Source organism: Bubalus bubalis, chromosome 22 (assembly GCF_019923935.1).
Source record: "Bubalus bubalis isolate 160015118507 breed Murrah chromosome 22, NDDB_SH_1, whole genome shotgun sequence".
NCBI classification, from domain to species: domain Eukaryota; kingdom Metazoa; phylum Chordata; class Mammalia; order Artiodactyla; family Bovidae; genus Bubalus; species Bubalus bubalis.
In genome coordinates this window covers 53,433,537-53,490,167 of record NC_059178.1, presented here as the reverse complement: position 1 = coordinate 53,490,167, position 56,631 = coordinate 53,433,537, and the positions used below count along the sequence as shown (strand labels likewise).

Below are 56,631 nucleotides of genomic sequence, written 5' to 3'. Positions count from 1 at the left end.
TGACTGCAGCCATGAAATTAAAAGATGCTTACTCCTTGGAAGGAAAGTTATGACCAATCTAGATAGCATATTCAGAAGCAGAGACATTACTTTGCCAACAAAGGTCCATCTAGTCAAGGCTATGGTTTTTCCAGTGGTCATGTATGGATGTGAGAGTTGGACTGTGAAGAAGGCTGAGCACCAAAGAATTGATGCTTTTGAAGTGTGGTGTTGGAGAAGACTCTTGAGAGTCCCTTGGACTGCAAGTAGATCCAACCAATCCATTCTGAAGGAGGTCAGTCCTGGGATTTCTTTGGAGGGAATGATGCTGAAGCTGAAACTCCAGTACTTTGGCCACCTCATGCGAAGAGTTGACTCATTGGAAAGGACTCTGATGCTGGGTGGGATTGGGGGCAGGAGGAGAAGGGGACAACAGAGGATGAGATGGCTGGATAGCATCACTGACTTGATGGATGTGAGTCTGAGTGAACTCTGGGAGTTGGTGATGGACAGGGAGGCCTGGTGTGCTGGGATTCATGGGGTCACAAAGAGTTGGACAGAACAAGCGACTGAACTGAACTGAACTGAAGGGCTCCCAATCAGGCTTCCGTAGTAGCTCAGGTGGTAAAGAATTTGCCTGCAATGCAGGAGACCCAGGTTCAATCTCTGGGTCAGGAAGATCCCCTGGAGTAGGAAATGGCAACCCACTTCGCTACCCAAGTATTCTTGCCTGGAGAAGTCCATGGCCAGCTGGCCAGCTACAGTCTATGGGGTCACAAAGAGTTGGACATGACTGAGCAACTAACAGATACACATACACAAGGGCCCCCATTATTGAAATCCAATTAGTACTGGATTTAGGACAGATTTACAAGTTATTTCTTTTTGTTAGTTTCCTCAGCACCAGGAAGGAGTTTCAGTCAATCATTATATTGATAGCAATTAGACATTCAGGTAAGGAAGACACTCCCACAGTAGACTTTTATTAAAAATCACTTATTTCAACTTTTAACGAGAGTTTAATTTTTATTCTTAGAGGAGCATCTCCATGTCCACCTAAATTAATTCTACCACCTGTGTAAAGGGCTTATGAGCAGGCCCAGGCTGTGTTCCTGTGTCCCCCTGACCCCAAAGAGCTTCTTCTCCATCTGCAGGCCATTTCACCCACGCATTTATAAAAGGCCTTGGTCCTCACAAAGGAATTGGTCAGGAGACCGTATCCTTCATGTCATGCCCTTCCTGTATTACTGTCTGTGGTTGGCAGAATTCTAAAGATGTCCTACCGACCTTCCCTGATGACTCATAGGAGGAAGCTGAGATTAAAGATCCAAAACTGCCTCTTTTCTGTCCTCTGAGGTCTCAAGAACAAAATCACATGTTGGGTCCAGGGTGGTGGTTCTCCTTCTCTCATAATCTGGGTGAGGGGCATTGAATAGGAAGCTAGTTCCACTGTCACAGAGCCAGCTCAGCAGTGCCTGCATCAGCAGCATTTCTGCAGCTTCAGTAGATACTGACATTTCAATGACAAGGGAAGGACAGAGCAATTACCCTTCTCTGGGAATGAATGGCCTCTGTCCTAATCCATTCTAGTCAGCAAGGATTTTTCCTAGAGCTGTCCCCACAAAGGCAGTAGCCACAGAGGATCCGGGGTGAGTGCAAACAGTGTCCACAGCCAGAGACACTGAAACTTGATCCAAAATTCTCAGGAGGGGCTTTCCCGGTGGCTCAGTGGTAAGGAATCCGCCTGCCAATGCAGGAGACACGGGTTCCATCCTTGGTCCAGGAAGATCCCACTGAGCCTGTGCACCGCAACTACTGAGCGTGTTCTCCAGAGCCCTGGGAGCCACAACTACTGAAACTAGCGTGTGCTAGATAGAGCCTGTGCTGTGCAAGGAGAAGCCCGAGCACTGCAGCTAGAGAGCAGCCCCCAGCTAGAGAAAGCCTGTGGAGAGCGACAAAGAACAGCCCCTGCCTGCCACACACCTGTACGTATGTGTTATAAATGCATTGTGTTGTGGTCAGAGAATATATTGATAATAGCACACTTTTTTCAATCTGTTGAAACTTACTTTATGATACACTAAGCACATGATTTTCTCTTACCTTTTCCGTGTGTATATACTCCCTGCTTGTTGAAGAGCTCTATAAATGTCCACTTTGTTTTCAAACTTTTGGTCTCAGGACCTCTGTATATTCTTAAAAACACGCTGAGGACACCAGACAACTTTCTTTTATTCTGTGGGTTCTATCTGACAATATTTCCCATATTGGACATTAAAACCAAGGCATTTAAAAATATCAATAAAAGTTTTAATTTCCATTTAAAATTAACAAGAAAACCATTAGATACAACATCAAGAAATAACAACTCTAAAAAAGTAATTTTTTCTAGTTTTTCTCATGTATGTTATGCAAAGGAATCTAAAAATGAACAGCATATTCTGAATTTATTTTCCCTCAACACCACTAAATGAGATCTGCAGACCAGAAGAAAGAGCATCAGCCAGAAACTCGTGAGACATGCAAATTCAGAACTACTGACTCAGATTCTGTAAGAAATGGTTGGAAATGGAGTTTTATCAGGCTATCCAGCTAACTGATGCTTAGCTCATTTGAGAAGCCCTACTTCAATAATCTTTACATTAAAAATATAGTTTTGTTCTTATCTTAAAACTTTTATTGATAGAGTCTACATACAGAAAAGTACATTAACCATAAAGGCAGAACTCAGTGCTTGTTTACAAAGTGAACACATCTGTGTAATAGCACTCAGATCAAGACAGAAAACACCACCTGTACTGTTGACTTTCAACACGAGATTAATTTGCCTGTTGTTTGAGTTTTACATTCAATGAGCTTTACGTTCAAACCGTATCATACAGTGAGTACCTCTCTTTGGTTTTTCATTTTTGCTCAACATTTTGTCCATGAACATCCATCCATGCAGTGCCCTTCACAAAAGTGTATTCGTTCTCATTGCCATAGCAATATAGCACATTGCTATAGCATCCATCTGGAGGAGGAAATGGCAGCCCACTCTAGTATTCTTGCCTGGAAAAATCCCATGGACACAGGAGCCTGGTGGGCTACAGTCTGTGGGGTTGCAGAGAGTCGGACACAACTGAGCACCTGAACACACACACACACACAGAGTATCCATCCTGATATTAGACATTTGAGTTGTTCAGTTTTTCACAAGCAGACTTGTTACAGACATTCTTGTACTTGCCTCTTGGTGAGAAAGTGTATGCATAATACATAAGGCATATCTATATATAATATGTAGTTCACTTGAAAAACTTTCTAAGAACATGTCATATTTAATATAGAACTTTCTACATGTCAAGGAAATTCATCACCACTGGAGACACATAAGCAGGAAAAACACACTTTTTTATTAATATTTAAAATGTACTTCATATTATACTGTGAGTTTACTAAATACAAGTTTTAGCATTGGTAAATTTAGCCTGTTTTCTTTTAATTTTTTTTTTATTTTGTATTGGGGTATAGATGATTAACAAGGTTGTGATAGTTTCAGGGGAGCAGCAAGGGGCCTCAGCCATACACACACATGTATCCACTCTCCCCCAAACTCCCCTCCCATCCAGGCTTCCACATAACACTGAGCAGAATTCCTTGTGCTCTACAGCAGGTCCTTGTCGGTTATCCATTTTAAATATGGCAGCCTGTTTTCCATATAAAAAAACTCTGTACAGGTTTGTTTTGACCATTTTCAGTCAATGCTCTATTCTGATCATTTTCAGATTGTCTAGGTCAGTGGTGTGCAATGGAAATATAATGCAAACCACATATATAGCTTTAAATTTTCTAGTAGTCACTGAAAAATAAAAAGAAACGTGAAATTAATTTTAATGTATTTTATGAATTCATACCTAAAATATTATAATTTCAACATAATTAAGATGAGAAACTTTACTGTCTTCATAGGACAATGCATATTTACATTTTTCCAGCCACATAAACATTTTCCAGTAACTGAATCAAGTATCAGATTTAACATTTATTAAAATTAAATAGAACTAGTTAACTCCATCACACTAGCCACATGTGACTAGTGGTTATGTTACTGGAAAGAACAGGCCTAGGTCAAGAGTGGTTTTGTTGTCCTCCCCATGCTAACTTAAGCTGTGATAAAAATTAAAGAAGATTTTCTTTTACCTTCTGTGGAAGGCAAAATTTTGAAATAGACTGAGAATTTTTTAGTCTACTTCTTTTGGGAAGATTCCTTTGTACTTTCCTCTCAATTATGCTGTGCACTTAAAACTGCTCTTAAAAAATAAAGCCTTTAAAAAAAATGCAACATAGATTTTTTTTTGTGGCACACACGCTGATGGTAGTAACAGTCAATCCAATGATGAAGTTTGTTTTACACAAGGTGGAAGAGATGAAGACGGCATGGCTAGTTCACCAGGGAACGGTTGCTAGTGGTGCCTCAAGAGGGGAGGATGGGACTAATGGGAGTGGTTAGAGGAAACAACAGACAACGAATGTACTAGCACGGAGTGCAGAGCTGTAATTTTATCCAGTATCCCAGTGAGCAGGGGTAAAGCTAAAGTAATCTGTCTTTATAATACAATTCTAAATGGTATTTCTGAAACATTCATCTAGCAAGTGATGCACAGAGTGCCTTAGAAGGGAAACCCGAGGCTAGGAGCCCAATTATTCAAGCAAGATAAGGTGAGGCCCTGACCTGGGGATAATAGAGATGGAGAAAATGGGGGCAGACTGAAGAGACATTGAAGTAATAAAAGCAACAAGGTGTTGTGAGCAGTTGGATATGGAAAATATCAAGTAGGCAAGTACCTAGCCTAACTTTCAGGGAAATTGGCCGAACATTTGTACCATTAGCCAAAATAAGGTGAGTGAAATAGGAGACAAGGGAGAGAGGGAGAAAATTCTAGAGTGGAAAGGAATCCTAAAAGGTAATGTCCTTTTACAGAAAGAATTCCAGCTCTGGAATCTGAGACTTGGTTTCCAACAGCAATTCCATCATTTTCAACTATTAAGCAAATTACCCCTGACCTTCTAGACCCTCATTTATACTATTTCTTACTTTGAGAACTTTCACGAGGAATAATTATTTATGTATGTTAAACTTATAGAATAAATTAGATGCTCAGTTTAAAAGTATATGTATTTGGATCTGCTGAACGCCTGCACTGGATACTATGCTGACTGCATAAACAAAATGAAACCTAGAGTTTGCTCTCAATCAGATTATAACTTAATCTTCTGGTCTTTAGGAATAATAGTGTTTTATTTTCTTGGGCTCAAAAAATCACTGCAGATGGTGACTGCAGCCATGAAATTAAAAGACACTTACTCCTTGGAAGAGAAGCTATGACAAACCTAGACAGCATATTAAAAAGCAGAGACATTACTTTACCTCCAAAGCTCTGTCTAGTGAAAGCCATGGTTTTTCCAGTGGTCATGTAAGGATGTGAGAGTTGGAACACAAAGAAAGCTGAACACCACAAGAATTGATGCTTTTGAATTGTGGCATTGGAGAAGACTCCTGAGAGTCCCTTGGGCAGCAAGGAGATCAAAGCAATCCAACCTAAAGGAAATCAGTCCTGAATATTCATTGAAAGGACTGATGCTGAAGCTGAAGCTCCAGTACTTTGGTCACCTCATGTGAAGAGCTGACTCACTGGAAAAGGCCTTGATGCTGGGAAAGATCAAAGAGAAGGAGAAGGGGAGAACAGGATGAGATGGTTGGATGGCATCACCAACTTGAGGGACATGAGTTTGAGCACGCTCCGGGAGTTAAGGATGGACAGGGAAGCCTGGTGTACTGCAGTCCATTGGGTCACAAATAGCTAGACATGACTGAGCAACTGAACTGACTAATGAGCCTTCTGCCTCATAGAATTTTGAAACTATGGTGAATGGGCTGACATCATAATCCATTTTTTTTTTCTCATAACACGCATTCAGTAATTGGTAGTAGTTCTTGCAGCGATCACTATCATATAAAACTCAATAGCTTTTACGAATAACTTTTATGTAGAAAACCACACAGCAATATAAATGTTTTATAGCAGGTAGTTTACTTATTTCAAAAATCAGGAAATTGGAACAATCATAAATTACATCCCATGATTAACTTCACGTTTTCAAGTTTCAAGGGAAACACTTTTTAAAAGGAAGGCTTAGCTGGCAAAAACGCATTAATGGAGTTTACTCCTGTGAAACAGATCTCGCAGGTTGCAAACGGGGGTCAAAGAAAATTCCAAATTCATTCTGCAAATACATGTAGGGTCACTCGGCATCCAGAGTCTTCCATCTTTCTGTCCACTGTTAAGACCCATCTTTTTTCAGGACTCTAACTGTCAACTGAATAAGAGCAGCAGGTGAAAGAGATGGCAGGATTAAATCTCCAGCGTTGCTACTCTACCTCATCTTCCGTTCAAAGTCTGGCGCGCATTTAACTTCCGGGAAAGGCGCCCTGGCGCCCACGCCCGCACCCTAGGTTCCCACGCTCCCAGAGGCGGTTCCGGGCGCAGGGACTTCGGGGCCGCGATCGGGCATGCGTGCCAGTTCCGCGCATGCGTGCCGGCCCCGCGCAGGCACTGCGACTCCGCGCATGCTCAGAGGTGGAGGTCGGCGGGGCCTGGGCGGGTGGCGGAGGCCGGCGCGCCCCGCCCGCTCCCGCAGCCCCGCGCCTCCCTTCCGCGGCTCGGCCGGCCGGCTTCCCCTTCCGGGCGCGCAGGCGGCAGCAGCCGGTGCTCGTTTCTGTCGCTGGCGCTGAGTCGGCTCTGGCAGCGCCTGTGCGGCGAGCATGGCAGCTCGGAGGCGCGGACCTGCCCTGCGGTTCTGGGCTGCAGGTAGAGGCCGCGGGGGCGGTGCAGGCGGGCGCGGGGACCGTCTCCGGGTGGGGAGAGGCCTGCGCGGCCGCCGAGATGCTTTCCTGTCCCGGGTCCCGGGTCCCGACACAGAGTGGGCGCTGGGCGTCCCTTAACCAGGCGCTGCTCCGCCGGAGACGCGCGCCTTCCGACCGGCCTTTGGGGCGGCAGGGGGTTCGCGGAGCGTGGGCTCCGTCGGCGGGCGTCGAGGGCGCTCCTCCCCGGCGGGCGCGCACACCTGCTCGTCCCTGGGCTCTGAGCCTAGCCAGCTCGGAGGCATCCTCGCCCGCGCGGGCGCATCCTGGCCGGGCCCCGGGGCTGTGCGGTGTGGCCTGGGGACCGGCTGGTCCTGCTCAGTCTCGGGCCCGCCTCGCCGTCCTCCCCACGATGGGTCCACTCGCACCGTTTAGCTCCCACCGCGTGCCCGGCGCTGCTCCGTGATCAGTGTTAGGAGTCCAACCCAATTTTGTTTCTGTCAATTTGGAGGTGGAGGGGACAATATTTTTGAATGGCGTTTGAAGTTTATCGCTGAGAAGATAATTGCTTCTAGAGGAAAAGAAATATAGACAATGTTCACATCTACCCCCAAAAGATGAGATGATGAAAAACAGGATGAAATAAAAAATATATTTAAACGGAACTTCCGTCCTTTAGAATTACTGGCCTAGGTAGAGCTTGCTGTCACCACATGGTCATGAATATTTATTAGACAGGTGAACGACTTATGCTTTTGCCTAACTTGTGTCCTCGGATGAATGGTGTGTGTTTTGGGAGGTTGTAAAAAACTGGAAACATTTTATAGGTGAATAAGCATATAATGGAAGCCACAAGATAAATTAGCATGTATTTTACTGTATACATCTTGTCTTTTGTTTTCAGTTTTTCTGCTGCATCTGGCTTTCTGTAAAGGACACGTGGAAGATCTAGATGACTCGTGAGTATATCTGTTTTTAAATAGTATCTTCATTTCTTCCAGCTGTGATGTTGTATGAATACTGGTATGAGTCCAATATTTTTTAAAATGACACTTGTTTTATTGAGCACGTAAATCTGTGGTACGTGATTTGCTAATTTTGTTTGGAGGTAGATTTTTTTTTTTCTTTGAAGTGTAGTTGATTTATATGTTAGTTTCAAGTGCACTACATTGTGTGAATATAATCTTTTAAAAGCAGACAATGGCCAGTGCTTACCTAGCACCAGTTTTGCTCCAGGAGTTGCACTAAGTGCTGTATATGCACAAAATGGGATTGCACTTGGCAGTTTAATGAACAGTCATAAGAGGAAAAACTGCTGAAGTCTTCTGTTTTACCTGTACATTGTTAGTCACTACTGAGTGGGTGCTGGAGTTTGGTAGCCATCCAGTAACACAGCGTGAATCCCCAGGCCTTACTTGTCGTAGGTGGGGAGTCCGGCTTCAGACCAGAGTCCTGTGTGTTGCTTTCAGGCCTGAGCATGGGCAGTGACATGGCTTTTCCTGGCAGGGCTCTGGGGGGAAGCTGCTCTCCCCGCACCAGACGTGGGGCACAGACCGTGCGCCGCGGTCTCTGGGGTGGGGTGAGCCATAGTCGCAGACTCAGGGCTCTGGGGGGAAGCTGCTCTCCCCGCACCAGACGTGGGGCACAGACCGTGCGCCGCGGTCTCTGGGGTGGGGTGAGCCATAGTCGCAGACTCAGGCCCCCAGGCCAGCCGGACTCCCTTGTGTGCGTCTGCATTCTCAGCCTGGGGGCCCCTTGTGGAGACGTGCTGGTGGGGGCCTTGCCTCAGGCGTTTCTCAGGGAAACCTCCTTATTGAGGGGCTTGGCTGAGACCCTTTCTGCATGTGGACTTGGTACCTCTCCTATCCCTTCCCTCATCCCTCCCCTCTGCACGTGGGTCCTCTGCAAGGCAGACGCTTTTGGTTTGGGCCTCCTCCGGGGTGAGATGCATCTCTCAGTGCTGAGGAGCTGGCAGCTCGTTTCTGTCTGCTGGCGCGCACTGGCGCAGTGAGTGAGTCAAGTCTTGACTCTCTGTTTGGCTGGTTGTTCTCGTTCACCACCCCTGCCCGCAGCAGGGTGTCTGACGAGCAGAGAGCCCCAGGGTCCCTTGGGTGCTCAGCAGCCTTCCTGGTGGGTATTGGGCGCCCTCGTGGATTGTTACAGGCGCTTCAATTCTCAGAGAAGCTGCTGTTAACACTGAGGTGATTTTGTTAAAGATCGTGGTGCCCTGAAGGGTGTGGCACCCCAGACCTCCTCCTTTCTGAGGAGGAGAAAGCGGGGGTGAGCTGGGGCAGGAGTCTGGGACCCTGACTCTCCTCAGCTGGGTGCTGCTGAACTGACAGGGTTGGCCCTCCTGTAATGCGCTTCCCAGGTGGTAAAGAAGCCGCTTGCCAGTGCAGGAGATGCAGGTTCAATCCTTGGGTCAGGAGGATCCCCTGGAGAAGGGAATGGCAAGCCACTCCAGGATTCTTGCCTGGGAAATTCTTTCAGAGGAGCCTGGTGGGATACAGTCCATGGGGTCGCAAAGAGTCAGACATGACTGAGCAACTAAATAACAGCAAGAACAGAGTCTCCTGTAAGTGAAAAGCTTGTCTGGCCCACCTTCCTAGCATCCGCGGCCACCCGAGTCTCCTGTGAGCTGGGTCTGTGGTGAGGGATCAAGGACAGTCAGCAAGGAGGCCGTTAACCGGGCCCGGGTTCTGGGTTTGTGCTTTCTGCTCCTGCCTGTTGCTGGACCCCTGTGAAGATGAGGCACTGGGCTTAGGGTCGGTCCTGCCCCTGATTGGCGCTCTGTTCTTTCCGTGACGCTCACCAGAATGGCCCTGTGCTGACTAAGGGACTAAGGGAAGTAGCCAATGGGCATTCTATGCTTGTCAGCTGAACACAGGGACTGAGTTATTCTTCATCGCAGAGCGAGCAGATGTGCAGCGAATTGCCTTCCGGGTGCACAAGAGGATGGCCCTTGGAAATTCAGGCACCGTACTAGCTTGGGCTGGTGAGCAGGGATTGCCATGGCTGAAGAAGACTGAACCGGAGTGAGAAGGCTGCCTTGCTTGTCTATCCCTGGCCGGGGCTAAGCTAACTCCCCAGGGACTGATGACCATGCGGGCCAGAGTGTTCTCAGCAGATGGAGCACCTTGGCTCCTCATCCCCCAATAGGGACTCTGGATCCTGACTGCAGACGACACTGTCTCTAGGTTGGGTCCAGCCGTCCCCTGCCTTGCACTGACTTGGGCCGCACCATCAGGTCCTGTGAGACCATGTTCGTTTGCTGTGCAGATTCCTCGAGGGCACTGGATCTGGTGATGCCTAGGGTTTGCAGCCCCAGCCGTTCATCAGTGAGCACAGTCATGGGTGTACCTGACACCTTCCTTTCCATATGGGGCCCTGTCTGGGATTTTGTACCAGTCAGCTCCTTCCCATCGATGGGATAGGAGAGAGGCTGCTGCTGCTGCTAAGTCACTTCAGTCGTGTCCGACTCTGTGCGACCCCATAGACAGCAGCCCACCAGGCTCTGCCATCCCTGGAATTCTCCAGGCAAGAACTCTCCTGGAGTGGGTTGCCATTTTCTTCTCCAATGCATGAAAATGAAAAGTGAAAGTGAAGTCGCTCAGTCGTGTCTAACACACAGCGACTGCAGTTGGACTGCAGGGACTGCAGCATCAGGCTCCTCCGTCCATGGGATTTTCCAGGCAAGAGTACTGGAGAGGGATGCCATTGCCTAGGAGAGAGGCTATTAAGCATCAAATGATGGGAGACAGCGGCCCCCGCCCTTTACCTCTGGGTGCAGAGCTGCCTGCAAAGACATCGAGAATAATGGCCATCGGTTAGAGCGTTCTGGTTGAACAGTTTGCTTAAGGTGGCCATGCCACTTTCTTGGGTAGCCCCACAAAATGAATATAAAATAGAATTTTTTACTGTAAACCCCTTAACGGGAAATGGGGGAACCCGCCTGAGAGTCAGGTTCCCAGATCCCACTCAGGGGCCAGGCCTGCCAGCAGACTTCCTAAGGCTCACCCCCGCCCCCGCCCTGCTCTGTTCACTGTTAGGCACAGGTTTAAGTAGAGGAGAGGGGCTCCAAGCTGAAGTATTTATGTTTCTACAGAGTCCCACTTGAATTTTTACTCCTAATTACTTTATCATTGCTCTTGTTTTATTAAGGTGTTAAATGGATAAGATCTAGAGGTCACTGAGTAAAACTTTTAAAGTAAAACTTACTGAAAAATTTGTCCTCTGCCCCCGTATTTATCAATTTGTTATCTTTACCCGTGCTAGTCTGTTGCAAAGTGGAAACCTACAGGCAAGATCTGTGTTCTTGTTTTTTAGGTTTAAAGAAAATCGAAAAGATGACATTTGGCTTGTAGATGTGAGTATTTAAATTTTTTGTACAGATCAACCATCCCTCTCCTATTTTAAATGTGACTTTCCATTCTCCTCACCCAAATACGGTAACAGACAGTACCAGTACCAGTGTGCGTAGCCCACTTTGTCTTCTCAGATAGTACTATCGGGGTTTTATATTAAAGTGAACCTCAGATCCTTAGGATCTCTGGCAGGGGAACCTGTTTTTGATGAAATTCTCACAAAGTCCACGTGTGCATGATGTCTGAAGGAGATTATGGTATGGTTTTATCACAGAATTCACTCAGTATTTCATTTCATCTAAGAGATTGAGTATATTAGTATCACTTGGCAATCAAAGTCATATTTTCATCTTGGTAGTGAGAGAATCAGCTTTCCATCTTCTTTTCCTCGCCGTGACGTTTTGAATGTGTTTAAACCCTGTGATGTCTGGGGTGCATTTTGACATGCCTCAGTGAGAAAGTGGGGTGAGTGGCAGCGAGAGAGATGGAATGAGACACGCAGAGCTGACGGTCACTGAAGCCAGGCAGCGAAGCGTAAAGCTCCCTGGTTTGTCTGTCTCCTTTGATATATGTTTGAACGTTTCCATAGGCTGATATTACAAGAGAGTTAAATCTTATTTCATAAAAGTACAAAACAAACAGTTTTTGTTATGCTACCTAATGGGAGGCACCTAAGTACCACCCTGACCATCTGGTGATCCTGAAGAAGGAAGGACCAGGATTTTAGTTTCATCAGCCTGACTTGGCGCTGTGCCAAACTGTCTTACCAGTGGTTATACTTACAGGAGCAGAGTTACCTACTGTATTGCAGTTTTTGCAATAAAAATAAGTTGATGTTTATCATTAACACTTAAGGGGTGTGCATATGATATATGAAGTGTATTTGGTGGTTTAATTTTATATCTAACATGGACATAACTCATTTGGGAGCAAAGATGTTTTTAATTGTAAATTATCTATTTTAAATAGGTATCTGAAATAGATATAAGTAGCCATTTAAAATGACTTTAAAGTAATATCAGTGTTGAGTTGTATCCTGGAAGTTGACATGTCTAGATTTGTATTTGTGTATGTTCATTTTGTAACCACTTTAAAAATTATATTTAGACTTTTGGTCCAAAATAGATTATTATCCAGTTGTTTAGGGAAAAAGATTCTTTTACAGTTAAGATTGACATCCACAGTAGTACAACATCTTAATGGTTTTCCCTCTCTTTTTTTCCAAACAAGTTTTATGCACCATGGTGTGGCCATTGTAAAAAGCTGGAACCGATTTGGAATGAAGTTGGTCTTGAGATGAAAAGCCTTGGTTCTCCAGTGAAAGTGGGAAAGATGGATGCTACTTCCTATTCCAGTAAGCAGCTACTCGGTTTATTGTTTTTCTGTTCTCGTAACCAAGTGTTTTAATTACAGGAAGCAGTATTTAAGGTAACAGGAAGACGAGATTTCAGACTGTGTTTTACAAGTTAGATGGGTTAACTGTTGAACGTGTGATACACAATCTCTGTTAATCTTATACTTAATACAGATGTGGAAGCCCCTGTTCCTACTGGGAGCCCACTTGAGATAATCAGTTGCCTGAGACAACTATAGGAGATGGAGTGGTGAACTCGGGATGTCACTGTGAGGGTGAAGAAGGAGAGTTTGTTGTCTGAGCAGCCGGAGTGGCATGGTAGAGGAGTCTACGGGAGCTCGAAGGATGAGGCGAGCTAACATACATGCAAGTGGGGACCAGGAGAGTTCTCACATTAGAGAGGGTATTACAGCGAAATCGTAGAGCTGAAAATGGGTTCAGCGAGTCTGTACCAGAGACTAGAATGTCTTCAGGCAGAGGCTGGACCCCGTCCGCTTTGTGCATGGAGCTCCGCTGGACCAGAGTCTCTCCTGAGTTTACTGTTGTCTTTGTGGCTGTTTTTGTGACCCAGAGGCAGAATCAAGTAGTTACAACAGAGCCTATCGCCCCACAAAGCCAAAATCTTTATTATCAGACCCTGTACAGGTAAAGTTTACCAATACCTGTCTTAAAGGATTTGGGAAAAGGCAAAATTAAGTTCAGAGAATATGAGGTGTCACACAGACTCGGGGAGAGCATGGCTCAGAAAGTAGATCAGATCCCACTGTGCCTGCTGCTGTTTCCCGTAGCCCGGGGAACATTTCTTAACATTTACCAAATCGCTAAACTTTGATTTCTACACCAGTAAGTGTTTAATTATGATGCATTTTGTATTGGTTGTTGTGAGATTAAAATGATACAGCACATGTACAATCCCTTGTAGTGTGCAATAAAATGTAGGTTCCTTTTTCCATTAATTAATGAAAGTGGAAGTGTGACATACGAAATGCGTATTTCGTTTTAGGAAGTGAGCTTTGTACTCTGGGTATAAATTGAGAAGAAGACAGACCTGTGTTTTAAATCCAGGTCAGTCATCTCTTACTTTTTGGTTGCTTTGAGGAAGTGGTAACCTCTCTAAATGTTAGTTCCCTTGTCTGTAAATGAGAGAGTGATAATTCTCAAGGTTGTGAGGATTGTATTAATATTTCTTATTCAAAAGCCCTGGCACAGTGGCTTGCGCTTGTCAAGCGCTGAGGGATAATACCAGACTTGAAGAGCCTCTCAGGTGGGACAAGGTGTTTTGGGTTTTGTCAGTTGTCAACAGAGCACTAACACATTTTTGAGAAGGCAGATGATTTGATAAAAATGCTTTTGGCAGAAACATGTAGGATGAAAAGAGCAGTTATAGGCAAAAAGATTATCTAAGCTGACTTTTGTACGCATCTTGATATAGGATACTGGGAGGCCAGACTTGAGTGATTGGCAGGGGAGTAAAGAGACAATAATTCTTAATAGACATTTGTAAGGGTTAAATCACAGATGTGATAGATTGGCTCTGGTATAAAGAAAAACAATTGAAAATAATAGTGTTAAGAGTCTTAGCAAAACTCACACTGAACTATATTACCATTACCAGGAAAAAAACAATTACAGTGAATTCTGTGTTTTTGTGTTAGTAGCTGTTCCAACTTTGCGGTGTTTTGCTTTATTGACGCTTGGGAATATGGGGAGCTAGAGTGCAGGTGAGATATTAGAACTAGAATTGTTGAGTCACACAAGTGAACTGCTGCAGCTTTAGGAGGGGGTGAGATGGATGGTAAGAAGTTAGAGAGAGAGAGAAGATAATGTGGTCGAGTGGATATTTCTTGATATAATCTTTTACAGTGTTTAAGAAATCTCTCCTTTTAACTGTTGTGAAAGTTAATGCTTATGTCTAGGCATGTATGTTGATTAGACGTGCATACACGTACACTTGTCTATATAGTAATTCATTAGTTTCACTGAGTCAAAGTCAATAAACATAAGTAAATTGTCTGGTAGTGTTTGATGTCAGCGATGGATGCATTTTTCACCTTATAGATCAAGAAGATGTTTTTTGTGCTATGGAGAAAAATACCATCTTCCTTAAAAAAAAAAGAAAGTTGTTAAGTATTCAAAAACTACTGTTTAGAGATTACAAATAGATTTTTGGCATATAATTCTTATAGCTTTCTTGAATATTTCAGAGCAGCTCAAATACGGGCATTTTAGTAGAACTTGGACTCAAACAGGTGAGGAAATTGAATTTCCTTTTCAGGCTAGCTGTGGGCAGTGTTCTGCCTCTAATGGTGGAGCCCTGGAGGACTGGCAGTTTCCTGCGTGTCTCTTCCACCTGCATAGGTGGCTTGGCAGATGGTCACAGCATCAGTGTTTCCCAGCATTTAGTCTGCAGGCTACCTGTATTAGGATACCTTGGTGCTCAGTATGAATTCAGATTCCAAAGGCCCACACCTCCCCTACCAAATGAAAATCAGATTGAGTCATGAGAATCTGTATTTTTAACATGGACTTCGGGTGATTCTTGAGTTAAAGAATCACGAAGTAAAATATAATTTTGATGGATCGTTAAGGGATTTCAATTTGGCGTGGGATAGGATTATTCAGTGATCAAGTAGAGAAAATCTCTTAGACTACTTGAGGATAGCTTAGTTCTCAGTCATGTAATTGCAGTGATTGAAATAAACACCATCATATTCAATCCAGTAAGTCTCTGTGTATAGAATTGTTGAATGGGAGAGATTTGAACTTTCCTAATTTATCCTGTAATATGTGTTTGGAATTGTATCAGATATTTCTTGATGGCATGGTTTTAACTATTTATATAACTTCTTACTGTTATTTGATGTATTATGTCCAGTGTAAATTCAGATGTTACTTTGGCCTTTCTTTTTCTACATATTCCTTAAAAAATGAGGACAAAAAGGTTCTCATCCAAAAGTTAAAATGTTACGATGTTACCTGTAATCATGTACTGATATCTATTATGAAACCACTGAAAATTCCACTTATTCTTCTGCCTGAGTGTGACATCATTTTATATAAAGATCATATTTTACCTCTCTGTGATGTAGAAACTTTCAGGGGCATTTGGCCAGTCAGATTCTTATTCTCATTCTGTGATTGCAGATAAATTTGCAGATCAGTCATACGTTTCTAGAGTATAAGCCCTTCTAGTCAGTGACTGTATTTCAGGGTTGTTCCGACTTGGTCCAGTGGACATTTGGGGCCAGATGATGTTTCAGGGGAAGAGTTCCCTGTGCGTGGTCCGATATTCAGCCCCGACCTTGGCCTCTGCTCACTGGATGCCGGTAGCTCCCTTCTCCTCCCTCCCCCAGCACTGTCAGCTGAAATTCTATCAGGGATGGAAGTTAACGGTCAAAGAACCGAGTGGCTAAAGGGTGGGTGGTATCAACTCCATCTTATAGGCAAGAAAACTGAGGTCGAGGAGATTAAGTGATGGCACGAAGTGTGGAGCTGGGATTCTCTCACTGCAGCCTGTTACGAGAACCCTAACATCAGCTATACAATTCTACCACCATTTTTCTCATTGATTGCATATTTCATTTTCTTTATTTGATTTGTGTACAGATTTTGAGTTATGTAAAGCAGTTGCTACTAGCTATACCCTCCCTCTCCAGATCAGTGACATTTGTCTCTGTATTTTGGCACTTCTTAATTACGTGCAGTTGAAGGTAATCAGGGCTTATGTTTGCCTGCCTTCTTAATTTGAGGTGAGGAGCATTAAGAACATATTTATATGTAAAAAAAAATGCAATAAAAGTATGAAAAAAAAGAACATATTTACTCACATAATCTATATTTTTACTTGGAAGAGGGCAATCTCAATAACAGTATTCAGTTAGAATATCCTTGACCCAGAAGTATTTGCAAATGATATGATCAATAAGGGTTTAATGCCAAAATATAGAAACAGCTTACATCAAAAAACTCAATATAAAAAAAAATTACCTGATTAAAAAATGGGCTGAAGACCTAAATGGACTTTTCTCCAAAAAAGACATACAAATGGCTAACAGACATGTGAAAAGATGCTTAACATCACTAATTACTCAGTTCACTTCAGTTCAGGTCAGTCGCTCAGTCGTGTCTGACTCCTTGTGACCCCATGAATCGCAGCACGCCAGGCCTCCCTGTCCATCACCAACTCCCGGAGTTCACTCAGACTCACGTCCATCGCATCACTGATGCCATCCAGCCATCTCATCCTCTGTCGTCCCCTTCTCCTCCTGCCCCCAATCCCTCCCAGCATCAGAGTCTTTTCCAATGAGTCAACTCTTCACATGAAGTGGCCAAAGTATTGGAGTTTCAGCTTTAGTATCATTCCTTCCAAAGAAATCCCAGGGCTGATTTCCTTCAGAATGGACTGGTTGGATCTCCTTGCAGTCCAAGGGACTCTCAAGAGTCTTCTCCAACACCACAGTTCAAAAGCATCAATTCTTTGGTGCTCAGCCTTCTTCACAGTCCAACTCTCACATCCATACATGACCACAGGAAAAACCATAGCCTTGACTAGACGAACCTTTGTTGGCAAAGTAACGTCTCTGCTTTTGAATATGCTATCTAGGTTGGTCATAACTTTTCCTTCCAAGAAGTAAGCGTCTTTTAATTTCATGGCTGTGGTCACCATCTGCAGTGATTTTGGAGCCCCAAAAAATAAAGTCTGACACTGTTTCCACAGTTTCCCCATCTATTTCACATGAAGTGATGGGACCAGAGGCCATGATCTTCGTTTTCTGAATGTTGAGCTTTAAGCCAACTTTTTCACTCTCCACTTTCACTTTCATCAAGAGGCTTTTGAGTTCCTCTTCACTTTCTGCCATAAGGGTGGTGTCATCTGCATATCTGAAGTTATTGATATTTCTCCCAGCAATCTTGATTCCAGCTTGTGCTTCTTCCAGTCCAGCGTTTCTCATGATGTACTCTACATATAAGTTAAATAAGCAGGGTGACAATACACAGCCTTGACGTACGCCTTTTCCTATTTGGAACCAGTCTGTTGTTCCATGTCCAGTTCTAACTGTTGCTTCCTGACCTGCATACAGATTTCTCAAGAGGCAGATCAGGTGGTCTGGTATTCCCATCTCTTTCAGAATTTTTCAGTTTTTATTGTGATCCACACAGTCAAAGGCTTTGGCATGGTCAAGAAAGCAGAAATAGATGTTTTTCTGGAACTCTTTTGCTTTTTCCATGATCCAGCTGATGTTGGCAGTTTGATCTCTGGTTCCTCTGCCTTTTCTAAAACCAGCTTGAACATCAGGAAGTTCACAGTTCACATATTGCTGAAGCCTGGCTTGGAGAATTTTGAGCATTACTTTACTAGCATGTGAGATGAGTGCAATTGTGCGGTAGTTTGAGCATTCTTTGGCATTGCCTTTCTTTGGGATTGGAATGAAAATGGACCTTTTCCAGTCCTGTGGCCACTGCTGAGTTTTCCAAATTTGCTGGCATATTGAGTGCAGCACTTTTACAGCATCATCTTTCAGGATTTAAATAGCTCAACTGGAATTCCATCACCTCCACTAGCTTTGTTTGTAGTGGTGCTTTCTAAGGCCCACTTGACTTCACATTCAAGGATGTCTGGCTCTAGGTCAGTGATCACACCATCGTGATTATCTGGGTCGTGAAGATCTTTTTTGTACAGTTTTTCTGTGTATTCTTGCCACCTCTTCTTCTTATCTTCTGCTTCTGTTAGGTCCATACCATTTCTGTCCTTTATCGAGCCCATCTTTGCATGAAATGTTCCCTTGGTATTTCTAATTTTCTTGAAGAGATCTCTAGTCTTTCCCATTCTGTTGTTTTCCTCTATTTCTTTGCATTGATCGCTGAGAAGGCTTTCTTATCTCTTCTTGCTATTCTTTGGAACTCTGCATTCAGATGCTTCTACCTTTCCTCTTCTCCTTTGCTTTTCGCTTCTCTTCTTTTCACAGCTATTTGTAAGGCCTCCCCAGAGAGCCATTTTGCTTTTTTGCATTTCTTTTCCATGGGGATGGGCTTGATCCCTGTCTCCTGTACAATGTTACGAATCTCCATCCATAGTTCATCCAGCACTCTATCTATCAGATCTAGGCCCTTAAATCTATTTCTCACTTCTACTGTATAATCCTAAGGGATTTGATTTAGGTCATACCTGAATGGTCTAGTGGTTTTCCCTACTTTCTTCAATTTAAGTCTGAATTTGGCAATAAGGAGTTCATGATCTGAGCCACAGTCAGCTTCTGGTCTTGTTTTTGTTGACTGTATAGAGCTTCTCCATCTTTGGCTGCAAAGAATATAATCAGTCTGATTTCGGTGTTGACCATCTGGTGATGTCCATGTATAGAGTCTTCTCTTGTGTTGTTGGAAGAGGGTGTTTGCTATGACCAGTGCATTTTCTTGGCAAAACTCAGTTAGTCTTTGCCCTGCTTCATTCTGTATTCCAAGGCCAAATTTGCCTGTTACTGCAGGTGTCTCTTGACTTCCTACTTTTGCATTCCAGTCCCCTATCATGAAAAGCACTTCTTTTTTGGGTGTTAGTTCTAAGAGTAACCAGTAACCAACCAGTAACGCTGAAGAAGCTGAAGTTGAATGGTTTTATGAAGACCTACAAGACCACTAATTATTAGAGAAATGCAAATCAAAGCCACAAAGGCATGTCGCCTCTCACCTCTCAGAATGGCCACTATCAAAAAGTCTACAAATAACTTAAGTTGGTGAGGATGTGGAGAAAACAGTTGGGTACTGTAGGTGGGAATTAAATTGATATAGCCACTTTGGAAAACAGTATGGAGCTTCCTTAAAAAACTAAAACTAGAACTGCCCTATGATCCAGCAATCCCACTCCTGGGTATATATCTGGAAAAAATGAAAACTCTAATTTGAAAGGATATATGCACCCCAGTGGCAGCAGTATTTATAATACCTTAAACATGGAAACAATCCAAGTGCCCATCAACAGATGATGCGTTTAAGAAGATGTGATATATATATATATATATATTGTATCTCTCTCTATATATATATAGAGAGAGAGACAGAGAGAGAGAGAGACACCCACACATATATATATATACACAGCAGACTATTTAGTCATAAAAAAGTGAAATTCTGCCATTTGCAGCAACACGAATGGACCTAAAAAGTAGTATGCTTAGTGAAATAAGGCAGACAAAAAACGATAAATATTGTATGTTATCACTTGTTTGTGTATCTGACAAAACCAATGTATATATTAATATCAAAACTGAAAGGGACTCACAGATAATAGAAAACCAAGTATGGATGCCAGTAGGGAGAGGGAAGCAAAGAGGGGTGTGATAGGAGCATGGGGTTAAGAGCTGCAAACCAGTGTATAAATAAGCAACAAGGCTATATTGTACAGCACAAGGAAATACAGTCATGTTTTATAGTAAACTTAGGTAGAGCGTTGGAGAAGGAAATGGCAACCCACTCCAGTGTTCTTGCCTGGAGAATCCCAGAGACAGCAGAGCCTGGTGGACTGCCGTCTATGGGGTCGCACAGAGTCGGACACGACTGAAGCGACTTAGTCTTAGCCTAGGTAGAGCATAATCTATAAAAATATTGAGTCACTATGCTGTAACTAATACATTATTGAAAGCCAGCTGTACTTCAATTATATATATGTATGTGTGTAACACTTGACAGAATTACGTCCTAAGTTAGAGATAGGCACAGATAAATTATGTAGTTGGTCTAAGCTCACAGGGCTATTCAAGGACAGGACCTGTGTCTTCATATATATACACCAGGTTTTTATTCTTGTCACCCTGTTGTTTGTGTCATCTCTCATAAAAGCCACTGTTGATCACTGGCCAGAACCTCCTGGTCACCTCTCTCCATGTTTAAGGGAGAAGGTCTAGAGTTGAAAAAGGAAGGAGAGATTTTCGGTACTATTTGTCACAAATTCACTTTGTCTTTTTCTTGTGTATTGGTGTGGGGTAGAGAAACCAAAATTAATGATTACTAAAGTGATTGGTAAATCAGCACCCAGTTTTTTTATACCCAACTGTCATAAAAAATATTTTGGAAATAAAAGAAAATGAACAGAGGGAGCGATTATGTGAGTAAATACAGTATACTTTGCATAAATTAGGATAGTTGTATAAATATATTGTATTTTGTCTACTGAGAATATTTTATTTCTTTTTTCTGTCCCAGTTGCCTTAAATCTGTAAAGTAGTATAGTTTTGATTTTCTATAGTGATTACTATGCCTCTTAAAGTCATTTAATTCTCTATTGTTTCCTTATTTTCATTACTGTTTTTTGTTTTCCTTAAAAAGATACCATTGTAGTGACTGTATCTTATTTTAATTAATGTGGGGATTTCACAGTAACTTTGAAGTAACTGAAATTAATACTCTAGGTTATTACAAAAGCAGAAACTTTTAAAACAAGTAATGTTGCTTTTAGATCATAAATCATTTTTGTAATTACAGTTCATGTTTTTAAAATTAAAGTACAAAGCAGTTCTTTTAAGACTCAGAAAACACTAACGGAAGACATGGGCCTTTTTTTGGAGAAATATGTGTCCTATAAATGAAGTCAAATGAAGAGTGAGATTTATATGTGTGTGGGTGTATATATATATTTATATATAATTTTTTAGAAAAACAATATCTTTTAAAATAAGTACTTTAGAGATAAAACTTACTCTTTTGGAATTTATTTTTTATTTTGTTATAGTATTTTTGTGTAAGTCATAAGTTGGATTATCAAGTAATTATTTTGTATGAGAATGTCATGTTTTTTCCTTTTTGTGTGTTTACATTATTTTTTAAGAATTAAGAACAACATATCTATATGGGTTTGTATAAGTATATATATATTTTTTTTTTAAGTAAAAGGCTCATTTATTACCTAGTTTCTCATTTTTAAAAAATTTAGAATTATTTATTCTTTTTCTTATCAAGGCATTGCTTCAGAGTTTGGAGTTCGAGGTTATCCAACAATTAAGCTGTAAGTTGAGTGTTGTATGTTTATATGTGTATTTTTATTAGTTCACTCTACTTACATTTTATTATATTTCTAGTAGCTTCTTTGGAGAATTGAAGACTTGGGTTCAGCAGTTCTTTCTAGGTGCAGTGTGGTCCAGGGAAAGGGATCCATCTGTGGTTTTTCTTTGCACTTAAGTTAATGTGTGGTTTAAGGCTAATTCACCAAATGTGTTTTGAGTTGGACTGTGAAAGGCGCTTAGCAGGACAAAGGTTGTAAATTACAACAGGCTTTTTACCCCTCAGGTGCTCAAGAGTGTGTTCTGTTTAACTTGTGAATCCTATCTCGTAACAGATTTTACTTTTCTATAATTAAAATAGACTTGCTTCATTAGAGGTGAAAGAAAAAGAGAGTAAAATTGATGGATGTTAGTTATCACCTATAGATTTGACCACTTCTGTCCCAGAGCATATACAGTAAAACTATATCTTGTGATAATTCTAAAGGCCTTCTTTTGTAATCATGGTTTTATTGAATTTTCTCATGAGTTTAATCCTGATCTCATCCTTATTTTGGTAATATGAAGACTTGAGGAATTACTTGGAAACTTATTTTTGTAATAAAGTAAGTTATTTTTTTAATTCCTTGGGTTCTGTGTTGGCCTCCCTCCTTCTCCCACTGTTTAAAAATGTTTGCTAAGCCTCTTAGCTTCCTGTGTTCAGTTAATTATCTTTTTTATTCTTTTGGTTTAATTATAGGTGTTCTGTTGCGCTTTCACAACTTTTAAAATTTCAGTTAGTTGGACACAATCCATTGGCAAGATTTTAGAAGATTATCTAATTTTCTAGAAGAGGTGTTTTTAATGCATTGTTTCACCCTGTAATCTTGGCGCATTTATCACGTTACTCTGTTGTATTGCTTAAAATTGTTTTATCTTTACCGAATATTAATTCCCTGTCCTTTCACTGGCCTTTTAATAGAGAAGATAGTAAGACTTATGCTTTGAGTTCCTGACCATGAATGTGTATGTTTTTCATTTATTAGAAGGAAAAATATATGCAGCTATCAAACATAGAGTGAAATATTTTCGCATAATTTTAGAAAAATATAGTTGTCTTCTTTGCATTTTGAGTTGTTGATCCCCTGAAGGCAGTGTTCAGCTGTTTTTCCCGTGATTATGCTGCTTCTAAAACTCCATTTACTGTTTTGTATGCTGTAATTTGTGTAACAATAGAGAGTGATTAGCATTAAATATGAAAACAGTTAATGTAAACTTTTATCTTCTTTTCTTCTTTTAAGATTAAAAGGAGACCTAGCATATAATTATAGAGGACCACGAACAAAAGATGATATAATTGAGTTTGCTCACAGAGTGTCAGGGTAAGTTTGTATTATGAAAGGCCTTTATGATATCAGTATTTGAAAATTAAATGTATTTTAATAAACTGCATTGAATATACATATTTTTAGGTTTTTAAATAAAATTGTCTATGAGGAGAGAGAGAGTTGCACAGCATATGCAGAGAGCTTCTCTAGAAAAATAAGGGGGTCCATGATTTATGTTACATACTTGTTGACCTCACTCACATTTAAATTTATTTTGTGTATAGAAGAGCTTTTCCCCAATGGATTTTTTTAATACATTTTCAAGACTTGATTACTTCTAACGGCTTTGTGAACCTTAATTTTTATTTCATGATGGTTTCGCCTTTGTACGACCTGGTTTACATTATTTTGCTCATTGTCTAGTTTCAGTGTTAAGAGAAACCCCACAACGTGATGTTCTGAATAGTCTTAGACTTTAATCCCTAGCCTGTGATACGTGAAGATGCTTTTGAGATGTAGCTAAGATTCTTTCCCTCATCTTTCACATGCTCCTGTATGCCAGCTGTGAGGTATTGTTGCACATTTTGCTTAGAATATAATGTAATTAGAACCCAGAGATCTTTTTGAGTTTCAGATCTCTGAAGTTTTACTGCTAAGAAAACGAATTTTGTCTTTCCTTTTGGTTTGAATATGGTGATTTTTTGTTTTTAATTTACATCTTGCTGGCATATATAGAAAGTTGGTGCATATTGTTTAGTGGGATTATGTATAACTTCTTGAAGAGAACATTTATCAAAGTAGGTTACTTTGAAAATATAGTAGCTTATGAGTTTGACAGGATGTAATATATTGATAGCTCTAAATATTTTTAAGTTAAATTGAAATACTGGGGTAGATTTGTTGGGTGGCATGATACTATCTAGCTTAAATTATTTGAGAAAAGACACAGAATTAGGAATGATCTTTGAATATTAAAGTTTGCAAAGCTTTGATAAAGTATAATTTTTACTGTATTTTCTTACTGATTGCATATTTCATTTTATTTGCTTTGTGAATAATTTTGAGGTAACTTTGTATTACATGAGGGGGTCTCTAGTAGGATTACTTTATTCCCCTGTGGTTTAGATTAGTCTTTATGTTTTGGCAATTTTAAGATGGCCTTCTCCTGATGTAACCAGGACTGAATCTCTACTGCAAAGGAAATTTCAAGAATCACTTCTGGAGTTGCGTCACTTACCAGTTAATTACTCACGCATGAAAATAGAGACTAGAATAGAGTGATGCAATGCATTTAAAGAACTGTGCATTTTAAAATATGTTTGCCTTTGCAGAATATATTTTGTTCTTTTTGCGAATGTGATGGAATAAAAATCTTATAGACCACATTTAGAAAAAGACTGCATCTTAGTTTTTAATAATATTTCATAAGTCATATGTTTTATAGTCACCTTTGATGTAGTTCATTTCTCAGTTTATTTGGCTTTGAAATATATAATAAAACTTCTTACAGTTTTGTTTTCATAAAATTCTTATATGCTATCATTTTCCATTTTATTTTTCCCGAGAAGAATAACATACTTAGGAACATTTTAGATTTTAATCTTTATAGGGTGTTTTAAAACTACATAGCATTTAAATGGACAGAGTAAGACATAAACATTCTAAATATAATGTTATTAACTCCTAGAATAGTATATTTCAGAGTGTGTTTGTGTGAATGATCTTTTGAAAGGGAGAAAAAAAATTACCTCTCACGTGGATGGTTTTATTTTTAGCTGAGGATTCTAAATGGAGTATAGTCCCATCTTTGCCTATCCAAACATTGGTTAAGGTGATATTCTTCAGACGGACATATTTAAAGCTTATTTTTTAAACTGATAGATCAAATTGTAGGTGTTGTGTTTTAATAGTGGTCATGGGCTATAGTTTATAAGATTTATGTGGATTGAACGATATACTTAAAAGGCAATTCATACAGTAATAAAAGTTTGTGACATTAGACATGATGGGCTGACATAAATAGAAATAAAGTATGTACTACTCTTAGTTCAAGTACAAGGTTTTTTTCATTTGTTCTATTTTCAAACAGGGCTCTAATTCGGCCACTTCCGAGTCAGCAAATGTTTGAACATATGCAGAAGAGACATCGTGTATTTTTTGTTTATATAGGTGGAGAGTCACCTCTGAAGGTATCAAATGATTTTATTTTTTAATCCATAAGAACAGAATGTATTGTAATTTATTTTCTGTATAATGAAGACTTTCTTGAAAAACTCAGGACTTATTTCACCCTTATTAGGAATACTTTAGTTCAATCTAAGTGTTTTTATAATAAAAGCACTTTGTCATATACCCTCTATAGTATTTGCCTTCATGAAACAATTGAGTAAAAAGTGGGTGGATGTGGCCTACCTTAGTCTTTCTTCTGTTCTTGACCTATTTATTTAAATTCTGTATTGCTTTTCAGCATTTTGAGACTTTGAGACTGCAACACGCAGTTGAGTGTAATAGGCAAAAGCTCACTGTTTTAAGATTATTGTATACATGTATGTGTATGTTTGTATGTGTGGGCATGCACTTATCTCTTCATTAGCAAATTAATAAATATAATTTGAGCTTGTTTTATTTAATGAACGTTATTTGAAGGCATATACAAGCACTTAGTTATAATGGTCTTTTGCCTAAGAAACAGTTTATTTATGTTTAATCTTTCCACATGAAAGGATTTAAGGTAGCAAATTGTCGTGATCTATTAACACTTAGCAATGATACTACTTGCTCTGAATGTTTAATGAGGAATGAATTTTGATCTTGGTTACTATTTAAAAGTTACCTTTTTTCTGTTTGTATCTTCATAGGAGAAATACATTGATGCTGCTTCAGAATTAATTGTATATACATACTTCTTTTCTGCCTCAGAAGAAGTCGTCCCTGCGGTAATATTTAAAGTTGAATTTTAAGTAATGTGTTAATATGTATATTCAACAACTGTTGATTGTTCTTTAATCATTGTGGCATGCACAGTTTTAAGTCCTGGATTATTGATGACAACCAAAGTCATCAGGACCCTCATACGGTAGAGGTTATGTTCTTGTGGATGGGGAAGTGGATTAAATTTTAGTATTGTAGACGAGTCTTTCTTTGCTTGGGTCCTCGGGAAACAAAGCTATGAACAAGATATCATAACTGCTTTAAAAAAAAAAAAGGTGGCAGTGTAGTCATTTAGAGGTGGGATGGCTGCTCTTGACTGGTCGGTCAAGAAGTGTCTGTCTGAGGAGAAAGTATATTTGAACTGGGACTTACGGGACGTGAAGGAGCCACACAGGTCTGTGGCCAAAGTAAACCAGAAACAAGGACCAGGGGATGCAAATGCCCTGGATGAGAGCCTGCCCGGCACAGTGGAGTGACAGCGGTCGCCACTGTGGCTGTACTTCAGTGAGAAAGGAGACGAGAGGTAGGTAGAGGCCAGTGGAAGCCTTGTAGGTCATGGCCACACGTGCGAAGGGCTAGGGAAGGACTTGGTTTCAAGTTTGTTTTAAGGACATTCCTCTGCTAAGTGCAAAAAGAACTGGATCAGGATGAGACTCAGTCAGGAAGATCAGTTGAGCTCTTGAAACAATCTAGGATTTAGGCTTGAAAGGTAGTAAAAGAATTAGGGAGAAGGGAGAGAATTATGTTTGGAGATGGAATTGTTTGAGCTTGCCCTAGAGGAAAAGAGATGAATAAGAATTCATTATACGTGTTCTCTTGGTTGTAATTCATTTAGATTGAGAACTAGTTGTTCAGGTTCAAACATGAAAAGACTCTAGCTGTGACTTTGAATTGTTCAATTGCAAAATAAAGATGTGCTTTAGTAATTTAATAAAAGGATGACTCTAGGTTTTTGGTTTGAACAACTGGGTAGGTAGCTGGTGATGTTACTTAGGAGCTTGGGAATACTGGGGAAGGAACAAGTTAAGAGTATGGGAGGAATGATTGAGTTTTGAAGGTTTATTTTAATTTGACATATTAAGCATCCAAGTACAAACATCAAATAAGTTGTTGGATATAAGGGTTGGGAGTTAAGTCACAGCCGCATAAATAATAAACTTCTCAAACATGGAGTGCAAATTTGGGGAGGGTGGTGGGTAAAAGATCCCAGGTCCTAAAGACAGCAGAGAATAATGAGAAAAACTCACCAGTAAAGTAGGCAAACAAGGTGAAAGGGAAGCCAGGATACAAGGTGTGTAAGAGAAGAGTGGCAGTTATGCAAGATGTTTGTGAAACACCAACTTGAGGAGAGGGAGGAACAGTGGTGTTTGTCCCCGTGCAGGTAGTTGATGGTTTTAAGAAAAACGGTTTCAGAGGCGTAATGGGGACAGGTGCCTCACAGGTGTGTGATTTCAGGAATGGCTCACTCAGGGATGCCCTTGGAAGGGCGAGATGCGGGATGTTCTGAACTGCTCCGAGAGCATCAGTGTGGATGGGTGACTAGCGGCGTGCTTGATGGCAGAGCCTCTCCTGAGGGCTTTATCGCTGCCCTTCAGTGGCTGTCTTCATGGTGCTGTGGAATTTTTTAATGCATTGTAACCAGATCATTCTGTATCAACTGAGACATACCTCCCTCCCTTTTAATCTTTCCAGGACAGCTGTCCTTCTTTTTATTTTTATTTTATTAGTCATCTACTGATTTGTTCATTGTTATGTTCAGCATTACAACACTCATGTAGTAATCCTCTGTGGCTTACCCAAGTTACATCTTTCCTGCTCTGATGCTGATTTCTCTGCTGTAATTTTTCTCTTTTGATATTAGTACAACACAGCTCCCCTGGTAGCTCAGTGGGTAGAGAATCCACCTGCCATGCAGGAGACCTGGCTTCTATTCCTGGGTTGGGAAGATCCCCTGGAAGGGGGCATGGCAACCCACTCCAATTTTCTTGCCTGGAGAATCCCCATGGACAGAGAAGCCTGGCGGGCTGCAGTCCATGGGGTCACAGAGAGTCAGACATGACCAAGCACAGCACAGGGCTAAGAAGCAGGCACCCACTGAATGAATTTCTTCTTATTTATTGTCATTATGAGTTCTCATTCATGAACCAGGTTACCGTCTAAGCCCGTTCTCGCCTCTCCCATATGTTAGCATCTCTTATTCTCCAGTGAGGTAGTGATGCATCCTGGGTTCACAGGAAGCTGACTCACAGCTGCAGTGAAGGAGTCTTTGTCACACGGCCTGGGAGTTGTGGGGAGGACGGGCCTGTGCTGCCTGCTACCTCTGCCCCAGCTCCTCTGCCATTTCAGCGTGCTGCCTGGACCCCATTTCTTGTAATATCTTTGTCTGTTAGCAACTCTAAGAATATTCCATGGTTCCTCCATAGCAGACAGGGCACGTAACAGGGGATGTATCAAGAGGTAACAAGTCCAGTCACTGAATGAGCTTGAGATTGATTGTGTTCTTTTTAACCATTTGTAATTTTTTTGTTAGCATTGTGAGTTTTCCCCCAAGTATCTTTCAATACTTTTAAACTCATGGTGGCCAACTGAAAATTTTGAACTGTCAAGCTCATTTGCTCTTCTGGTTTATGCAGTATGTGACCCTGAAAGAGATGCCTGCCGTGCTTGTTTTCAAAGATGAAACATATTTTGTTTATGATGGTAAGTTCCAGCATTTTAACTGATGTAAAACAAAACAGCTTATAATTAAAATGCCGTGTCTATTACATGCCTTAGATGTTGACGTCAGATGCTCCTACTGTTTACAAAACCCATTAGTTCGTGACTGCTGGGTTTTTCTTACCCTTCAACTTCATGTTTCCACTCAGTGGTCTTTCATTCTGAGTTTCTTTACAATAAATTTCTTTTTCTTTTTTTCTTATCAGATCATTTGCCTTCTTTGGAAATGAGCCCTATGCAATTTCTCTACATTACTTTAAAATATTCAGAATTCATTTTAAAAGGGTCTGACATTTGAGACACACAAAAAAGTGGAAGAAATAAGCCATCTTCCACAGTGAAGCCTGCTTCTCCTGCCTTTTCATTGTTGTTGATAATGTCAGGAGCATGGGGATGAAGCTCAGGGGGTGTGGTGTATTTCCTGATGAGTTTTAGTTTTAGTTTTATCACTTTCGTGTATAATCTTTAGAAAATTTGACCTGGAGTGGAGATTGTGACCCAGTGGTCAACTTCTGGTTTTATGTTTACTCTCCTAAGTCATCAGTCTGAATCCATAAATGCTTTCAGATTTGCGTCATATTACTCATTTTATAGGTGTGATAACTTGAAAACGTTCTGTTTAGCAAGTGACCGAAAAAGCACAGCTTTCAAGAAGTCAATAAAATCCAGTCTTCCTCCAAACACGTTGGTAGGCGTTTCCATCAGCTGCTTTTTCATGCAGTTGTGATCATTTTTCAGACTTACATTTCTAATCAGGACATAATCCTCTTGGATATTATATTTCCTGTCAGAGGAAGTATATGATGTTAGAAAAGGGCTAAAATACTGTGTTTGATGTTATATGTGATTTTGTTTTACATAAGAAAAAGGATGTCATAAAATACAGAAGAGCAAAGAAATTAGAGTAAAAAAATTGTCCATAAGGACATCATCCAAGAAGACTCATCAGCCCAGGAAAACTATTTAATAGAATATACGTGCCTTCATTTTTCATTCTGTCAGTTTTCTTACATACTTCATTTTTGGCAGTATTACAGTCATGTTGTATTATTTTGTCACCTGCTTTACCCATGAATTATTTTAATTTTTAAAAATCTATAAATGGCCTTCCTCAATGTGTACCATAATGATTTAAATTACTTCCTGTTTAGGGTATTTCAGTTATTTCCTATATTTTTATTTATTTATCTTTTGCTGTGTTAATGATTCTGTAATGATGAATTGTTTTGTGTATTAATCCTTTTTTTTTTACATTTGATTGTTTGCTTCGAATAGCTTTCTAAAAATGAAGTTTATGAATTTAAGATTATGGTCCTGTGTCAGGCATTTTATAAATATTGCTAGATTAAACATTGTAAACATTTTAATGTCATATTTACACTCTAATTTATTAACTCTGTTTTATTTTCTTTTTATTTATTTATTTTTTATTTAAAAAAAATTTTTTTTTTTTTAACTTTGTTTTAAAGAGTATGAAGATGGTGATCTGTCATCTTGGATCAACAGGGAGAGGTTTCAGAATTACCTTACGATGGACGGCTTCCTCTTGTATGAACTTGGAGACACTGGTAACAGCATATGTACAACTCTCCATCACTCTACAAAGCTTTTCCTTAACTGATTACATAAATCTGTAGGAAATGAGTTTTTAATTTCTATTTCATAATATCATTCCTTCTTTCAGACCTGAATGCCAGTTCAACTTTATGAGAATATAGATGAATATTACCAAAGAACATACTTGTGGAATAAAGATTAGCTAGAAAGGGTTCGTTCGGAGAAGGCGATGGCACCCAACTCCAGTACTCTTGCCTAGAAAATCCCATGGATGCAGGAGCCTGGTAGGCTGCAGTCCATGGGGTCTCGAAGAGTTGGACATGACTGAGCGACTTCACTTTCGCTTTTCACTTTCATGCATTGGAGAAGGAAATGGCAACCCACTCCAGTGTTCTTGCCTGGAGAATCCCAGGGATGGGGGAGCCTGGTAGGCTGCCATCTATGGGATTGCACAGAGTCGGACATGACTGAAGCGACTTAACAACAACAAGAAAGGGTTCGTTAAAGAATTAATAGCAACAGGGAAAACAGAGCCTGGATAATAAGGAAATAAGAAAAAAATAACCACCAGAAACCTGTCCTCAGAAGGCTGATTTTGTAATAGAATTTGGAATACAAGTTATCACAACCTTTGAAAGCACACTTCTACTTGTGCGGAAAATAAGGGTGTCAGGTTGGCATGGTTTCTTGAAGTTACATGCCCGAAAATGATAAGCAAAGCAAATATAAATACAGATGCAAAAAGAAAGTTGTAAGAAACTAGCTGAATGGTCTCAAATAGATATAAACTACAAAAATTATAAGCCAACCATGTGTTAGGAAGAAGTGCTTTGTTTGTATTACTTTTCAACAAAATACTTATTTTCATCAGTTTGTGAGTTGTGTGAAAGAATGCAGTTTGAGTATATGAATTGTTAAATATTTACCATTATTGGGGCTTTCCTGATAGCTCAGTTGGTAAAGAATCTGCCTGCAGTGCAGGAGACCCCAGTTCAATTCCTGGGTCAGGAAGATCCACTGGAGAAGGAATAGGCTACCCTCTCCAGTATTCTTGGGCTTCCCTTTGTGATTCAGCTGGTAAAGAATCTGCCTGCAGTGCAGGAGACCTAGGTTCGATCTCTGGGTTGAGAAGATCGCCTGGAGAAGGGAAAGGCTACCCACTCCAGTATTCTGGCCTGGAGAATTCCACAGACTGTATAGTCCAGTTCAGTTCAGTCACTCAGTCGTGTCCAACTCCTTGTGACCCCATGAACTGCATGCAGCATGCCAGGCCTCCCTGTCCATCACCAACTCCTGGAGTCCACCCAAACCCATGTCCATCGAGTTGGTGATGCCATCCAGCCATCTCATCATCTGTCATCCCCTTCTTCTCCTGCCCTCAATCTTTCCCAGCATCAGGGTCTTTTCACATGAGTCAACTCTTCTCATCAGGTGGCCAAAGTAATGGAGTTTTAGCTTCAACATCAGTCCTAACGAACATCCAGAACTGATCTCCTTTAGGATGGACTGGTTGGATCTCCTTGCAGTCCAAGGGACTCTCAAGAGTCTTCCTCAACAACACAGTTCAAAAGCATCAATTCTTTGGTGCTCAGCCTTCTTCACAGTCCAACTCTCACATCCATACATGACCACTGGAGAAACCATAGCCTTGACTAGACGCACCTTTGTTGGCAAAGGAATGTCTCTGCTTTTTAACATTCTTGTCTAGGTTGGTCATAACTTTGCTTTCAAGGAGTAATTAAAATTATTTCATGGCTGCAACCACCATCTGCAGTGATTTTGGAGCCTAGAAAAATAAAGTCAGCCACTGTTTCCACTGTTTCCCCATCTATTTGCCATGAAGTGATGGGACCAGATGCCATGATCTTAGTTTTCTGAATGTTGAGCTTCAAGCCAACTTTTTCACTCTCCTCTTTCACTTTTGTCAAGAGGCTCTTTAGTTCTAGTTATTTTTCACTTTCTGCCATAAGGGTGGTGTCATCTGCATATCTGAGGTTATTGATATTTCTCCTGGCAATCTTGATTCCAGCTTGTGCTTCCTCCAGCCCAGTATTCCTCATGATGTACTCTGCATAGAAGTTAAATAAGCAGGGTGATAATATAAAGCCTTGACATACTCCTTGTCACAAAGAGCCGGACACAACTGAGCAACTTTCACTCACTAATTGATACTTACATTTTGGGGGTGGGAAGTAGGTTGGAATTTATCACTTGATGTTAAATAATTCAGGTTTTCACTATGTTAAACATAATATGTTTAAAATAATTGGAATTGGATTTAGAAGCTATATACTATTTTCATAAGTACAGTAATAATTGGAAAGTTTGTATAATTAGGATTATTGAATTTAAATATGTCATTCTTCATTTCAGGAAAGCTTGTGGCTATCGCAGTAATTGATGAGAAAAATACATCAGTTGAACATACCAGGTATAGTGCCTTGAAATAGTTTTAAGCTTTAGCTATCATCCAGTTCAGACTTTACATGGCCTTCAGATAAACTTGATATGGTATCTTTTCCTGTAGCGTTAAACATTAGATAAAGTAGCAGATACTATAATTGAATAATTTTATTTTTTCAAGTTGACAAGATGGAATGTTCATGCGTTTTTTATTTTCTTACAGATTAAAATCAATTATTCAGGAAGTTGCTAGAGATTATAGAGACCAGTTCCACAGGTAGGTGTTTACATTCTGGAAAGCTCCATTATCTTTGTTTCATTATGTTTTGTAATACAGTAAAGCAAAAGTAAGGAGTATTCCATACTTTCAAAGATGAATCAAGGAGCTGAAATAAATTACAGCATGTTGCATTTCATTATGAATTGTTAGGTTTAAGTTTGTTGATATATGTCTTACAAGTTAGAAGAAAAAAAACCTTCTAATTTGAATCATACCTGCATCTTGTTAGGATTTAGGGTAAGTGTGTGGTAAGAAAACATGCCCATATACAAGCATATATTTCAGAGGTGTTGCGGACTTGGCTCCAGACCACTGCAATACAGCAAGTCACATGAAATTTCTGTTTCCCTAGTACATATAAAAGCTATGTTTTGATATATACTGTGGTCTGTTAAGCGTGCCGCAGCATTGTGTCTGAAAAAATGCCCATACTTTAGAAATGCCAGTCATCACCCGCTCCCTCAGTGAGCTGTGATCTTTTTGCTGGTGGACGGTTCCCCCGTGTTGAAGGTTGCTGACTGACCAGGGTGGTTGACCTTGGGGTGGCCGTGGCTTTTTCTTAAAATAGAACAATAACATCTGCCTCATGGATCAACTTTTCCTTTCCTGAACAATTTCTCCATAGCATTGATAGCATTTTGCCCACATTAGAACATCTTTCAGAATCTGAAGTGATCCTCTCAAACCTTGCTCCTTTGTCAGCTAAGTTTATGTAATATTCTGAGTCCTCTAAATGTTGTGATTTCAACAGTCTTGGTAACCTCTTCCCCAGGAGTAGATTCCTGGACCCGCTTTCTTTGCTCATCCATAAGAAGCAACTCCGCATCCCCTCACATGTTATCACAGGATTGGAGCAGTTCGGGCTCCATTCCTACCTCTAGTTTTCTGACTGTTCACTACATCTGTAGTCATTTCCTTCTCTGAAATCTTGAATGACTCAGAATCGTCCATGAGGGTTGGAATCTGATTCTTCCAAACTCCTCTTGGTGTCGATATTTGACCTGTCCCCATGAATCATGGATGCTCTCGGGGCAGCTAGGATTGTGACTCCCTGGTGGAGGTTTGCGGTTGACTCTGCCCAGATCCACCAGGTCTGTCACTGTTTGTGGCAGCTGTGGCCTTAGGACATGCGCTTCTTCCCTAAGAAGACTTGAGAGTCAGAACGACTCCTTGATCCATGGGCTGAAGAATGGGTGTTGTGTTAACGTTAGCAGGAGGGAACACAACATTCATCTCATTGTATCTCTCCATCAGAGCTCTTGGGGGACCCAAGTGCATTGTCAACAAGCAGATAGTTTGAAAGGAATCTTTTTTTTTGTTTTCCTGAGCAGTAGGTCTCAACAGTAGGGCTTAAAATATTATCAAACCATGTTGTAAATAGATATGCTGCACCCAGGCTATGTTGTCATAAAAAGGCAGGGTAGATTTAGCATAATTCTTAAAAACTTGTAATATTTTTAAAATGATAAATGAGCATTGGTTTCAACTTAGAGTCACGAACTATGTTTGCCCCTAACAAGAGAGTCAGCCTGTCCTTTGAAGGTTTAAAAGCCAGGCACGGACGTCTCCTCTCTGGCTCCAAAAGTCCTAGATGGCATCTTCTTCCTACAGAAGGCTGTTTCACCTACACTGAGAATCTCTAGTTTGATGCAGCCAACTTCATTAATGATCTGAGCTGGGTCTTCTGGGTAGCTTGCTGCAGCTTCTACATCAGCTGTTGCTGCCTCACCTTGCACTTTCCTGTTATGGAGAAGGCTTCTGTCCTTAAGTCTAATAAACCGCCCTCTGCTGGCTTCAGATTTTTTTCCCAGCTTCCTCACCTCTCTCAGCCTCCACAGAACTGAAGGGAGTTAGGGCCTTGCTCTGGGCTGAGCTTTGGCTTAAGGAAATGTTGTAGCTGCTTTGATCTTCTATCCAGAACCCCCAAAACTCTGCGTATCAGTAATAAGGCTGTTTTACTTGCTTGCCATTTGTGTATTCACTGGAATAGCACCTTTAATTTCCTTCAAGAACTTTCCCTTGGCATTCACAACTTGGCTGACTGTTTTGCTGCAAGAGGCCTAGCTTTCAGCCTATCTCGACCTTCAACTTCCCTCCCTTTCTGAACTGGATCTTTATAGCTTTTGATTTAAAGTGAGGGACACGGGACTCTTGAACATTTAGAGGCCATTGTAGGGTGATTACCCTGTCTGATTTCAACATTGTTGTGTCTCAGGGAACAGGGAGGCCAGAGGAGAGGGAGAGAGATGGGAGAATGGCTGGTTGGTGGAGAAGTCAGAACACACATAACACTTATTACTTAAATTGGAAGTCTTACATGGACACAGTTCATGGTGCCCCAAAATCACAGCAGTAACATTATAGATCACTGCCCACGGATCATCAGAGAAGATATAAAAATAATGAAAAAGTTTGCAATATTGTGAGAATTACGAAAAATGTGACACATAATGAGCAAGTACTGTTGGTAAAATAGCACTAATAGATTCACTCAACGGTGTTGCCAGAAACTTCAATTTGTTAAGGGGAAAAAAAGAAAAAAGCATACTATTTGGGAACTGCTGCTGCTGCTGCTAAGTCACTTCAGTCATGTCCGACTCTGTGCGAACCCATACGGCAGCACACCAGGCTCCCCCGTCCCTGGGATTCTCCAGGCAAGAGCACTGGAGTGGGTTGCCATTTCCCTCTCCAGTGCATGAAAGTGAAGTCACTCAGTCGTGTCTGACTCTTAGCGACCCCATGGACTGCAGGCTACCAGGCTCTTCCATCCATGGGATTTTCCAGGCAAGAGTCCTGGAGTGGGGTGCCATTGCCTTCTCTGACCTGGGAACTACAGTAAAGCAAAGCCCAGTAAAATGAGATTGCCTGTTTAGTCATGCATTTGAAGTACAGTTCAGTGAGCAGCCACAAGTCAGATGCAGAAAGATGATTTTAGCAAGAACTCAAATGGAGCCTAAAGAATAGGTGGTATTTTTCCTGTGTGCTGAGTCCGTTTCTCATAAGACAGTCAGTGTAAATCTGTCACATGACTTCTTATACCTTTTTTATGCTGAGTCTCTTAATGATGTGCCAATTATATATACATATATTTCTCCTATTACATAGTATGAAACAAAATAGAAATGTCTTAAAATTTGCTTGTTATATCGTGTTTGTATCTCCAAAGCTAGTAGAATTGACACTTTTTAATATTTATTGTATATAATTTATATGTTATATGTTTACAGTATTTATATGCTTAGCAAACAATAAATTCAGTGGTTTGTATTTATTCTTTTTTTTTGTATATTAATATTTAACATTGGTCTCTTTCTCTCTCTTCTTTTTGGTTGTTGATTAGGGATTTTCAGTTTGGCCATATGGATGGAAATGACTATATAAATACCTTGCTGATGGAGTAAGTAAAATGCTAAATGACTCAGTGATTTTGCTACCAACTCTTCTTTATTGTTTTGGCCACACTGTGTGGCTTACAGGATTTTAGTTCTTCTATCAATGTTTGAAAGCATGCCCCCTGCAGTAGGAGTGTGGGATCCTGACCATCAGACCATCAGGGCAGTCCTGACTATCAGTTTTTAAATTTCTGTTTTTCAAAGACAGGCAGAAGGAGTAACAGCTGAAAGAAAGCAAACCTTTGTATATGTTAGTAAAGATACATTCCCATTAAATATTTTACTTTAGTTTTTAAAATATGTATTTGAAACTTACTAAACTTTAAAATTCTCTATTCTAAAAATATACTCCCATTTTAATGTTGATAACATAGTATTTTGGAAAGACTATCATCATTCAAAAATTTGTAAACTTTGTAGTGTCTGTCTAATATGCACCTTAGTTCAGTTTTAATGAATAAAACTTAATTAGAAAATTTTTAGCATTCAGGAATTAATTACTATTCTAAAAGAATTTATTTTAACAGACTTAACTTTATAGGATAACCATGCAGTTTTAAAATAATACTGATTATGCTTATGGTATTAAGATCTGCTTTGTCACTTCAGAAAGTTGATATTAGAGAACATTTACCAAACCTGTACCAAATTAATGAATTTCAAATGAAAGCCTGTTAGATGCAGCGGACATTCAGCGAGTGTTTGCTGTGTGTCACACGCTGTGTTTGGCACTGCACTGTTGATGCAAAAAAGTCAGTAGATTATGGAGTCCCCGTCTTCAGATGTTTCCAGTTTGCTGGGTTAGACAGGATGATGGTTGCAGACTGTCTGAGAATGTGAGAGACCCCCCCACTGTCGCCCTCGTCCCGACGCACAGAAGGTGCAGGGGCTCAGAAAATGCTTGCCAGAGGAGGCAGTAATTAAGAGAAGTTCTAAAGAATGAGAAGGTAGCTGAATGAAGAACGCAGAGAGGTCATTTCAGGCAGGGAGCAATAGGCAGACACACGAGCGTTTGGAAAATGGGTCTTAAAAAGAGCGCAGGCGTGAAAATGGGGAAGTCCCTCCAGAGCCTAAAATTACAACATTCAGTTCAGTTCAGGTGCTTGACTTTTTGGCCTCCATGGACTGCAGCACACCAGGCCTCCCTGTCCATCACCAACTCCCGGAGCTTGCTCAAACTCATGTCCATTGAGTCAGTGATGCCATCCAACCATCTCATCCTCTGTCGTCCCCTTCTCCTCCTGCCCTCAATCTTTCCCAGCATCAGGGTCTTTTCAAATGAGTCAGTTCTTTGCATCAGGTGGCCAAAGTATTGGAGTTTCAGCATCAGTCCTTCCAAGGAATATTCAGGATTGATTTCCTTTGGGATTGACTGGTTTGATCTTGCAGTCCAAGGGTCTTCCCCAGTACCACAGTTCAAAAGCATCAGTTCTTTGGTGCTCAGCTTTCCTTATGGTCCAACTCTCACATCCATACATGACTATTGGAAAAACCATAGCTTTGACTATATGGACCTTTGTCGGTAAAGTGATGTGTCTCTGCTTTTTAATAGGCTGTCTAGGTTTGTCACAGCTTTTCTTCCAGGGAGCAAATGTCTTAATGATCTTAAAATTACAAAGTAAAGTAGCTTTATTCATTTATAATCAATTCATTATCCTTATTCCAGTAAGAATTTGAGAGGGTTTACCAATGATATAAAGTACCAGATTTAATACATAATGAAGAAATCAAGACAAAGGAAAATAAAGTATCTATACAATTATTAAAGGTACTTATTTGAATTTTTAATACTCAATACAAAGTATAAAAACATGGTTTACACATTTCCCATCACCTATAAAATGACTGTTGGCTTACAGGAATTCGGTTGACCTTGTAGAGACGTAAGAGAAATTGCTGTGCTGCGTAATCTTATAAAGGGGGCACGTTACAATGTGCTCAGTCATGTCCAACTCTTGGAGATCTCATGGATTGTCGCTCACCAAGCTCCTCTGTCCATGGGATTCTCCAGACAAGAACACTGGAGTGGGTTGCCATTTCTGCCTCCTGGGGATCTTCCCAACCCAGAGGTCAAACCTGTGTCTCCTGTACTGGCAAGTGGATTCTTTACTATGTGCCACCTGGGAAGCCCCATATTACAGTAGAAATATGTTTTAATAGGATTTTGTAATACTGTGTATAGTAAAGATTTCAATACAACCACTTTTTATAATGTTCTTGGAGGCAAGCCAGTAAAGTGATGCAGTAAAACATTGTGAGCAAGAGGCCAAAGCAGTTTGTGCCTGATAAACATCTCCTTGATTCTGGGTAATACTCAGAATTTCTAGAGATGGATGGACATTCCTTCAGGAGTATTATTTCTAATGTGAGTTATGTAATAGTAGAAGTTTTGCTACTGCTATGGTTAGAAGTTTGTGCTTTTTTTTTTTTTTAAGAGAAGAGAGAAAGCATATAATGATGTTTATTAGTAATTGAAAGTCCTCAATGAGCACTTCTGTGACCAACACTGGACTGGGTGGTCAGCCTGTGTTTTCTGACTTTTACGCCAACTCAGTAAGGTGTAAGTACTATTATTCTTTCCATTTTATGTAGATGAGGAAATGGAAATTTCTTAGAAGAAACTCAAGGAAGTTAACTAATAAGCCAAATGATGCCCAGCAAGTAAGTCAGAGACCCAGGCCCCGAATCCAGACCTCTGTAACTCCACAAGCTCCTCACCACTGTACCATCAGTATTGACACATACGTTAGTGGGATTTAATCAGTATTTATGCCTAGAAGTTTTTAACTTAGGGCAAAATACATGATATTACACGACAGTTTAACACGGTAGCTTTGACTATGTTCTTTACTTTTTCTCCAAGGAAATAGGGTCCTCTCAGACCTTTGGTGTGTTAAATTATTTTGTATTAGGTGTCTGTGAGATAGGATGAGGGGTTATTTTTCATCGTTATTCAAATTGAATTATCTCAGAAAATATTGTTTCTAGTTCAGCTGTGTATTTTAATTTCTTATTAAGTATATTTTTGTAGGAAGACCAGGTTCTTAATTCATTCCATAAAAATAGAATTTTGCTACTGATACAATATAATGAAAATTGCTATAAGTCAGAAAGTTGTTTCCTGTTTTTGTGAACAAGAATGAAGCTAAGTATTTTTTAATTACACAGTTAATTATTGCCTAATAATACTGCATAATAAAGTACCCTAGTACCCATTGGTGTAAAACAGTAATCATTTATTCTCTCTCGCTTGTCTGGGCTTGGCTGACCTTGTCTGGGCACAGTCCCATGTGGCTGCAGGCTGCCAGTTAGGTCCAGGCCTCGCCTCCCTGTCGTCCCCATACTTGGCAGGTAGATCCTCTGCTCGCGGCAATCATGGAGACACGCGAAGATGCGCACGTTGTCTCCCTGGGAAAGGATGTGGTGTGGGGAGGGGTCAAGGATTATTAAGCAAGAAAGCAGCCTCCTGGACTCAGTTACTCATGTGGTGATTATACAGGGCTGTGAATTGTTTCTACTGTAGAGTTCTGTGCTTTTGCATAATAGGAGACACACAAATAACCATAAACTGATACAAATAGACACACGAATAACCATGAACTGATACAAATAGACACACAACTCACCCTAACCTGATGAGTAGATAGTGCACAGAATGAAGCCCCTTTCTATAATTATGCAAAGTCCTATCCTTGAAGGGAAAAAGATAAAAATTATTTGAAGTAAATGACACATTAGTAATATTATGTTACGGTTTTTGTCTGCAAACTGAATTGACATCTAGTATGTCCCTGGAGCACCCAGGAGGATGGGTGATTGTACTGTGGGGTGGTGGCAAGTTGAGAGGCTTTGGAATCATGTTTATTGAACTACTGTTCTGTACAAGGGATGTGCTGGATATTTAACTTGAATTTTCTCATTTAATTGCTTTTACAAGATAAGTCCTCCCCCTTTTCAGTTCAGTTTCTGGAGAAGGAAATGGCAACCCTCTCCAGTACTCTTGCCTAGAAAATTCCATGGATGGAGGAGCCTGGTGGGCTCCAGTCCATGGGGTCGCAAAGAGTTGGACACGACTGAGCAACCTCACTTCACTTCAGTTCAGTCACTCAGTCGTGTCTGACTCTTTGCAACCCCATGAACTGCAGCACGCCAGGCCTCCCTGTCCATCAACAACTCCTGGAGTTTACTCAAACTCCCCCACCTTTATTTACCTTTAAATGAAAAGTATTAGCTTTAAGCTGCATTGTGGGAAAGCATCAGAGTGGACCACAGGCAGTGACTCTGGAGACAACGCTTCAACTGAAGTGGGCTGTGTGTGATTAACAGTGATGGTGTTTAACATAGATTGTTCAAGGAATTATACTGCCCAGAAATGGGCACTTCATACATACTAACTTTTATCTTTAGGTTTAATCATAAATATTTAGCTATCTGATATTGTATGCTAGCAGTTCTCATAAATGTTAATTTAGCTATTTTTTAAATTGATGCACAATTTGAAATTATATAAACAGAGGAAGGCAAAACCATTATAGCTCCCTTTTGTATTTTTAGTTATTTGAATTTAATTCAAACATCAGGATATTTGTTGTCTCTGTGTTTAACATGTATTTTGACTTCTCTTTTTTTTTTATTTTCAGTGAATTGAAAGTTCCAACTGTGGTTGTACTGAATACTTCAAACCAACAGTACTTTTTACTAGATAGACAGATTAAGAATGCAGAAGACATGGTCCAGTTCATTAATAACATCTTGGATGGCACAGTAGATGTGAGTTGTTCATTGTAATTTCAAAGGGGTGATGGGAGGACGTAGAGGAGAAATGAGTTCTTTTCCTCTGATTCTGAGAAGATGATTTGGCCTCCCCCCGGGTGGGGCAGACCTCTGTCCTCCCCAGTTCTCTCACTGTAGGTGGAATCAGTTCCGCAGGCTGTCAGTGGCGAGGGCACTGATGGGCGGGATGCTGTTAGGAGGGCATGTCCACTTGTCGTAGTGACGGGGAGGTGCTTGACATGTAGAGTCAGAGTCAGGGCTGTGGAGGCTGAGAGTTCTGTGGGGGACAGAGCCATCTGACGGTGAACTAAATAATTCTTAGTATCTGGATTCACAAATACAGTTGAATAGTCACTTGGATTAGTTTTCTTACAAAAACCTGTGAATAAAGCCACAGTTTCTTTAAAAGATCTGGAAATGTATTTAGAACCAGCCTGAGTGGAGTATTCCAAATAGAATTCTATAAAACATTTCTCAGAATGATGAATGGATAATCTAAACTTTTTTTAAGAGAAAATATGAAACTTCTGTGCTTTCATGAAGCTTAATTATTTTGTGAGACTGCTTTCAGCTTTACACAAACTGTATTTGAAAGTTGACTCACAGGGTAACAAGTATTTCTTCTTTGGGAATGCTCTTAACCACGTAGTAGGGGTTTTATGTTTGTAAAGGTAACACTTGTTCAAGTGAGGCTCACCTGTGTGAGTGAGAGCACTTCTGTGTCAGTTAGTGAGATTCGGGGAGGGAACAGACTTCAGGGGGTGCTGAATAAGGAACTGGATGGGTTTCCGTCAGGAATTTTGCCCCCTCTGCCTTCCAGCCCTGTTTCCCTTTGGGTTTCATCACCAGGGAGGCTCTCCCCTGTAGGACAGGAAAGACCCTGCAGCAGCTCTTACCATGCTCAGCTAAACTCAGAAACAGGGCGGGCCTGCACCCGGGGCGGGCCAGCCTCAGCCAGAGTACTAGGGAGGACGTGTTTTCAGAGGAGAGTCAGATTGTGTTCATACAGGAGGACAGAAGCAGGGAGGGACGGAAAGACCAGGAAGGTTTACTCCACAACTCTCAGGTGCTCCGTGTAATCTTTTGTGGTCAACTCTTGACCTACCATCCTAAGAATGATTACCTAACAGATGAATGAAATGATAGCACTGAAATAACAGTTTGTTTCTTCCTGTTAACTTTAAGGCCCAAGGAGGTGACAGCATTTTGCAGAGATTGAAACGAATAGTATTTGATGCCAAATCTACTGTTGTGGTAAGTTGTGACAGTGTGTTTAGTGTCATTGATAATTGAGAACATAGGGATATAGGTTTTGTCTAAGATATTAATAAAATCTGGAGTTTCAAAGGATTTTATAAAAATATATCTTACAAGATGAGATCTAGTACATATTTATGTTAAGAAAAGATACTGATCAGATGAAAATTAAGTTTCTCCAGTTGTTTTTTTCTGTATGATTGGTGAGGCAACTGGAGTTCAGTATCGCTTAACTTAACAGCATGACTTGGTGTTTTTCAGAGTTTCTTTCCTCCTCCTGCCCTTCTCAGTCCTTGGATCTGAAACCCTCTTGCTGAGAAGTCTAGGAAATCTCTCTTACTATCCCAGCTTCAGCTGTCAGCTTGGCTGCAGAGTAGCCCTAAATTTGTTGAAGCCTTAAATGTAGTTCTCGCTGTCTATTTTGAAAACACTCCTTGGGTGTTTTCATTCATTGTGGCCTAAAGCAACTAAAACTGAACTGATCTTCCACTGGTGAGACGTTGCCGCTATTAATCCTGACCTACTCCTGCGCCTTCCATTTGTCGTGACCTTCCCATGGGTTGGGCCCTGGTCACACGCGTGTGAGTGGCCTCCACGTGGTTTGCTGCTCACCTCCTGCCCTGTCTCCAAGTCCTCTCTGAACCTCTGCATGGTTAGTGTTACTGCAGTGATTGGCACTGATCACTCTCCTCCCCTTTTCCAGTGACTCACGTCACTGTTCTCTGTCCCTCTCACATTTTCTCCTCGGTCTGAGCCCACACTGGACGCCGGCCTGCCTTGTTCTTGCTTGCAGCACCTTGACTCTGTGATGCTGTTTTCCATTATCTCACTCCCAAGTGACCCTGCTCTGCTTTGAATTTGTCTGTTTAGTTCTCACAGTCACAATCCATAGACTAGAGTATAGTTGAAAAACTCAGTCACGTTGCTTTTACTTTTCTGGGGTCTGAGGGAAATTACTAAGTTAATTTTAGTAATTTCTAATCAGACAAGTAAAAAATGTTATGTGAAGAGAGTATTACCTTCCTTATGGTAAAGAACCGGCCTTCTCAAGCCAGGATATGGCTGTAAAGCTGTTGGCACATAACCACCACCTCAAAGAGCTTTGTGATTAATGTGAGGAAAACAAATGTCGTTTGAAAAGGAAATGGATTGGTGTCCACTTGAGACTATCCTCAGCGTTGTTAATCGGCTATCCTCCAAAACAAAATAAAAAGTTTCAATTAAAAAAAAAAAATGGAGGATTTGGTGCCCTTTTTTGCTGCCAATAGCTTGGCTCCACATACTCACATACACGGATATAAAATGTCTAAAGTGTCTTTCACGGGTAGTTACTGCAGAAAAACTGACATTGACTCACTGGAACGAAAAGCATGTTGGAGGGCCGCAGGAGGAGGAACTCTGTAGCGGCTTTCAAGTTCCTTGCCGGTGTCCGTGTCAGGCGGCGTCTCAGGGGCCTCCTTGTTTCTCCACAGTCCATATTCAGGAGCTCCCCGCTGATGGGCTGCTTCCTCTTCGGGCTGCCCCTGGGCGTCATCAGCATCATGTGCTACGGCATCTGCACGGCCGACGCGGACGGCGGCTACATAGAGGAGCGGTACGAAGTGTCCAAGAGCGAGCCCGACGACGGCCCGGAGCCGGCGGAGCGCCCGGAGCCCCCGCCGCCCAGGGGCGCGGCGTCTCCGCTGCCCGCCCCGCAGGAGCCCAAAGACGTGCTAGAGAAGAAGAAGGATTGAGACCCGGCTCGGATAGACTGTTCCATAGGATTTCACATTATTAAAAGAGTCTATTTATTGAATTTAGACATTTAATCATGACCTTTCCAGAAGAGAACGTGGTATTTGTATTTTGCTAACATCAACTGCATGGGTTATAAAATAGTCCTTCCACAAACGGGGAGATGTTTGGAGCAAAGAGATGGGAAGTTTGTCCAAAACAGTCAAAACACTCCGTCAGAGTTTACCTTGTAGATGTTGTTCTACCAGACCAGTTCTATTTGCATGTTTCTCTATCTGAATATTCTGTGACAAAATTAAGATTCTTGGGCAGAATATTTAAATCGGCCAGTCAGGTAGAAGATACATGTGTGATAGAGAAAAATAACACCTCCACCTCCCACCATGCATTCTCCTCTGTTTTGGATAAGATTTATATGGACAAAATTAAATCTTTGAAATTTAGGCACTTTAAAGATAACTAGTAACTTTTTCCAAGGATCAAATTAAGATTATGAGATAAAACAATTTGGTTTTATATAGCATAGTGATTTTATTTTGTTATTATTTTTAAAGGAGAGGAACTGTTACTTTTTACCTTTATACTCAGTTGCATTATAGAACTTTCATAGGGGCCTATAATGTGGGCCTATATTGTCTTATGTTTAATCTTCACGACGTAAACAGGATTTACTTGGATCAGTGATTTCAGATGATGGCTCGGACACTGAGTCAATGTCTCAGCCAAGGCTGTGGGAAGGGCAGGGCTGTCTGTTACTCCTGCCTCCCCTGCTTTATCCAGAACAGCCTACTCTTGTTTCTCTGTTTTATATATTGGGATTTCATCTAAAAATTTTCTCTGATAAAAAGCTCTTGCTGCTGAGTAATATATATCATATTTTTATGTTTATGGTTTAGAAACTTTATGGTAACTTAGGATCTAATGTGTGTGTATGTGGGTGTGTGTATATATACACATACATATACACATAGAGAATTTACTAACATCTGTTATGTTATGCTATGGGCGTGCCTGTTCATAATGAGTGACATAATCAGCCTATGAAGAAAATTCACATCCAGTGATTAAAGAGATCTGCCAGTTGCTTTCTCCATCCTCCCAGGTGTTACCCATTTCAGCCAGTGACCCTTCATCTCTCCATGATGGAATAACATAGGAATTCTATCCTAAGTAATGTGCAAAGTTGGTATTTTTTTTAAATAATAGTATAGTATGTTTATCATAGATTAGCTTATTTTTGAGACCTTTATTTTTGAACTAAGTTTAGGATTTTTATTAAGTGACTGTAATTTGAGTGGTTATTCATTGAATTATTAAACATTTTAAAATGTTTCATCACTTTAAAAGCATGTAATTTATGGTTCTGATACTGAAGCTATTCAGGGCTGCGGTCCCCAGGGCAGCTTGGGGTTATCTCTGATGCCATGATCACCACTAACCTGAAGCTCTTGAGTCTTAAGTCCTAAGGAGTCACCTGTAATTGCTTTCTTGTACCTTTTAGTATACAATAATTATTTATTCTTAAATTTGGTACTTCATCATTACCATTTTTATAATGGAAGCACATAGGCAGTCACAGGAAATTGCAGGAAACACTAGAATGAAATGGTATTCTTAAATGGAAATTGAATATAGATACTGTTAATTTAACAAGGAAATTTCTCTCTAACGAGTAACGAGTGAGTCTTTTGGAAAATAGGTATTAACAGGCTTGTTTTGTTCAGTGTGTGTGAAAGTCTTAGTTAAACACAGATCCTCGGGCTCAGCCTGGCCGGGAAGTTACAGCTTAGCCACTACCAGTGAATAGGAGGAGGTTGTGAGAATGTCATGGCTTTTTTCTTCATGTTTATCACTATCAGGTCCATCATCTGCGTGGTTTTGTCTTTTGTCAAGCACACCTATAAATTAAACAGCAAAAGAGGTAAAAGAAAAAGAGCAAAGCTTAGTATGTATCAACACAGTTCAGTGATGTTTGTATTCTGAGATTTTTCTCATCTATTAAAGCCTTAGTTCTTTGTTACCTTTTCCACAACTCTGTACTGTTGCCTCATATTCTATTTGTGTTTTCAAAATGTGATGTTGGGGAAACAAAAAGTATAGATGGTTTGTAAGTGATTTTTTTTTTTTAATTTTGCTTTTTAGTTGTTTAAGATAACTGTCACAGTATCCTCACAAAACTGAAAATTTTTGCTCACTAGTATGGTTTTCCCTTTAGTGTGATAGCAGGGTTTACTAGGAATGCTGTTTTCATTTTAGGAAAAATTTCTTCAAAATAAAGGTAGGTTTCTTAATGAATCTTATAGAACATAGATACACTGAACATCCTAATTCAGTGACAAGTCTTACTGTGATCATGTCAGTAGGGGTAATATCTTTTAGTAAGTTGGACTTCTGCCTTCTCTTTCAGTTGCAATAAAGTTCTCTTTCTAACTTCTGAAATCCAGGATCCTAGATGCTTGCTGTTGCTTAATCCGGTGCTCACAGTTTTTAAAGATGTTTCAGCGAGGGAGTTTTTATCAGCAGTGCACTTCATTATAGCTGGCAGTCCTTTTTGCTTCATTGTATGCATTAATATTTCTGAAACTGCCATCTGAAATCTAGGTGGATTAGACCGGGGATTTCCATTTTCTTTCATACATGTGCTCCCTGGTGTCTGAAGTAGAGATAACATGAAGAGCCAGAAGTCTAGAGGCTGAGTCTGGACAGGCTGTATGAATAGTAAAGCAATTAGTTATACTGTTTTTATTTAGCGGATATTTGTTCTTACTGTTTCTTGTGTTTTGTTTCAGGGATGTTTTTTATTTTTCAAAAAATAAATATTTTCATCATCACTTCATATGATATGGAGGTAGGGCAGGGAAAAATCACTCAGCTTTTCTTATTACACAGAGGTTATTCCGACAAACTGATATCAGTTCATTGGTGGGATTATGTTTGCCATTTTATTTTTATAAATATATATTTTTTCTGAATGTGTCTGAGTCCAAGAGTGGGCCGAAAATAATTTTCTACTTTGGACTAATCTATAAAGGTTTTTGAAAGTCTGTATTATTAATACTAAATTGTTGAATTCATGATCTCCTGCCTTAAGGCACCAATTGTAAACCTTCGTTTTTCTAAATAAATTAATTGAAAACATGTAACCATTTTATTTTTACTATTTATCTTTTGGTTGTCTGGGATGTAAATTTTTCTCTGCAAGCAAAAAGGGCAGTTGAGACTCATCTTACACAAAGTAATTTTTTTCCCCTCTTGTTAATTGTAAACTTGTAATTATAGAAACATAGTTTTTAAAAATTTAAACAAATTTGATAGAGATCAGGTTATAATTAATTCTTTCATATAGGAGATGAAAAACCTGAGATTCATGAGTTTGATATATTTTGTATTTGTAAAACCTGATTGTATTAAGTATTAATTGCAGAGTTTAAAGCTAGACTAATTGAATTTGAGTCCTTGATCCAACTGCTAAATTGTAGTCTTAGACCCAGCCCCTCACTCTCACTGTCAGTAAAGTGAAGATCTAGAACCTCAGGGTTTCTTCTTTAAAGTAGCATCAAATGGGGAGAGTGTATTATTGAAAAAACAGAACTTTATTTTGATCATGTATTTTTCACACTGGATACACCATGAGCATATCTCTTAATGAGAATGTCTCTGGTGCAGGAATGACCCATCTGTGTTCAGGCTGCTACGTCCAGGCCGTCACCAGGCTTCACTGCTCCAGCCTTCCTGACTGCAGCCCAGCATCAAAGGAGCAGCAAAAGGTGTCCTCTTACAATTTAAGGGGGATCGTGGCATTTATCTGCTCATAAGATTCCAATGGCTTCTCTCATTCGGCATTAATAGCCATGTTACTGATTGAAATATGTCCCCCCGAAATTCATACAAGGGAGTAGCAACCCCTGGTACCTCAGAATGTGACCTTATTTGGTAGTAGGATTGTTACAGACATTAGCATAAGTGTGTTTGTCAGTCAGTCATGTCTGACTCTATGACCCCATGAACTGTAGCCTTCCGGGCTCCTCTGTCCATAGGATTCTCCAGGCAAGAATACTGGAGTGGGTTGCCATGCCCTTCCCCAGGGGATCTTCCTGTCCCAGGATCAAATCCAGGTCTCCCGCATTTCAGGCAGATTCTTTACTGTCTAAAGGGAAGTCCCAGTCAGTATAAAGCCATACTGAAATAGGGTGCGTCCTAATTCCGTGTGACCAGTGTCCTCACAAAAAGGGAAAATCTGAAGACAGACACGTAAATGGAGAATGCCAAATGAAGATGAAGGCAGGGGTTGAGGTGAGGCTTCTGCAAGTCAAGGAAGGCCAAAGATACACCCGCAAACCTCCAGAAGCGGGGAGAGAGACATGGGACGGAAGCTGTCTCGGCTTCAAGAACTAACCCTGGCGACACCCTTATCTTGGACTGCTGACCTCCAGGGACACTGAGAATAAAATCCTGTTGTTTAAGTCAGCCTGGGTGTAGTACTCCGACAGAGCCTCTGGCGCTTTCCCAAAGCTCCCACATATTCCCGCTTGGATCTCCCTGTCTCCCAGCTGCTTGTTCATGCCATAACAGCCTTCTGCCCCTTCCTGTCCCCAGACTCCCCTTTACCTGGAATAATCTGGATGTCCTTAGGGCTCACTCCCTATTCTAGGTCACTTACTCTAACGCCAGTATTAATGACTCTGTATCAATTACACCTGCTGGCCGCCCACTCTCCCTAACCCCTTTATCCCGCAGCTTTATTTTGTATAAGCTCTTCTTTATCATATATGTTGTTTGTTGACTGCTTCCCCTCTCAAATACACAATAAGTGTAAGCTCCGAATGGACAGACTTTTTTCAAGGCTATACTCCCAGTTGCTAAAACATGCTTGGCAAGAAGTATGCATTCAGTAAGTGCTTGTAGAATGAGTGAATAAGCAACTGAATATAGTGTATTTATATAATGATGTATTTATCACTAGCATGTTTCAGAGTTGAAGGTTTCTGATTTTTTTGTAAAAAAGCATTCATGTTATTTTAATTGATTTTAAATGCATATTCCCAAAGTATCTAAATACTTAATGATTAAGCAATAAAAAATAATTAACATACAATCATAAGCTTTGAAAATATTTTTGTATTTATAAAATATATATTAATGTGAAAAATTGTTATTTAGCTTATGATATAAAATCTTAAAATCTATAGTCACAATAAGAATAGATGGTCAAGAACTGTGGGAAATTTTAGGTAATCTTATTCTCCATCCCTCAACAGTGGGAAAATAATGATCTATTTTGCACATGTCTGTCTAAAATTGTTTGTAATAATTACTATGGGCTTCCCTGATGACTCAAGACAGTAAAGAATCTATGTTCAATGCAAGAGACCTGGGTTCGATCCCTGGGTCAGGAAGATCCCCTGGAGGAGTGCATGGCAACCCACTCCAGTATTCTTGCCTGGAGAATTCCATGGACAGAGGTGCCTGGGGGGCTACAGTCCATTGTCTCGCAGAGTCATACTTTTAAGTTAAAAGATTCTTAACCAGTAGGGCTTATCAGGGACTCTTAACCAGAAAGCTTATTAGATTACAAGAGCATTAATTGCCTCTGATGAAACACGTATCAGTTCAGTCAGTTCAGTTCAGTCGCTCAGTCGTGTCCTACTCTTTGCGATCCCATGAATTGCAGCACGCCAGGCCTCCCTGTCCATCACCAACTCCCGGAGTTCACTCAGACTCATGTCCATCGAGTCAGTGATGCCATCCAGCCTTCTCATCCTCTGTCATCCCCTTCTCCTCCTGCCCCCAATCGCTCCCAGCATCAGGGTCTTTTCCAATGAGTCAACTCTTCGCATGAGGTGGCCAAAGTACTGGAGTTTCAGCTTCAGCATCATTCCCTCCAAAGAAATCCCAGGGCTGATCTCCTTCAGAATGGACTGGTTGGATCTCCTTGCAGTCCAAGAGACTCTCAAGAGTCTTCTCCAACACCACAGTTCAAAAGCATCAATTCTTCGGCACTCTGCCTTCTTCACAGTCCAACTCTCACATCCAAACATGACCACTGGAAAAACCATAGCCTTGACTAGATGGACCTTTGTTGGCAAAGTAATATCTCTGCTTTTAACTGGTCCCAAATATAAATTGTGTGCCAAGATGTTCACTTAGCAATGTAAAACCAAAATTCAGAAATAGCCAATGCACAGTTCTGCAGGAAGGCATTTCTGCTGGACCATCTAGAGTATGCTTCCCTGTTGGCTCAGTCAGTAAAGAATCTGACTGCCATGCGGGAGACCTGGGTTCGATCCCTGAGTTGGGAAGATCCCCTGGAGGAGGGCATGGTAATCCACTCCTGTATTCTTGCCTGGAGAATCCCCATGGACAGAGGAATCTGGTGGGCTACAGTGCATGGGGTTGCAAAGAGTCGAACAGGACTAAGTGACTAAGCACAGCACATCCAAGAGTGCAGTTCAGTTCTAGACAGTGGGACTTTTGTGATCAGAGCAGTTTCTTCACTAGGAAATTGGGTTATTTGACTCCAGATTGTAGAATAATAAGAAAATGAGAAGAACTAAATTTCCAGGTGCCCATGGAGTGATACTGGCTAGAAGGGAAGAGATGGTGCCATGGCTTTGTCCCCGTTCTGCTTCTTATCAGGTTTATGTATTCTAGCATTTTTTTTTTTTTTTACAAAACCATGTTATAAAGACTTCTTACTATGTGTATACAGAGGAAAGTAAGTAAAGCAAATATAGTTCAATGTTTACAATTGCTGCTGCTGCTGCTAAGTCACTTCAGTCGTGTCCGACTCTGTGCGACCCCATAGACGGCAGCCCACCAGGGTCCCCCATCTCTGGGATTCTCCAGGCAAGAACACTGGAGTGGGTTGCCATTTCCTTCTCCAATGCATGAAAGTGAAAAGTGAAAGTGAAGTCGCTCAGTCGTGTCCGACTCCTAGCGACCCCATGGACTGCAGCCTACCAGGCTCCTCCGTCCATGGGATTTTCCAGGCAAGCTATATCGGTGTTATGTACCCTTCACCTAGAATCACCAATTGTACTATTCTGGCAACTTTTATGTAGGTTTAAACTTCTAAAAAATAAATGTTAACGGACAAAACAGAGTAAGCATTATAATAAACTCTTGTTTCCTTGTCACAATCTTGGAAATACAGCATTTTTTTTTTTTTTTGGAAATACAGCATGGAAAACAGCATTTTTTTTTTTTTTTTTCAAAACACTCATAAATTACCTTCCAACACTTGTTTTCAGTTCACTTCCCAAGTCTGAGTAAAATTGGCTCCGAAAGGCCTCAAAACACAGCAATATAGAAACATTTTCTTTAAAGCCCCACAAGGGGTCAGCAAACTTTGTTTTCTGTAAAGAGCCAGATGATAAATAATTTAGGCTTGGAGGACCACGTGTGGACTCTGTCACATATTCTTTACTTTGTTTTTTAACTCAAAAAAATGTAAAAAAAAAAAAATGTAGAAATATTTTTTTTTAGCTCAAAGCCTCTTTAAAAATAAGCCGCAGGCTGGATCTGGCCAGCATGCCACAGCTTCCCTGGTAGAGAGTAGTTACCAGATCAACAGCTACATTCCAGGTACGAGGGGGTGTGTTCTGTGTTCTGGCGAAGAAGCCACATCTGGAACAGAAGCTGCAGGTGGAGTCGCCACCTGATTAAATTTTCAATAATCCACTTTCATTCTTCAACACCCATCTGTTTTCTATATAGGCACAGCAGGCGATTTGAATGGAAGCAACACCCCTGCATTTTTTTATGTCCTTAATGATGGCAATAAGTCCTGCAGTCCTTCCAGGAATGTGGTATTGCCTTTGGTTTACTATTTTTCAAAGGCAGAGCCTTTGAATCAGGGGAGGGAAGGATTGGGAATTTGGGGTTAGCATATGCAAACTATTATATACAGGATGGATAAACAACAAGCCCAGAGTTTTGTATTCACTATCCTGTGATAAACCATAAAGGAAAAGACTGTGAAGAAGAATATGTAGCTAAGTGTATAAATGAACCACTTTGCTGTACAGCAGAAATTAATACAACATTGTAGATCAAGCATACTTCAATAAAATGTGAAAAAAAAAAAAAAAAGAAAGGCAGAGCCAGTTTCAGGGCCTTCCATTTAACTCTCCCTGTTAAATGGCCCTCACATCATGTTCAGGTGACATGTGGAAATCCTGAGACGCGCTATACATTATTTCTAATTATCCATTCCAGAACCAGGAAAAAAATCACAGAGATAGGAGAGCTGCTGTGAGATGGACTTGAGACCAAACCCTGTGGCTTATCTGACCTGCTAGCTCCTTGCTCTTTCTGGTGGACCACAGAAATTTTGACCCAGTGTCCATAAATCCTTAATATCTGATTATTTTTTCTTCCCCAAGGCTTTCATCCTGATAACAGGGCAACAGGACATTTAAAGTCCAGCAAAGAAGATGATTTACACTCTATTTTTTTTTTTTTTCCTTTGCTGTGAGGTAGCATCTTTTCATCAATGGGACCTGGTTTCCCCTGAATTTGAGGGTCTCTGGATGTGTGAACTGGGAATTGATTGAGGGCCATTGGCCCTCTTTTGGGGGATTCAATTCAGACTTCAGTTTGTCAGGCTTGGGGGCATGCTCTATCGCTCAGTCATGTCCAACTCTTTGTGACCCCATGGACTGTAGCCCTCCAGGCTCCTCTGTCCATGGGATTCTCCAAGCAAGAATACTGGAGTGGGTTGCCATGCCCTCCTCCAGGGGATCTTCCCGACCCAGGGATCCAACCCATGTCACCTGCATTGGCAGGCAGATTCTTTACCACTGAACCAGGCCTGCAGCTGGAACTAATGGGAACCATACAGAAAAAAGAATTCTGGAAAATGCTTTTCAGCCTAGTCCAGTAGATGCATAACAAAACCATCTCATATGGTTATTCACACAAAGTAGCACTGTCCTGAATTGCATGTTTCATTCCTTCACACTTTTAAAGAATGATCTGTCATATATATATGTCCCTACACAATGTTATTTAGTTTTGCATGTCTCTCAGCTCTATATAATACTCTGTGAACTCTTCTGCAACTTTTTCAATCAAAATTGTTTTTAATTATCCTAGTTTTGATTCTCTCAGAAGCAGACCCTGAAACAGGATCTGACTGAAAGAAATTTTTGTGGAAATTTCTGAGAACACCAGTGGATAAATGAACTGATACAGGTGGGCAGAGGCAGCCGATAAAGGCTGTGTATTAAAGCACCAAGCGCAGTGGGTGACTGAGACTTAATTATGTAGGAGCGCAGACACTTTCTGCTGAAGGCAGGCTCTGGCAGCTGAAACCTGGCTGAACTCTCTGAATGACTGAGACAACCTTGAGAGGACAAGTAACTGAAGTTTATTTCTCCTCAGAGAACCAAATGTAACATTAAAGGAAAACACTTGGAAATTTTGACTCCAGGTGACACTACTTGGGCTCCCCAGGTGGTGCTAGTGCTAAGAATCCACCTGTCAATGCAGAGGACGTCAAGAGACGCTGGTTCAATCCCTAGGTCAGGAAGATCCCCCGGAGGAGGACATGGCAGCCCACTCCAGTATTCTTGCCTGGAGAATCCCATGGACAGAGGAGCCTGGCGGGCTAAAGTCCAGGGGGTTGAAAAGAGCTGGATACGACTGAAGCAAATTAGTATGTCACTACTTACTGGAAAAAAAGAAGACTAATCTATTTGAATGTGTCTGTTTTCTCATATGCAGTATGGAGGTATTAATCACACTTACATCATGGGGTAATTATGAGAATTAAGCATGGTCATCAGTGTACAACACGCTCCGTATGTGTCAGAGTGCATCTCTGTCTGTGTTGCCCTCCTGCCAGCACACATCTGGGCTCCCTTCCCAGCCACACTCTGTGCTGGGACACTGTGACACCAGCCAACGGGATGTGAGTGAAAAATGACTTGTAACATTTCCAAGCCTGGTCCGGAAGAAGAGTATGGTTCGTCCCGTGCTCTGTGGCCATTCCGGCAGGCTGGAAGAGAGAAAACCCCTAGGGAAAACTTGGAAAGTAAAGATAGTGGAAACTTTCTTATCCTGGATCCAAAAATGACTGCATGAGAGTGAACCATGTTATGCTGTTGGCTGACAAGTACCGTTGGGCAGGATAGAAACAGACTTGTCTGTTTTTTTTTTTAACTTTATACATTTGGGGACTAATTACAATTATAGCAGCTTGCATTAAACTAAATAAAACACTATTTATTATTTTGAAATTCATGACTGGAGGCAAGTTTCTTATGCCAAACCCTAGAGAGAGTCATTTTATTTATGACTTATTGAATTACAATATAATGGATTATGAAAAATGTTCACTGCATATCTACTTTGTGTATAATGAAAATACATAAAGGATTTTGGAATTTAGTTTGTAAAAGCAAGCATTAAAAAAAAGTACAGGAAGCTCAGCTCAGTGCTCTGTGATGGCTTATAAGTGTGAGATGGGGGGATGGTGCTGGGAAGGAGGTTCCAGAGGGAGGGGATGTATGTATGCATGTAACTGATTCACTTCATTGTACAGCAGAAACCAACACAATGTTGTAATTACACTCCAAATATATATATATATATATATATATATATATATATAATTGAAGACTCTTGAGAGTCCCTTGGAGAGCGAGAAAATCAAACCAATCAATCCTAGAGGAAATCAACCCTGAATATGCACTGGAAGGACTGATGCTGAAGCCAAAGCCCCAATCCTTTGGCCACCTGATGCGAAGCACTGACTCACTGGAAAAGACCCGGATGCTGAGAAAGACTGAAGGCAGGACGAGAAGGGGCAACAGAGGATGAGATGGTTGGATGGCATGACTGATTCAATGGACATGAGTTTGAGCAGCCTCTGGGAGACAGTGAAGGAGAGGGAAGTCTGGCATGCTGCAGTCCATGGGGTTGCAGAGAGTCAGACATGACTTAGCAACTGAACAGCAACAACAAAGAACAATTAAGCAGTGTCTCAACTGTTTATTATAATTTGCTTCTCAGAGTTTATAATGTTCACGATTATGCCATGGAACTACCCAAAGGATATTGGTATGCCAGAAAATGAACCCAGGACAAATACTGTGTGATCTCCTTTATAAGTGGAATCTGACAAAAGTGGAGAGTAGAATTGTGGTTTCCAGGTGCTGGGGAGTGGAGGAAACGGGGAGATCAGTCAAAAGGGACAAAGTTTCAATTATGGAGGATGAATAAATTCTGGGGAGCTAATGTATTGCATGGTGACTATCATTAATAATGCTGTATTATATACTAGAAATTTTCCAAGAGAGTAGATTTTAAGTGTTCTCCCCACACACAGAAGGAAACTATACAAGGTGATGGATGTGTTAACTGGTTGGCTGTTATAATCATTTCACAATGTATACACATCAAAATATCACCTTGTATATCTTACAGACATACAATGTTTATTTGTCAATTACACCTCAATAAAGCCAGGAAAAATTTTTGCTTTTCAGTTACATAACAGCCACTGATGGTGCCTGTAGGATTTATCCTTAGGAAAAGATGTTGATTTATTCCTATATCCAGTTTCTTCACTTGTCCCCAAGTTAGTCTTGGTAATCCAATTTTCCTTGCCAGTGATTAAACCACCCACCCATTAGAAATGGGCTTGGGGCATATTTTCTGTCATTTCTCCCCTCAGAATGCTTACTTTCAGAACAAAAGACACACAGGAAGAAATTTCTCATCTTCCTGCTGATTGCTGTGGAGTCAGCATGAGACTACTGGAACTCTGGCATCCATCTTGTGTCTATGAGACGCTATGCTGAGAGCCACACAGGCAGTGTGAAAGGCTGAAGAGAACTTTGAGCTTAAGCTCACTGAGCCCTCTCCACCTGCTCTCCTCAGAACTTCTTTTATGTGAGATAAAGCGCTTTTATCACTGTTTAAACTGGCTTGGGATGAAATTTTCTGTTACTGTTGGCTGTATGCATCTTAAATCTTCCACTATCTTCAAAATGTTTATGAAGGACATTTTGTTTATGAAGAACAGGTAGATGCAAATAAAACAGAAATACTTATTTTTTGAATAAATTTTCCAAATCTATTCTCATTTAATCTCTATTTTCTAGTATTTAAATAAAGAGGAGAAAAAAAATCATTGAAACAGACATATTTAAGAAAATAAAAATTTTATACCCTTTATCCTAATTTAGTGTGATAAGGATGAGTAGTAAGGGAATTTCTTCACAGGATGAAGGTATAAGTAATCACTGTCATATTGATCAAGGGAGATACCAACTTCATATTCATAGATGTGTTTCTGCTTTATGATCCTCCAAGATTGACTAGCAAGTTTAGAATTTCTGACAACTGAGTCAAAGTTGAGCAATCTTCTTAATATGCACATGAATAAAATAAGTCACTTTTCAGGGGGTAAAAAAAACAATGCCTAACTTATTAAGTGTATAACTTTTTTTTTTGCAACAGATCTTTTCAAAGTTAGCTTTTAAAGAAACCATCTCTTGCCCTGGTCTTGATGGAAGGCAAAAACTAAATCCCTAATGCCTCTGTGTGTGTGAATGTGTGTATTTCTCATTGCTGCTGGTGTATTTTCTGTTGATTGATTATTATTATTTTGATACATACAAGTGCCGTGTGTGCTAAGTCACTTTAGTCATGTCCCACTCTTTGCGACCCTATGGACTGTAGCCCTCCAGGCTCCTCTGTCCATGGGATTTCCCAGGCAAGAATACTGGAGTGGGTTGCCATT

The 56,631-nt window shown here is 40.6% G+C and overlaps 1 protein-coding gene across 2 annotated transcripts; it reads left to right on the top strand.

Moving 5' to 3' along the window:
* Positions 1–6,626: 6,626 nt before the first annotated feature.
* TMX3 (thioredoxin related transmembrane protein 3) lies at positions 6,627–47,023 on the top strand. 2 transcript variants are annotated; one of them, XM_006074219.4, is made up of 16 exons: positions 6,627–6,830; positions 7,728–7,782; positions 11,150–11,189; positions 12,418–12,541; positions 21,488–21,533; positions 22,809–22,889; positions 24,925–25,024; positions 25,694–25,771; positions 28,400–28,466; positions 29,954–30,052; positions 32,415–32,472; positions 32,668–32,721; positions 36,065–36,121; positions 40,757–40,886; positions 42,075–42,143; positions 43,619–47,023. In XM_006074219.4, the coding sequence occupies exons 1-16, from the start codon at positions 6,785–6,787 to the stop codon at positions 43,877–43,879; spliced, it is 1,365 nt and encodes a 454-aa protein (XP_006074281.4). In that variant the 5' UTR covers positions 6,627–6,784; the 3' UTR covers positions 43,880–47,023. The 2 variants fall into 2 exon arrangements, with proteins under 2 accessions (XP_006074281.4, XP_045020028.1); XM_045164093.1 differs by lacking the exon at positions 43,619–47,023 and adding an exon at positions 42,408–43,576.
* The last annotated feature ends 9,608 nt before the right edge of the window (positions 47,024–56,631 follow it).

Coding starts and splice junctions, on each gene's coding strand:
- TMX3 (XM_006074219.4), top strand. CDS start 6,785: ATGGCAGCTCGGAGGCGCGGACCTGCCCTGCGGTTCTGGGCTGCAG. Junction 6,831..7,727: donor CCTGCGGTTCTGGGCTGCAG/GTAGAGGCCGCG, acceptor TTTTGTTTTCAG/TTTTTCTGCTGCATCTGGCT. Junction 30,053..32,414: donor GTATGAACTTGGAGACACTG/GTAACAGCATAT, acceptor TCTTCATTTCAG/GAAAGCTTGTGGCTATCGCA.